The sequence below is a fragment of the Chaetodon auriga genome, chromosome 7 (genome assembly GCF_051107435.1).
Source record: "Chaetodon auriga isolate fChaAug3 chromosome 7, fChaAug3.hap1, whole genome shotgun sequence".
Taxonomy (NCBI): Eukaryota; Metazoa; Chordata; class Actinopteri; order Chaetodontiformes; family Chaetodontidae; genus Chaetodon; species Chaetodon auriga.
Window position 1 is genome coordinate 17618764 of NC_135080.1, and position 64768 is coordinate 17683531.

The 64768-nt window shown below is 41.6% G+C and overlaps 1 protein-coding gene across 1 annotated transcript; it reads right to left on the bottom strand.

Annotated features, from left to right (window-relative positions):
* Positions 1–10770: 10770 nt before the first annotated feature.
* On the bottom strand, positions 10771–42951 carry LOC143323812 (calmodulin regulator protein PCP4-like). The gene is made up of 3 exons (XM_076735914.1): positions 42497–42951; positions 21497–21548; positions 10771–11483 (listed from the first exon to the last, which is right to left on the bottom strand). The coding sequence occupies exons 1-3, from the start codon at positions 42503–42505 to the stop codon at positions 11353–11355; spliced, it is 192 nt and encodes a 63-aa protein (XP_076592029.1). The 5' UTR covers positions 42506–42951; the 3' UTR covers positions 10771–11352.
* Positions 42952–64768: the final 21817 nt, after the last annotated feature.

Sequence of the window (64768 nt, forward strand, 5' to 3'; positions counted from 1 at the left end):
GGAGACCGATAGCCCCTTATCTAGTAACATCTGTAAAAATTTGAGCAACATGGGCACAGAGCAATGCTTGGGGTCCACACGTTGATCCTTCCTTCCACTCAAGGGAGGGAGAACCACAGCAGAGAGTGTGTTGACATTTACGAAGCAAGCAGGTTGACTTCCGCTCTGCTGTCCCAGATCACCTGAACCACCACCGGGTTCAATATCCACTCACCTGTAGGGGGCTTTCAGCAGGAAAGCATGCCAGCGGCCTTCTTAAGCACACCCGGCAAGTGCATTGCCCTGAGACTTGCAAAGCAAGGGGAAGCCCGGTGAAGGTGCCTCAGAGCTTCCCGCAGGACTGAATGGATCTGGTGTCCCCATGGTGCATCACGTGTCTGACCACACATATTTCCATCCAAGAAAGGAAGAAAATGCCTTAGGGCTAAGTGGACTGCACACTGCCCTAGCACATTTATATTCTAGAGCCCCTTCTGAGGACTCCTCACAGTCTTCCAGTCCCCCACGGAGGGAGAAATCTGTTGTCACTAACTCCCAGTGGGAGGGTAGTGAGCCCAAGGGAACATCTCAGCATAGATAAGCCTTGTTTCTCCAGGCTTCAGAGACTGAAGGCACTGTCTTGAGACCATCATCATCCTGCTTTGGTGGCTTTTAGGGCAAATACCCAAACCATTGATTCAGATCTGCATGGGGTGCAAGAGGGATTGCCACGCAGATCGCCTTCTCGTGGATCTGAGTGCGTAATCAACCAAAAATTGAAGGAGCAAGCAAGAATCCGAATGTATGTATGTATGCATGTAATAACAATTAACCAGTGTTAAGTCACTGGCCAAGGAGCAAAAGACACTCTCTGCTACTGTTCCCCAACTACCGACACAGTTTTCACAAAGAGGTGAGAACTCCCTAGTGAGACTGGCGGTAACTATAAAAACCACAAGCTAATACAGCACACAACAATAACTCATCTGCAATGAGCATAGGTGCTAAGCATTTAGCAAGACAAGTGTGCTAGGAAAATTAAGGTGGCTACTTATCAGGAAACATCTGATGCTTTTGGTCAGAGATTCAGCAAAACTCCCAGTGTAGAAGAGCACTGACGATGCACCCTCTGGAGGACAGAGCATCGATCCAACCTGTAGGCGTTAACACACTAATGCTAGATAATGCTAAAAACATATGTGACCTGCGTGTTTAGGAGAGAAGAAGAAAAGGAAACAACTGCTGGATGCCAAGCCCCTTTATCAGGGTGCTTGCATCACCCAGGTCACATGAGTGACTTTGTTGGTGCTAGGTTTCAATCTCCTGTGCATGCACACAATGCATATCCAGGTATTACATACCATATCTGGCGGTCTTGACAAATGAAATTGTGTATCCATTACTTTTACCTATCTGCCATTCAGCTTATGAGTTACTTGTAGTTAGTCCAACTATTTATCCATTCCTGTAAGATGTTTCAGGTATTAATCTGCTACTCAGTTTTTTCATTTGTTAAATTAATTTAGATAATTATTTCTTGTAATTACAAGTAACTATTTAACCTTTTATCATATACTTTTAGTTATCTATTTAATCTTTTGTCAAACTCTTTTAGCTGAGCTATCCAACTCTTTATCCATTGGGCCCACCTTTAGCTTAGCTATTTTAGGTTTCACCACTCTGCAATACTTTGGTTTTGGTGGTGGTAGCTACATCCGATTTAGTTGAATTACAATCTTTTCCAGCACCCTGTCTACTGCACAGGTACCACTGGGAATCACTGAGATACTATGATTGCTAATTTTTAGAGGAACCGCTTGTCTGGTGTAACGTTAGTGCACATTTTTATCAGGATTTTTCTTTTAATTGTCCATTGAGGATACCACAGCATGACGTGTAGTGTCAGTTAGCAGAAGCAGGTCAGGAATAGACCAGAGCCCTCCCAACTGAGTTTCATAATGAGGTGCCTGAAGAGTTGGCAGGAGACAGGGGGTTAATTTAGATAGCATGAAACGGAAGGACTTCCCCCCTGTGTTCACACAACACTCCTCACATCAGTCACACCCTCACTTCTCTCTGTGGCTTCACAAGAACGTTGCTGTGTTCATCTTTCTTCCATACCCATTATTTTCCCCTCTCTACTCTGCTTTGACCTTCCTCTCTCTTCTCTCTGTCTCAGATTGCTCTATTGATCCAGCATCTCATCCGTTCTTGTCCTCAATGGAGGACTTGAGGAGCACAGGATGTTTCAGACAAGAAAATTGTTTCCCATGAGTTTCTTTTGTCAGATTGGACAAACTGAGGTGTTCACAGCAGCTAACACCGCCTCAAATATTTTTAACATGGATTAAGGCTGTGGATTTTTAGCTAATGATGGTCAAGGAAACCAATTCATTGACAACGACAGCTGTATTGCACTTGGTATAATAGCTATGCCCCCTTTAAACATTTAAGTTTTTATTAGCGCTTCCCTTCCAGGTCCCTCAAGATAAAGTTATTTTTCCTTTTACCTTCCTCTGAGCGCTCTGCTGTCTACTACAGTTATTAGTCCTGCAAAGAAATCTTGGCAAACACAGATAATACTCAGCAAAATATGTGACCATCGGCTGGGTGATTTAAAAATCTGCACACTGTTTTGAGTGAGAATTGGGCCAATTGTTTTTCATGATTTCATTATTTTAAGATTAAATTTGTCCACCCTGCCATTCAGATCACATTCTGTTGATTCAAATGCAAGTAATCTAAAGCAATTGAAATGTAAGACATCACAGATTACTTGTTTGAACAATATTGATGCCTGAAAGATAGATGTGCATTGTCTTACAGGCACATCTTCTTCTTCTTCTTGAGTCTCATTGATGACCACAGTTAAATGATGGAGAGTCTTATTAAGAGAGGTCGATGTCTAAAGGGGCTGTTAATTATACTTGTAATTGGTCATGGATAATTGGGCACAAACCAGAGGTCTGTTGAATGCATTGTATCACAGAAGGACAACCTATTGTAGTATGCTACATAATAAGGAGTTAGTTTTTGATGTGTGTGTAAACAGGACTCTAATACAACCAGCGTCCGGGATTTGAAACTCACCAAAGTCATATTGCGCTTTAGATAATTGCCACCAGCTGCCTCACTGTATGTTGTGCTCACATAACTGATCTGATTTGAGCTCAAGCTGTCAACAGAGAGACTTAGAGAGGAACCTATGTAGCTGTATCTCAAAGCAATAGTCCTACTTTCCAGTAGGTCTGTTACACTGGTAAACTAAACAGGATTAAATCTTTCAGAGCATTGCATCATATTGCATCATTCAACAATGATGGGATGCAAGAGAGGCGTGTTGTCTGCTCAGTGATCTGCTTGTGCACTCACTGTCTCACCACTTGTCAGGAGAGTCTCCTCATCTGCTAAAGTCAGTGTCTTGAGCATGATAACAAAACATCACTTCACTGTGGTGTCCCTTAAGGAACTTTTCTGTCAGAAGCCATTCAAATAGAACAGAATTCATGCATTAGATGATTACATAAAATATCTAAAAATAAGCACTATCCTCTCGAAAAGTGCAAACATCTAAAATAAACCAAAGGTCTAGAGGCCATAAGTGTCAGGACATGGTTTGACTGGTTGGAGATGGTCTTTTCCTGGACACAAGCAAGACACATTGCACATCTTCCATAAAAAACACAGCGAGGGGTGTGCCTTTACCTGATATTTAATTTGGGGGTCTTTAAAGCAGATTATCTTGTCATTTCTCACTATTGATGGAGACAATGAAACTGCTGTGACCTTTTCAATCCTTCTGAGACTGTGTATGTTATTGTCTAACCAATGATGGAAGAAAAATGGGAAATTATTTGGAGATTATATTCTGAAACAGAACCTGACCTTCAGGTTAAAATCCACTGTGTCTAACAAATGTTCACAAAGTCAAGTGCTCCTTCAACTATATGTTAATATATTCTATGATATTATAATTCTCCCCATAAAAGATTAAATTCAACTCCAGAGAGATCTGCAAGAAGGTATAGAATAGTAGTACTCTCTGTAGGACACAGTTTTTCACAGACTGCATTTATAGGCAATATAGTCAACAATGTGGAGGATGTGAGGGATGCACCTGCTCATCAATGATGCTGAGGCGGCATGTGAAATTCAAATGATGCTATGTTTGTACCCAGGAGCCTAATGATTTATAACAAATATAACTCCAAAACCAGCATTTACAGTGAGTTGAGCACAATGCAGGCTGGATCCGTGGTATCACTTCTGATCAACATCAACAACAGTCAGAACAGAATCAGTCATGTGGTTTTGAGCTCACTGCATCTTCATTGTCTTTTTCCAGCTGGGTTGAAGCTAACCTGCTGCTATCTGCTTTGAGGTCTAAAAGGTTGTGCAGTCAGAAATGTCACACTGAGCTGTTATGAGTACTTTTCTGCTGGCCTGAACAAATCTCCTCTGACCTTTGTCATGTAATTTTACAATATTCACTGACTGCATGTTTTTTGCTTACTGCAAGATTCTCTGGAAAGATGACCAGGTTTATTGCCACAGATGTTGGGTCTGTAGAAATCTGAATGTAAGATGTGAGTGGACCTGAAATAACCTGAAAATGTTATTACAGTATATGGCTTTGATACAAGCACTCTAGGACAACCTCAGATTTGAGCCCATCAGAACCACAACACACAAACAAAATTAGGTCTGATTAATGACCTTTGACCTCTTTAAAGCAGGTCTGGTTGCCTCTCCCAGCTGCCTAACAGCTTACATCCCTGGTTTGAATCTAGCCTGTAGACCTTTGTCAACAAAGGTCAATGTTGCTCCTCCTGTCTTTATCTCAACTTTCTCCATGCAATGAAGGGAAAATGCCAAATGATAAAATATTAATGGATCCTTTTCAGGTCAGGTACACATTTCTGGACCTGTGAGGACTCTCATCTGGACCTACCATGTTAATCTACATTCAAAGTTGCTTCGGCCACCGCTCATTAAAATACATGCATTGCAGTAGCAGACTTGGATTGTTTGAGTGGCAGCAGAGAAAAAGAAACAAAGGGCCTGACTGCATTCACTGTGGGCTCTTTAGCATGTTTTCTCTACTGGAAGGACACCCTAAAGGGCCCTGCATCACTTTTTCCCAACTGGGAGTGCACCATTGAGAGGACTTTATCACATTTTTTACAATGGGAAGGCACCCTTGAGGGCATGTCATAACCCAGATCACCAATCATGCTTTGTAGAGTGAGTTTCTTGGAAGAGCCAGATGTTTCCATTAATCAGCATATATCTACATACATGATACAACGCAGCTGAAATCTTGGGTGAAAGGTCATCATAAAGCACCACATACAGTCTCATGAAAACATACCATTAACCAAATAGTTTTTCAAAGAGGAATTTGCAGCTGTCAAGGTGAGGTCTCATTAGTGAGGGAGAAAACCAGGTATAAATAGCACCTGGTTTCTGGGGTCGATTCACAATCACAAGGTCAGTGGAGCAGCATTACTGCCGGGGGGTAAGTTATCTAGGACACTGTTCAAATAGGAAGATAAAATGAGAAAATATACTCCATCACACATTAGAGAGAGTGATATGGAGAGACAGGAAGAGGGATCATTCTGGCCAATTACGATCTTTCACTTGTTCAGACAATGATTCACAACAGCAGCTTTGTTTTTCAAAGGTGATTGATTTACTAAATGCAAAAGATCCTTTGCCCAATCATCTGATCATCCTGCAGCATGAATGCATAAATGTTCACACTATTTCAACATTTTCCCAAAGCACCCAGAGCCTGAAAAGAAGTGATAAGTTCTTCTGATCACTATTTGTTATCTGAAATCACTTCTTTGTGCCCGCCTGAGCCACAGCGGAGGAGAAACCAGTGACTTGACCTTTGTTTCCTCCCCCTCTGTGTCATCTGCCAGTCCTGCAGGCTTGGAGACTTTACACTGCTCACTCATTACGTACTGGAGCAGCTACAGCAATTTTCACTCCTGTAGCTACGCTAAAGCCACGGGTCATTGGTCATCCGCTTCCTGTGAACATTATCTTCGCCCTAAAGCTCAAGATATCCTTATTGATGAAAACGCCATGAGCCATTTGTAGGATTATTTTTGCTGAACAGCTTGCTAAGACAATATATAAAAGTATCAGTAATGGCTGCTGTGCTCAGATTTCACTTAGATTATTCTAGACTAGTAATATACTATATACGGTAACTCAACTTTAATCATTTAAACTGTATATCATAATAATGCCACTTGATACTTATTGTATCACATTGTAGAACAAGATTAATATATTTTTATGTTGTACATACTGAATCATGTCCCTGTAGACAGCCTCACTTGACAGGATCAGCTGATAACTGTGCTCTGTTGTACTGTACCTCACTATCTCTACAGAGCAGCAAAGTTTGAGGGCATATTTGGGAAATGAGCTTTGTTATCTTGAGATAACAAAATAATTAAGGCATGATCTCGAAATAAGGGCATTCAAAAAAATAATTGCAGGCATGGCCGTTCTAGGCTTTGGTAAAAAACATAATAACCAAAGATCACTAAGAGTGGCATTTGAAGGTCAGTGGGATCAGTACTGTAGGTGTGCATGCAGGGTGAAAAGAGTATGTGAATGCTGTATAATGCACAAAACAAGCATTTATAGTCTGGTTTATAGTCTGGGAACACCAGGTCTAAGTGTCACCTGAAGGCACTGATTACCAGTCCATCCAACAATTAGCTGCCAGTTCATACGCAGACACTGCTGCTGACTGCAGGGGTCCTCACATGGTGCAAGATGCTTCCTAAAACTTTCCAAATAAACCTTTTTTTACTTAAATCAGTTTAGACATTGGTTGCTGAGTCCAACTGAAAGTTAATATATGGATTAGCTGTTGTTGCTAAGTGCATGGGGATCTACTTGCCATCTGACCAAATCGAGAACAGTGACAATCATGAGAATCAGATCCAGACTGAAAACCAGCAGAATTTTCCTTCAGTCGTCACCATGGGACGGTTCAGACTGAGTGTGTATGCAGACTGAAGAGAAACTGAGAGGAACTCCATATCTACGTTTTAAAATACATTTAAGTTAGAATAATTGCTCTGTTGTGCAGTATGTCAAAACATCATTAAAGCTGATGGAGCTTCAGTTGCTTTGAGCAACTTTAGATCTGTAAACTTCAATAGTTATTATTAGAGACTGACATGAAGACAAGAAGAACAGCTCTCCAGATGTGTTTCTTGTGAAGACATTAAAACCAACTCCCCAGTCACCCATCTGTGTTTCTGACAACAAGGATCCAAAACTGAAGTTTTAATCAGCTTTTGGAGTGACGGCAGGATTTTTGCTTTGTTCTGCACGGTGAGGAGAAAGCTTTGTTTTCTCCCGTCAGCGCTGATAAACTCAAACAGTTTTTGAAGGCTTTTACATTTAGAGTATGATGGAGTGAAAGTCTTTAGTCTAATTCCAGAGCAGGCTTTAGTCATCGGTACACACGGTAGACTGTTATTTTTGACAGTTAAATTCCTCACACCGGGCTCGCAGGCACACTCACTCGTTGATTAGATCAAATTCATGTTGCGGTTAGTGTGACAGGCAACTAATGACTAATGTAAATTTAATGAATCAAACCCGGTGGAATCATCCATCTCCTTATCCACAGGGACTATGAGTCTACACTGTAGCAAATACGATCAGCTCAGCAAACACATCAAATAACATAAGGAGAATGCATGAGATGGTAAGTTTCTATAGTACTGTAAAACATGTATATACACTTACACGCATGAAAAGAACCAATATGAGCAGATTTGTTTTTTATTTCAACGAAATGTGTTCAAATGCATGCACTGGTGGGTGTGGGCAGCAGTGTGTAAACCAATCACAAATATGTCAGTTTTCATCAGAACACGGATGATTAATTATCATCAATAACCGCACAGTGTGAAATGGATTTCTGTAAGGCAAAGAAAAGGAAATGGTAATGTGCCGTTAATGCCGAATTCATCTCTGCCTTCGAAACAGCAGTGCAATAGATCATTTGATGGACTGCAGAATGTTGCTTTAACTGACTATAGGGGGTAAAGAAAATGTCCCACCCGTCATTTATCATTCAGAACAGAGGGAACACTATACATTTTACAGTCTTTACATGCATTTATCACCATGTCATTATCCCCAGAATAGTTGACGTCTGTCCCAAAAACTGTCTACGGTACTGTGCTGTGTTTACTCTATTCTGGTGCGTCTAAAGTACAAAGTAAGGTGCCTCTGTTGACTTTAAAACCCCGCTCTCCAAACATTCACTTAAAAATAGCACAAGTCTGTCTGGAGACCGGGGTGCTGTAATCTATCTCCAATTTCGAGGTGAGAGAAATACACCTGTCAGCCAAACTCCAGGGACAAAGTGAGCGCCCACAGGTGATGACACAGTTCACTGTCAACCTCCTAATATGCTTGTCTCCATCAGCTTGGAGCAGCAGAGGAGAGGAGAGGAGACAAAGGGAGAGGAGAGGAGAGAGGACTGTCATCACATAAGATCAGAAGAAAAATCTCCATATGTTAATATTACGATTTCAGTTTTAGTACCGCACGCTAACACAAACACAGCAGAGGCGAGCAGAGTCTTGGGAGGCCTGTTATTCTCTGTGGGCCTTTGGATGACTTGGCAGGATCCTTTTTAGCAGTCATCTGGGTGGAAAATAAAACAAGCAAGCAAACAAACAAGGAACTGCAGTGAGACTTTTATTTCCACAAGGCAGTGACCTTCAATGGAAATCACTGCACAGACGCCTTTTAGGGAGAAAGACTATGGCACCGAGCCTGCTTCATATTTATTTGTCCGCAGGAAAATCAAACATAAGGATTGTGCAGTAACATCTCTGAGACTTTTAACAGTTTTTTTAGGGAAATCCAGACCACATAAAAAAGGAACCGATGCACTTTCTTTGACTGTTTTGCACTGTAAACCCTCTGGCTGTGTATATCAAGGAATCGGGTGCACTTGTCATGACAGTTTAATCCTCTCAGGCTTACAAAGCTGATCTGCTGTGAGGATCAATGCCCCGGGGTGCAAAGGTCGTCACTGACCTTGATATAATACAGCTCAGTGACCCACCCTTGTGCACTTGTTCTTCTTTTAACGGTTGACAATTACTGGCGTGCTTGACACCCTTTAGTGGAAAGTGTAAAAGGACTTATTGGGCACTAGTCATGTATGTGTTTATTATCTGTTGGTTCAAAGTTTTCATTGGAGCAAGAATTTACATTAAGAGTGATGCTGTATGCAAACCCAAAACACTTCTTTGAAAGGTCCCACAGACAACACAAAAATCAGAGGGATTCATCATCTGGGAGTCACAAATATCTGCAGAATGTTGTGTCAGTCCAGGCCATCTGGTATGGATATTTCCTCTGGATAAATGAAATGAAGCTGCAACCAAAGTTCAGTCAGGAAGACTGTTCTGCACGTTTTGGCGTGTAGCTTATTTCTCATACACATCCTGCATTCACTCCTCTAACACATGCTCACTCATAATTTCTTTGCTGTCAATTGAGATATCAGTTGTTCTCATCAGCTGGTCACACCTGTCCAATGGCACCATCACACACCTTCACCGTTATCTCGCTGCTGTCATTTTAAACATGACTCTCTCTCTCTGTCTTAGTTCTTTCATGCTGCTGTTTTGCTCCCCTCCACCACCCAGTTTTTGCAGATTCTTCAGCTTCATCATCCTCATCAGCCCATAAATCTCTGCAGAGTCATCAGCTGCCACCACCATCAGTGTCTGGATCCATGGGGGGATTTTAATCTTGCTGCTGCTCAGGGCGATGCCCCTCGATTATCTAATCTCCGGCTAGAGTCTGATTGAAATATTCTGTAAGATTCATCGTCTGGGGACCATGATTGTGTGTACAAAACAATGCATCCAATAGTTGTTGAGGCAAGGCTATAAATTAACTCTACTGTCCAAGATACTACATAAAATCTCGCCAGCTTTGTGGCCTGGAAACTAGCAAATGATGTGTTTTTATGTGACATAAGATATATTGTGCTATGCTTTGAAATATCTGACGACTTGTGGGCTGAAGCACAGAGTGTTTTTGCCAGTGTTTGTGAAATGTTTCCTCGTGCAGACTAATGAGGGAGACATTATGTGCCAGAGCAGTATGCTGTATAATGATGGACGCTTTATGCTGTTCTGTGGTCGACATTAAAAGGAGCGAGGTTTCTTTGTGACAGCTGCCACACAGCCGAAATCTTGGCTGCCCTGTTATTTACACAGAAGGAAAGTCAAACGAAGTATGGAGCAGCAGCTGGGCAACTACGAATCAGACGCCAGTGTTCCCTCAAATTCATATTTTACTCAAACTTCTATCAGCAGCTCAAGAGAGGCAGAAATAACCTTTTCAAATCCTTTTGTACTCCACGCTGAAATATCAAGCTAGAATCCTGAACTGAAATATACAGTGTTTGTGCAGGTGCATGTTGCTGGGTTTGTGTTTTAAAGTGCCCAAAGCTGAGAACAGCTCAGTGGGAATCATTCAGTCAGTTAGCCTGGCTCTACATGGAGAAGGTCATCAAGCCGAGAAGGGAATAGATTCAGCTCAGCTCATTCTGAAGAGGTTTCTATTTATAGTTTGTCATCAGAATATAAGTCCCTCTGCTATCCCTGCAGAGTGTATATTAATGCAATATATTAGACATACTGCTGCAATTCAACAGCCACTTCAGACATGTAGCTCGAGGTGTTTGTCAGTCTATTTACATGCACTGTACACAAGTTCCACACGGAGTCTTTATTTATTCAATGTACATTGATACACAGTTTGACAGTACCATGCAGGTAAGAAAAATGCCTCTGGGTGAATGTTTCTGCTCAGGATGGAAAGCTAGAGGCTAAAGTTTCCTAAAAACAACCCTCACTGTAACATCTGCTTTTGCTCCATCTACTCACACATATACAGGTGTTTTTTGGGAAACGTAGTCCTCAGTAGCACAAAGAGGGATGGTGTAGATATAACTATGAGGCTAGGATAAGTACAAAAACATATTCTAACACAAACACCAGCTAGACTTGATATATGGAAGTGGACAGAAACCAGATATTTATGTCTTTCTGTTACTTATTTATTGATACAGCAGTCAAATAATAAATAATAGTAATTATAATAATAGGATAATGAAAATTCACAGACATGTCATATGATAAACAGGCTATTGCATTCTCTCCCCCCAACCCCATCAAAACCCCTGGAGTTCCAACGGGTATGAATTTGTTTACATGCAAATGTCACACCATCGTCACTGTGCTGTCGCCTCCACCCGCCGTCTCTACACACAGTGGCAGAGCAGCGTGGCGCTCACTAGGACTTCTCATCACGCTTCTTCTTCTGGAACTTCCTGAACTGGGACTGGATGGCGACGGCCGCCTTCTCGGTCTCAGGGTCTTCCATGTCAATGTCAAAGTCCTCAGGGACGTCCGTCTTGGACGCATCTGGAAGGAAAAAGAAGTGATAGGTGTGACTCACAGCTGTGTAAAAAGACTGGTCTCTGTCACGTGGCCGTGTTTTTAGGCAGCAATAGTACGACTTTGTAGACTTAAATCTGAATTGAATTGCACTTGCTGGAGGAAAACACACCTCCAAATTACAGTATAAGACACTGTAACTACATCATGACTGTGAGAGTAAACCACCAGCTCTTCATTCCTGACTTTATTGTAGTAAGATGTCCACTCTTGTTCTTCATGAATTCATCCCTCATTATGATAGAGGGGCAAAGTTCCAGTGGGGGAGCCTGAGCAGTTGTTTTCCAGGTCAAATGCCAAAGCATGAATTGATCTCCAGTTCTTAATCCTCTCTGGAGCTCAGCCAACACGGACATGACTGTAATCCCAGAGAAAACAAGCGGGTTTCGGCAAGCATTAGGAAGAATTAGTGTTTTTATCCCCTGGTCAATGGAATCTTAAAAAACACAGAAGAAGAAGAATGAATCTAATAGATCAGAGCATTTAAATATGAACTGGCCAAAGGAAAGTTCAGTTTATACTGTGACTTGACCTGGTTTTAAACAGGAAATACACAGTATACAGTATATAACTACTGATATTTTAAATATGTTTACCATGTACATAAACATGTATACATGCATGAAACAGTTCTTTATTGATTCAAAATGTGCCATTAATTCTTCACAGTAGCACAGGAACGTGCTGCTGAAAGGAGAGCAGCAGAGCCTGAATTGGTTGTTTCCATACTGTCCATTCATCATCAGTGTTTAGCCATTTATCAGTCTACAGTGACTAAAATAAAACCTAATCATCATTAGCTGTTTTAACCTTTTTATTGTTCAGAGTAACTGATTGTTTCTCTGCAAGGCTCAGCATGGGGGTTATTCCACTGCTCTGTGTTGCAACACTCCTGCAAAGGATTGATCTGTTTGAGTTTAATCAGCAGAGGTAACAGCAGAGAAACACGGATGACAGACAGCAAGGGGGGGTATGGGGGAGAGGCGTACTGAAGGCAGAAAAGCAGGGAGGCGACTCATGTATTGACTGTGCAGCTAATCCTCAGGTTCCCTTGAGGCTGAGCTTGAGTACCTCTGTCTTACCGTTCAAGGAGGAAACACTAACTGTTGTGTCTAGCTGAGCTTTGAATCCTGCATTAATTGATATTGAATTTTCCAGCACTGTAATGCCTGCTATTGTCTTCCCAGCAGCGTATAGTTACTGATCTGTGCCCTCTGTCGTGTCAACGTCAGACATGCTCATAATCTTTGTACTCCAAGCTGGTGACATTTCTTTCGAAAAATAGATGCCTCAGTTGTCAGCGTGGAGGGCGGAGGCACAGGCAGGATGTGATCTGGTGCTGCTGAAGCGCCGGAAGGAATATTGTGATTTTGAAGACACAACATTGTTTTAGTTGGACATTTATGGCAAGAAGCTGACCATTTAAAGCGAATGGTGATACAGCTGAAGAGTCAGCATGCTTTAACCAAAGAGCTTGTCAGTTTATCAAAGCAAAAAGTCTGAAACCTTTGTACAACCTTTCTTCTAACGCAGCCTGATCAGACTTATGCTTCATGCATGTGTCTGGAGGGAAATACGAGGTTTCATCAGCAGAAAACATGTTTCTTCTCACAACTTTACACGTCTTATTTTCAAAATATTCTTTCTGCTTTCAATCTGCAAAACGCAGCACAGTGAAAATGTGTATTACTTTGGCATCCATCTAGTTTCCATTCATTTAAGTGATCACATTAAAGCAGCGTTTACTCTATGTTGTGTCTGAGTGCGACGTCAGCAATTTCACTTCTCAATTATGGATGTGCTGAACCTGTTTTTGTAACCAGTTCTGTTTAATATTTCTGACAAATCAGATGCGTTCATCCAAAAGAACCACATCATCATCTTGATGAAGGCTGTGAGTCCTGAGGGCAGACTTTCATCAGTTTTTATAAGGCAAGAGTCAACGGCTGAATGTGACAATGACGGATCATTCTCCTCAGTTTCAGGATTCATCTCCTCCTCGACGCACAACGGATTATCAATACTATTACCTCTGGCAGCACTTTCAGTGTCCCTGTCTGCACCTAATGGAAATGTAATATCTGCTGTCAGAGGGGCATTCTGGATCACTTTGACTGTGCTTTCAGAGAGCTGGACTCGACGCCTACATGCTACTCAAGGCTCAACAGATTTACCTCCTCCTGTATGTTGCCAACTTTATGTTTGCAGTAGTTTAGATGGAATGGGCTCATAAGTGGCGACACGATAAGACCATCACTGGCTGGCTGTCTTTTACAGGCTGCTGTGAAGCCCAGTGAAAAGCTGGGACGTCTTATTGATTTCACTGCTTAAAACCAGTTGAGCCATGAGAGGGATTTGTAGAAGTGGAGGACGAGACGCATTAAAGAAGGACTTTTAGACCTTCAGACAAGAGAGACACATCGTGGGAAGTAAAGTGAAACTGAGGATTAAAGTGTTTTTCACAGTATGTGGACCTCTGTGTGAGCTTAGTGCGGAGCAGCGTGTGCTTCACATTTACATTTTAAGGTGCAACTTCACAGCTAACAGCTACAGGATGTTCCTCTTAGAGACTCAAAGTCAGCGCCACGTCTTTTTTTTTTTTTGCAAGTAAGAAAAAAATAAATCAAGGTAATATTTTTTTTTTCCATGCTCCGGGTCTTTTTCCCCCAGAAAGTGATTATTTAGCAGTTTGCAGTGTAATTAAAGCTGGCAGGAATAAGGTCTGAATGTGGGGATGACAATGAAACACCTGACAGCTCCCTGACAGTTATTGTATTCCTGCAAAAAAGGAATTGCTCTAAAACACTGAAATACTGTCTGGAGTGCTGGAAGAATCAGATGATTTATCGGGTGGACAATTAAAATAAACTTTGAACATGACTACACAAAAAGCATAAAGTTTGGTCAAAGCTGCTCAAACTTGATGATCTGTTGCTTGTCTAACTTTAACATCATCATAAATTCAGTACTTGTGTGTACTTATGTGTGTGATTTGCACCATTTATCCTACAAAGATAATCCTAAATCATCTGCTTGGACCCTGGTGATGGGTCTGTGTTATGTTCAATGTTAATTTACAAAACATTTATCACTTGAACTGAAAAAATGCTTTGATTATTAAAGACAAGCATTTTAATTATATGATTATGATAATGAAATTAGTTCTAATTGGTTTTTATACTAAAACCCTGATTCTAAAAAAGTTGGGATGCTGTGAAAAACAGAAATAAAAACAGAGTGCGGTGCAGTCGTTGTCGTGTTTCTGGAGCATTCCTCAACTTTCCCAGTCTTTTGTAAAAAATGAAGTTGATAAGGTAAAATATTAAAAATATTGTCTTTGCACTGTTTTCAGCATTCCAACCATTTTTGGAATCAGGTTTGCATAATGAAGTGGAGATGCTTTGCATTGCATGTATTACATTTACTTTGCGCTTCATTTACAAGTATACTGCATTTGTGTGTTAAATTTTAGCATCATAAGGAGGTTTTGAGTGCCTCGAGCAGTTTACCCTGATCTTTTTTTCTTCACACTCCGAAATCCAGCACTGCAAATGAAACTGCAGTCTGTTGTTTGGACTCACAGGTCACCAAACAGTTTGTTTCTCATCTGTCTTAAGAAGCTTGTAGTTGACCTATGATGAATGTTCCCACTTTAACCATAAGAAAATAGAAGCACTTCAGAAATAATTCATAACCATCGGTACAAGTGAATGTGAATTAAAGTAAACAATTCAGTAAGTGGATCCCAGCTGGAAAGACATGACCTGTGTTACACAGGGGGAGCAGTCCTCTGCTCTCTGCAAATCAATCTCCACATGGAAACTGACAAAACATGGATCTGATAGATCATGGACTGACCTCCGAGTGTAATACCTCAGATGTGCACATGGAAAAGGGCCATTTCATCTTTTCTGAGATAAATACAAAAGAGGAAGGAGGATTCAATTTAAATTAAATACGAGAATAAACCAGAGTCTTTGTTCTGGACCTATTATGTACACTTGAGCTACATTACAGACACAAATTTGTCAGTGGTGAGGCAGTGCCGCTACCCCACTGGCCAAAACATCTAAGAAAAAGACATCCACCAGTCAAAGCTGAAGGATCTGGACTCAGAGGCATCTTTGCATGTTTTCAAAAGATATGAGTGTTTGCGTGTGTGTAAAAGTGTGCGTATTTATGTGCGTAGGAATGTGTGTATATTCATATTGTGCCTGCCAGAGCTTGTGCGTCCATGGTTGAGAGTCAGTGTGTAAAAGTCAGGAAAATAGCAGCTACCATTAAGGGCTCAAAACACCAGAGGGGCAGCAAAGCGTGAGACAGACCACCGTGATCAATACACAAATACACATGAAGGACTGGTTCTCTATTGATTGCTACTGTGCTCTTGGTTTTTCAGTGTGTGTTAACTTTCATTTTGCTTTGGGGAGGAGGCATCTGTGTAAGCTCCTTGGACATGGTTGCACATTTCAGAATAAACAGAAAACATGGGATGTTCAAAGACCTGCAGAGGAAATGTGCGGTTTGAGCAGCTCTTTCTAGCACTGAATGCTTCTGAAACAGCGATAACGTGTGAATTTACTAACAATACCTGACAGAATAAGACAAATTCATCACGGCTATAATTGAGTACAGTAAAGCTAATTAAAAAGTGTAAAGAAAATGGGTCGTCTTCGCTTTGAGAGCTTGTCGCAAGCTAATTATAAAAGGATGACTTTGATCTCTAAGGTGAGCCAATTTGAAATTACGCCTGTGCCTCTTTGAAATGAGGGGGGAGGTGCTGTTGGTGTAGCAGTTTCCAGCAGTTTTGTTCTTTAACGATACTCCATGAGCCCAACACTTACATAAAGAAGTGGAGCAGTTTTACCCTTGAATGTTTCTGTCAGTGTGGTCTGTTTGTACAGTATGATGTAAAGCTGATAGTAAGGCCATACTGCTGCAGTGACAGAGACCGTCTGTGTTGTGCTTGGACTCATAAGGTCAGTGAACATATGGAGCATATGGCCCAAATACACGACATCTGGACTCCAACCACGTCGACCAATGTCACAGATGACGACTGAGAGGCTTTTTTAGAGGCAGAAGCCTGTGAGGGTGTTTGAAAGTACATGAACTCAAGTACAGTGTTGTTTCTTTAGCATTTTCATTCATTCATTCATTCATCTTCTTTACCTGCGCATCCCATTTCGGGGTTGCGGGGGGCTGGAGCCTATCCCAGCTAGCAATGGGCGAGAGGCGGGGTACACCCTGAACCGGTCGCCAGCCGATTGCAGGGCTACACACACAGACAGACAACTCACACACTCACACTCACACCTACAGACAATTTAGAGACCAATTAACCTAACGAGCATGTTTTTGGTCTGTGGGAGGAAGCCGGAGTGCCCGGAGAGAACCCACGCATGCACGGGAAGAACATGCAAACTTCACACAGAAAGGCCCTGCCCGACCCCAGGTTCGAACCAGCAACCTTCTTGCTGTGAGGCACGCGCACTACCTGCTGCACCACCGTGCCGCCCCCTAGCATTTTCATTTTCGGCTAATTTCATTTAGTAGCTATCGTTACTAGTTTGCAGACTGTGATCACAGACTGCGTCGTTGTATGAAGCATTGTAAAAACTACTCAAAATCAGTATTTGGCTCGGGCACAAACAAAGGCCAGTCACTAATAAAGGGCAGGTAAAAACCACTGAGGAGGTGTTCTGATAGATTCAGCCAAATGTACATTTTTCACATTTCTACATTTCCAACTCCAACAAAACAAGTCCTGTTCCTCAAGACAGTCCATATTCACCAATCTGCTGCTAGGAGTGTCTATTTTTAACACTGTTTTCACCCACTTATTTATTCAAAACGCAACACTTCCTGCAGATTTCTCAAATCTAAAGCCTCCACATAATGGGAGGGATTATACTCTTTGAAAACTTTTAATGTGAAACATTATATTCCTTCCTGTGCGGGACGTGTTGAGTTTCTCTGATGGCAGCTTAACTGAAATAAATAAACTCCAAAATAAATGCTCCAGGAAACAATTGGTGATTGAAAACAGCACTGCTGTTAGAAAAGAGAAACTCATAGCAGCACAGTGAGCGTGACAGGACTCTCGCTGTCACACTCACCATTCTGCTGCAGAATGGAATCAATGTTGCGGAAATGTACATAAAATTGAATTTATCGAGGCAACAGGTACACACAGAAAACGTTTTGAGGTGACATTAACAGCAAATTAAAACAAGAGCAGGTCATGAAACAGAGAGACTTTTAATTAAAATATGAAATCAGGCAATCAGAACTAAAGACCTGTCGTTTTCATAAGCCTGTTTCAAATAAAGGCAGTGTTGTTTCTGCACTAGATAACTGAGAATAAACACTAAAGTCATAAAGCTAAAGTCTAACTAAACTAAAAATAAAGTCCACCTCAACCAGCTGCAACATGGAAGTGCCTCTTCAATGCATCAGTAATAATAAACCAATAATTTAACAGCAGGCGGCTGTGGCTCAGAAGATAGAGCGCGTCGTCCACCCAGCTCCTCAAGTCTGCCTGTCGAAGTGTCCTTGGGCAAGATGCTGAATCCCAAATTGCTCCCAATGCCGTGTCATTGGTGTGTGACTGTGTGTATGAATGGCTGAATGTGGAATGTGTTGTAAAGTGCTTTTAGTGGCCAAAGTCTAAACTAAAACTAGACTAAAAAAGCACCATATAAATGCAGTCCATTTACCAGTCCACTTCATGAATGAAGTATTGAGATCGTTCTCTAACTGGTAACTAAAGCTGCCTGTTAAGCATAGTAAGAAGTACAATATTTGCCTCTGAGATGCAGTGGTGTAGAAGTATAAAGTTGCATAAAATGGAAATACTCAAGTACAAGTACCTGAAATTAGAACTTAAATACAATTTGATGACTCCTGATGAATCAAATTCAGGGACAATTTCTGTATATTTTAGTATTAATTCTTCTGGACCTTTCATTATGGAGCCTTTTGAATTAACCTTTACTTGTGTATTTGTACACTGTGGTATAGCGACTCATACTAAAGCATGTGACTACTCTAAGACACTATTTTTTCTCATAAAGAATAAACATAAACAACAACAAGGACAGCGAAAGTCCCCTGACTCCAGTCTCCACGTGTCCAGTATCTCCAGTGTCTCCTTGTATTTTGTGTAGACAGCATGACAGTGAAGTGGAAAAACTTCGATTCAAATGTGTCCACGTGATAAACATTCAATCTTGTGCGGTTATCTTTGCAATAAACACTTCCATCCTCCAGCTTCACTGTTGCTGCTGTTATCAGGTAAAACAGCCTTTGCTGCATCACTGAGGTGCGTCACAGTTGCATGTGCTCGTACCTTCCCAGTTCAAAACGAGTTCCAGTGAATACGAATACATCTCTCTGTGGCTGTCCTTGAGCCTGTGAGAGGTTGTCTCTAAAGACTACTGTGTGCTGGGGGTATGCAGAGTGGGCGAGAGTCAATAGCAGCGTTACTCCCTCCTCACCCGCTCTAAGAGCTCTCTCTCTGCATTGAGAGGCACGCTTCAGACACGCTGGGAAAGCAGTTTTTTCAGGCATCAAATTAATTGTCAAGGTCAGACAACAAAGGAGCGCTTTGTGTGCGTGTGTGTGTGTGTGTGTGTGTGTGTGTGTGTGTGTGTGTGTGTGTGTGTGTGTACTGCAGGCTGAGTACTTTCCTTCACTTTCTCTTCTTATTAAGTGAATAAAAAGGTGGACTTGAATCCTACAGGCAGTGAAAAATTAGCCTCCTGCATCATGGCGTTTCAACTCAGCCAACTGCTTGAGGTAATCTGGATCCCATTAATTGCTGCTGGTGAATAATGTTGCTGAACGGTGACTCTGTTTAATGGGGCAATTTATTTTATTTTATTTTTTTTCAAACAGGGTCAGTGACTGCATGTGCCTGCTTTAAAGCTTCCTTCAATCACAAATAATGTGGCATTTTACTGGCTGTGGCTGCATGAACATAGAAGATTGTTTGTTCTTCTTTGAGATGGACTGTTTCAGGAATAAAATCATCAAACAAGATCATTTGAGACTGTTTTTTCCTTCTGTGCTGCATTCATCACTTGCACACAGCAGTGACCTGCTACAATGGGTGGAAAACGGAATGGAATGACTGAAAGTTGTAATTACAAACAGAGAAAGCGACCAGGCCGAGACGCTGAACTAAGCAATGTGCTCTGTCTGTCAGTCTATTGATTTCCTCTGCTGCACTTCAGGACTATGGACAGTGCTGCACCTGCACACGCACCCCCAAATCATACTCATTTCACCGTTTCACAGGACAAACACCTACATGCTTAGCTGTGGGGCTATAACATTAAACATTAAAAAACATTTATCCACAGGTTTTGATAGAGACAAAAGAGGTGTCAGATCCAGTTAAATAGGTGCTAGTCCGAACCAGGGAGGTTGCAGATTAAGCCCTTTGAATCTGAGCCTTACTTGAATACACTGATAATAACAAAATCTAAGCTAAAAAAAAACAGAAAGCTGGCCTGATAATGTCCCGGGACCTGATGGCCAAGCAAGTTTCAAGTTTAAAAAATTAAAAATGTGTAATATTTTTGATATTTTAAAATTCAATTTATTCAGTTTTATTTATATAGCGGCAAATCAAGCAGGTCTATACCATAAATGCTTTCAATCACTTCAAAATAAGATCTTTTTACATGTATGTGACATAGTACCTTTGATTTACATTTACTGTGCTGAAACCTGCAAGTTTTTAGATTTTACTCTACTGACTGCTTCCTCTTTCTCTGAAGCCATTGTATGTACATTTATTGAATAAATTAAAGATCTCACCATTTCATCAAGTCAAAACAGCTCATTCTTCCTGCTTCCATCTCAAACTGTGATCTGGTGCTGAGTCAGGGCGACACACCAAATCACTGCCATGATTTAGAGGAGGTGAAAAGCCGGGAAGATATTAGTTTTCTCGTTGAAGCCTTTATTTGCTTTGCTGTGATAGGTTTAATGACGGAAAGCTCAACAATAAACATGATTTGTAATGCCCTTGGTGCATGTAGCTGAACTATATTTCCCCCAGGACAGACCTGATACAGGCAGTCTATCTCTGTTCAAGGAGGCAATCATCAGGGAACTGGAGGTTCAGGAGTTGATGGTCATCTCAGTTTTGTGTCTTGGGGTCTGTATCATTTCACCCAGCTGAGTCAGGACTTTAATGCTGAGAGCAATTGTCGGCTTTGTCAAGAGGTTTATAAGAAAAGCGGAACAGTACATAATCTCTGTGACACCAAACTATTAGCAGAGTGGATTTGCTATCAGGCAGGACGCATGCTAAAATTTCTACTTTGCATTATGCAGTACTGAGTGATTACTCATGTCCAATAATGTACAAGCTCAGAATAAATGGCACATTTCTAGAGCTCGCACAGCCTTGACTCGAGGCTATCGCACATGACAGAGGAAGAGGAAACTGAGAAAAAATGGCAAATGAACTAATTCAAATGTGTGTGAAAAGTAAACGATGACATGACACCTTGAATTCTGATTGGATCATGATGAGAGATGATGGTCGGAAAGCCCAGAGGCCAGGTTGTTTGTGGGTGTGTGTGTGTGTGTGTGTGTGTGTGTGTGTGTGTGTGTGTGTGTGTGTGTGTGTGTGTCTGATGGCAGCCGTCCTTCAGACATTGTTACTGTCAATCATGTGGGATGCTCCTTTTAAAGCTCATCTCAGGTACATGGGACCACATGTCCTCTAAACTGTGGTCCACTTACCTTCCCTCCCTCCTCTCATCCTTTCTTCACTTCAATCATTGTCCGTCCCTCTTTCTGTCTCCTGCTGGTTTTGTCTTGAAAACTGGTGCCAGAATTTTAAAGGCTCCATTTAGGGGCCGTTCAAACTAGTCTTGAACATGATACTGCTGAAGCAAATAAATGTCATAACATACAAAGTAAAGACATTTCTTCTTCCTGTACCACATGTTTTTGTTTACCTTGTCCTCCAGATGTCTTGTTGTTGCCAGCAGCTGCTCCAGAACCTTGTCTCTGCAATGCAAAGACAACAAAACAGAAAACATGAATAAGATGGACATCTCTTTTCACAGAACATTTTCTTCAAATGTTAATCCACCAGACTTCAGAAAACAACTCACAACCCTGTCATCATATGCAAACGAGTGGAATATGTGCCACTGCTCTGTGCCCTTTACTAATTAAGCCTTGTCCTCGTGATTGTTCTGACATCTCACTGGGGGCTAAGCTGCCACCTAATCTGCTAACACGCTCTCCAAAGGCCTCCACTCTGGTGTATTTTAGCCAGCAGGGTCCCCTTTGTCTGATCGCATGAGCTGGGCGAAGGAGACCCTGCAAGCTGAGGGCCCAGTGACAGTAAAAAGGTCCTGAAGGCAGCATACTGTATGACCACAAGTGAAACAGTGCCCGTGGTGATGCTGTTTACTACAGCTTGGCACTGTGGTACAAGAGAGGTCAGAGAAACATGAACATGAAACAAAGAAAATGACCTAGTTCCCACTGTATTTTTCTTTTTTGTGCTTATTTTGCTGAATCACCAAAGTGGAAAAGATCCAAAACCAGAGAGTTATGTAAACTCAAATGAATCATCTTGTGTTTTCATAAAACCTGTTAAACCGAGAATATAAGAATATAAGCCCCCTTAAAGCACCCATACTGCAGCATAAATACTGGAAATTCAGCTCTGCATAAGGACTCACACTGTATTTGAATATGATTTTCACAATAAAAGTCCAGGAGCAATAAACAATGCTTCTTTAATCACTGAATCAATTCAAAGGCAGTTATGAAACATTTTTGAAACACCCAGTGGTATCAATACAAGTATATTATATATCAATATATAATATTTTGTACGTTCTGCATATTGGTTTCATTCATCAAACTAACTAACTGTGAGCATTCAAACTGATTATACACTGTTGGTTCTTGGTCACATGATAATAATCACACCCTCATCTGAATCCACTCCACATCATGACATGCAGAGGTGTAAAAAAAACAGGCCCAGAGTCTCACCATGTACCGTATACTCACACACACAGCCACACTTAGCCGATATAACATAATCATTACATTCTTACATACTAATGCAGCAACATTTATCTAAATGTCAGCTTTCATTATCCAGCAGCCATTTACTTTGCACGCCGTATTACCTCTGTATTCCAAACACACTCGTCTTCCCCTTATTAAACAGCAAACAGGCAGCGATCTTCAGAGAAGTAACATACAGAGTGGCTGTTTAATGCATGTCTCCCTCATTTCTTGAGTTTGAAAAACGTGCCAAATGCCAAAATTCAAAAACAGCAAAAACAAGGGAGCTCAATGAATAATAATTGTCATCAATACATTTTTTAAGGTTTGGAGATTAATTTAAAAGTTGACATATGAAATGTGATGTAGCAGGTTAAAATAAAATCCCTCTTCTATCTTCAAGCTGAGGCCTGCAGAGTTCAGGTGGTGTCGACAAGGTGTCGACAGCATTAGCGGCATGAAAAGGGTATAGCAGATATCGGGTTAGAGAGAAGTACAGGAGTGACACCCCATCACAATGAGCAGATTAGGAAAAGCTATTCTTAGAACCATATTATAGTCCTGCTTTTAATATGCAGCAGAGCGAGAGTGAAAGGGGGGATATCACAGGGAATGATAAAGGAGCCAGAGGAAGTATGTATGGCAAAGAAAAGGAGCAAGGATGGATTGAGGAAAGGAAGTAGGAAGGAAGGGCTGTGGTGAGAAGTTACATCATAAGCATCTCATTAATCACACAGTATTAAGGTGCACTGGAGAGATGCTCTGCTGAAAAGATGTGTTTTAACGCTGCACTTTATTAGTTAATGGTTCAGCTTGCACAATGTGCTTGGTATCATATTTAGTAAAAAAAAAAAAAAAAAAAAAAAAAAAACAGAGTGTGAGCTTCCTAACACGTAGCATGGCTATAAAAAGGTTTTATTACAGTTAAAGTTTTAAAGTCTTGTTTTCTTGAAGGAAGTAGTTTGATGAGAATATGCATACAGCTGTCATGTCTGTGTGAAGACGTCATGACAGCTTATATGCATTCAGCATTAAAAAGCATTTTTTTGAAAGTAACATTATCTTGAAAGTAACTTATTTTAGCATGAAGACTGGAATTAGAAGGAACAGGTAGTCCAGCTCTATGCGCAGGTGACAAAATTTGACTACCAGCAGTTCTAAAGATCACTAATAGGTTGTTTGCATGTGATGTCATGTCACTCTTTTGTTGTGGTGCGAACTGCAGATGGAGGGCAGGAAGTGATTTTCTCTAACACACACTGAAAATACTGATGTTTCACGTCATTTACGGTCGCTCAAATCAATCAAACTGAGAAACCACAAAGAGCTTTTATCAAGCACCAAAAAATGTTGTTCATAAGGGTGAAATATGCAAAAAATTAACCAAATAAAGCCACAAAAAATGGTTTGTTAATCGTCTGTGGTCAGGAGCAGCCGAGTCAGATAATGGTGGAATTGGTGTAACATTAGCTATTGTTTTAAATCTATGCTAATAGATTCTCCTTTGTTTGTTCAAGACACAAATATCTGCAAAATTCTTGATACAACTTGATTTCTTTTGGACGTTTCATTTAAAAGGTCTCACTGCACTTTTTACAAGATGTTAGGGGTCATTTAGAGACATTAAAGACTTCAATGTAGACTTGCTGCAGACCATTGACCACAGTGTTCAGTATTAATGTATGCTAAAAACCTGATAGCATCAAATGATCCTCTTGTTTGCTGCTCACCCATATCAGCCCATGCTAATTAATTCAGCATTAGCTGTCCCTGTTATAATTGATGTCCCTAGGCCTGTGTTTGGGACCGCCTTGGTGGCCCATTTGTCTTCATAGCCACAACCAAAGAGTCGGTGGGATTCAGTGGAAAGAAGAAGTGTAACACTCTGTCACTGCCACAAACCTCCCGAAAATGATCAGTGGGCCTATATACATGAATTTAAAAGTGGGCAGGAAATGTTCCCCTATGGAAAACTGTCCAGACCGGATAGTGAGCTCAAACTGATGTCCTTCATAACATTTTTGTCATGTTTATAATTTCTTCTGAAACCACACATGATGGCAGAGGAGGCTGAACGTTCGAGGGTCCCTGCACAATCAGTGTGTGTCAGTTTGAACCTGGCCGTGTTTGTGCAGAAAAAAAACAAATCTCTCATGTGAAATTATTACAGGAATTACAGCGTCACTCTCCCTATCATCAACTCGCACAATTTACTGCCAGCTGGCAGTACAGGTTGTCAGCTTGTGTTTTCACATGCACAGCATGGGTGGGAGCTGTAGTGATGGGGCGTTTTTTTTTTTTTTATTATTTTCTGTAGTGAAGAGGGGGAGGAAGAGGAGAAGAGAGCAGGATCAATACCTCCCTCTGCAGTTAAGATGTACTTATACAAACATTGGCATTGTGAAGATAAATGACCAGAATCAACTCTCTTTCTGCCGCCCCTTCTCTGGAGAAAAAAAGGAAAACAGTGGGAGAGATAGAGAGTTAGGACTGCAGTAAGGCTTCCAGTCCTTGCAGTCAAGTAAGTTTCTCCAGGCTGGTAGTGACCACAAAACAAATGATCATACCTTAAAATGTTCAGCTTGCCTGGCTTTCACCTGGAAGGCTATAAAAAAAACCCTATTGTTTGTTTAATCCATACAAACACTGAAGGGTAAAAGCAGTTTTTAAAACTTCTGTTTTGTGCATCTTAAACAACCATAATAAAACACAAATATTCACTTGAATGCAAAGTGAAGGGAATTTTTGGCCTGCAGTGTCATTCACATGAATTTGATTGCTGTGCCATTTGTGCAGTCCATGTTGATTAACCTCAGTCAGTCATACTGTACAGATGTTGGGTATAAGCTGAATGCACCCTTTGAGGAGCTGGAAGGTGGACTTTTTAGCAGCAGACAGAGTCTTGCTGCCTGTTTCCAGTCTTTATGCTAAGATAAGCCATCACCTGCTTCTAGCTTCTTATTTAATAGACAGACATGAGGGTGGTCTCAAACTTCTCATCCAACACTCGGCAAGAAAGTGAATATTCCTTTAATATTTTGATGTTTGGTACATGAAAACACTTGGGTACACTTGATTATGAGGAGACAGAAAGACTGACAAAATTACAGATGATGAAATGGGCTTTATTTTGTATATTTCCTCTACCAGTGAATGGGACCACATGTGTAACACTTCCAAATTGTTTTTTCCTTTGTTCTCATCATCAGGGCTTGACAGGACCTGGGTGTATTTCTACAAAGCATCCTGTAAAACCGGTGAAGGCAAAGTGCTATATAAATAAAATGTATTATCATTGCATTGTATTTCAATCATGCATTTCATATGGATTGAATTTTATATTCCATCTTGAACAAATTCAGGGGAAAGCACTGGGGAATTGGCATAGTAACAAACAGATCATGGAAACGGTTTCATTTAGGTAGCGTGTCTCTGGCTGCCTCCTGGGGGATTTAGCTCCAGCTACTTTCACCGCAACCTTTTCACAGCTATTCCCCCACTCATTCAAAGGTTTCCCATTTGGTCACGTCAGAAAGGTTCCTACGCTTTAATAACTGAGGAGTCAAGAAGGCATCGTGCTATGTGTCCTCTTTTCTGAGCTCCTCTTTCTGCATTATTAATCCGATGCTTTCAATGAATTTCAAACAGCGTGTGCTGTGCTTTGATGCTGTTTGAGGGATGGGTGGTGGGGGGGTTGAAGCATTCTTGCAAGCTCAGAGCACAACACATCGGCGCCTTTTGGGAAGAAATGTCTAATTTGAGGCTGGTCTTTGATGCAATTCTGAATAAAAAAAAAAAAAAAAAAACTTGAAGTGTGTGAGATATGAGCGTACAACACTGCAGTTTATGTTTCGCTGTCAGGCTCATCACGACTATACCTGCTCTCGCTTTTCATTTGTCTGTCAGAGAAAAACCCAACGCGAAACGACTTATCAAATTGCTTTTTGGTGTTTAACATTACAGTCACAGCGCTGAGTTCTCTTCCGGCCCCCCTGCAACTCCAAACAAATATCAGAGCCAGATAACAGCGCAGTTTTGTTCTTCCCTGTTACTAATCCCACTTCAAAGAGAAGAGCCGAGTCTCTCCATCAGCCTCTTGTAATGGCCATGAAATGAACTGGAGCCTGTATTGGAGCTACAGTAGCTGCTCCTTCACAACACACTGATGTGACTCCCAAAAACCAGCACCAACTGAGTGAGACAGAGGAGACCATCCGGTCCACACTGCATTGCACCAGCGCCCTTTGCAAACAAAATTGCCCTGAACTTCATCTGGTTGACTTACTCATGTTTGCTTCTGGAGATACAATCTTGGTGTAACATTGCAGCACTGTTGCAAAGTGATTAATATTGTACCACATGCAGAGGCCAACTGCGAAGGCTATATAGTCATCGCTGTCACTTTTGCATCATTTAAACATTCCTACTGGCCTATAAGAAGATTCAAAGGCATGAAAATCCAGATTGATCCATATTTTATAGATTAATGCTCTTCATGTTCTGATTCTTACAACCCATTTAAGCTATTTATGCCTCCAATAAATGATGCATTCATACCTGAGTCGCCATCCTCTCATTTTCAGATATGTTGTTAAATACCAGGTGTCTGTTGTTTGCTGAAAATCTCTTCATGCTAAAAAAATATATCAACTAAAAACGTCTTCCTGGTCGATAGCTTAATGTGGAAATCACAGTTCGCTGACTATATTCATTAAGTGATCACAAGTGGTGATGTTAATCTGCTAACAATCAGGGTTGTAAGTAATAATTATTTTCTCAATTAATCTTTTAATTGTTTATGAAATGTCAGAAAATAGTTGAAAAAATCGTGTCATTAAATCACCTGTTTTGTCCAACTAAGACCTAGAGACATGCAGTTTAATAATACATTCAGCTGTTTGGACGCCTCCTTCCTCCTCCCTTTCCTCGTGTTTTCCCTATCCCTTTGCATCATGTTAGTCTCTCCTTGTGTCTGTCCTTGTGTGTGTGTGTGTGTGTGTGTGTGTGTGTGTGTGTGTGTGTGTGTGTGTGTGTGTGTGTCTGGACTGGGCATTCCCTGCAGTCATGGCTCACCTACACCTGCTCCCTGTGCCAATCAGCCATCACAGCTGCAGCCAATCCACACTCACCAGCCACAGGATAAAAACCTGGATCTCCTCACCAGTCTTTGTTGTGCTCACTGGCCTGGTAACACATCTTGGCTGCTTTGCTCACCTTTGTGCTTTGCTATAAGCTTTTGAGTTTTGTCCTGTCTGTTTTTGTTGTGTCTCAGGATCATTTCCTCATGTCTCTAACCTGCAAACTCTGCCCAGCCCCAGTCCACCACCCAAACAACCTGGTGACTCACTCCAGCATCTTGCCTCCTTTTTCTAGAGAAACATTTCCCACTGACCATGCTTCATGTTTTGTGGCAGTAAATCCATTCATAATTCAAACCTCCATTGTCTGGGTTCTGCCCTTTCAGTTCAGCCATTTCCTCAGATCAGAAAGCAGCAGATTCTCACAATTTAAAAGCACAAACGAGGCATTTTTGATTGCAAAATTACATAAATGATTAATCGATTGTGAATGCAGTTGCTAATAAAAACTTCTGCTGATTTACTGAGTAGAAATCATTTCAGCAGTCAGTCCAATGCTACTTTGAACTTACCCATAAAAATAGGCCTACAAAAGCACTATTCATAAGGTTAATAGCTTAATATCTCCCATCTGCTGTTCAGTCTTTCGGTAATCATTTAACCAGGAAACAACATATTGGATATTGTGACAAATGTTTAAGTCAACAGTGAGGTTCAACACGAATGATTCAGTATGCTCTGTTCAGCCCCAGAAGTCTGTGTGAAAGTGTCATTTGTTCATGTACTGAACATCTCTGGAGCATGCTTGAAACGTTTTCATAAAACCAACAATGGTAAACTTTTATCTGCCCATAGTAAACTCAAAGTGCTGCAAAGAGACAACAAATTGTAAAACGTGGATGCTTCACACACATCTGAAAGCCAGCAGCACAGAAGAGCAACACAATAACCACAGATTCAACATGGACACCTGAGATTAATGTCGCCAATTCAGTATCAACCAAATGTGAAATATGGTCACAATCACCCCTTCTGTTCCTGAATTATGGTGTTCAATAATGGCCAGAAAGTGTTTCTGCAGAACATTATGATTTCACAGGAGAGTTGACCTTTGACCTTTTGGATATAAAATGCCATCACTTCATTTCATGAGACATTTGTGGGAAATGTTGTCATAAGTGTGTCATAAATGTGTTTTGTGAGGTCACAGTGACCTTTGACCTTTGAACACTGTTCCTGAGATATCACGTTCATGACAATGGGACAGACGGATGGACTGACAACCAGAAAACACAATGCCTCCAGCCACGGCTGCTGCCATCACGGAGAAAAACACTCTGACCAACAAAATTAGAGTTATGAGGTTTTAACATGACAGCAGTGCTATATAGCACCATTAGAAACCTTTGAGTCTCTCCTCGAGGATAACAACACAGTAGGTGGAAGCGCTGCTCTGCCATGATAGCTACACCGTTACACTCAAAACGGGCTCCGCAGGGTTTAACAGGTTACAACTTGGCTTAAATACAAGACGTGACTTGAAGTCATTTTGTTTATGGCGAGCGTGATCGGCTCAGTGCGGGGGTGATGAGAAACTATAACACTCCTGGGGGCAGTGGAGGGAGGAGGAACCATTACGGCTGAGCAGCTCTGGTGCCGAGCCAAGTGTAAATTGCAATAACAGCAGCTCGACGAGTGAGATTACTGAGGGGGAAAAGGGCGATCCTCACTCGGCAGATAAACATGGAAACACACACACCAACGCTGGTGAACAGATCAGCACACCTGTGGACACAACAACGCAAGGCGCGCACACACACTGCAAGGAGGAGAAACGAGATGAGAAACTAATCAAGCAGAGGAAAAAAAAACAGTAATTACATGACGTTGACAAGGGAGACAGAGAGCAGAGAGATACATATTGTGCCTCTCATTAATCATTAACAGTCTCAGAGGGACGCAAGGTCAACAAACAGTGTTTTGATGTGTGTGTTTTTGTGTGCCTTTAGGTGAAATACACACAAACAGCAGAGCTACTGTGGCATACTGCCTGCAAACTCCACAGTGGCTTCATCAGAATTTGTGCCTCCAGGCTTTCAATTAGGATACTTCAAGGGGAAAACATAAACACATACACACACATACATACATATAGGCAAGAATACAGGCACACTCTCACAAACATGTTGAGTCAAGCAGAAGAACCGAAGATTCAGTGTGTATGCTGTACACACATTTGCAAATCAGAGAAATGGAAATGTGTTTTATCTCTGATTGGGCATGCATGGGGGATGGAGAGGAGAGAGAGTGAGGAGGTTTTCAGGGAGAATCCTTTAAAACATCCACCTCCTTTCACTCTGCTCAGAGCGAGCCTTTATTTCCCTCACTCCAAGCCAAACTTGGTTATCTGCCCTGCAGGATAGGATGCTGGTGGCAGGCTGCCTCTTTGCACCCAATGTTTGTGATGTTTTTCAGCTTGTTTTGAGTTCATGTGCGGTAATATATAAATGAAAATGACATTTACTAAACTCCCAGTGTTTGGACCATTCCTGTTTCAATGGATGTCATGATTAATAATGCATTGAAGCCCAGAAATCAAGCCTGCGTGCTCAGATTCAGTCTTCATGTGGTTTTGCCTTAATAAAGCATTTCCAAGCAGACGTGGAGGCTTATACTACTCTGTTTATTCAACAATATTTCCTGGTGCAATCCAGCAATTACCAATCAATATGAAGAGTTCATATTTTTGCAAACATTTTGGGAAATAAGCTTATTCCCTTTGATAAGGTAACTGACATCACTCCCATGTCTATACAGTAAATATGAAGCTACAGCCAGCAGCCAGTTAGCCTAGCTTAGCATGAAGACTGGAAATGGGGCAAACAGCTAGTCTGACTAAAAATCCCACCTAACAACACCTCATAAGATCACGAACTATATATAACTATGTATATATCTTGATTTTTACTCAGTACAAAAACTGACATGCACAGTTGTTTCGGGGGTTATGTGCTGGACTATTTTTCGTGGAACACAGTGCTAACTAGTTGCTGGTGTACCATAAGAAAGACCAAACAGTCCCATGTGATCTGTGAGGCACTTTAAAATTACAACCAAAGTTGCCATGTTAATTAAAAGTCTCTGTTGCACTGATGCATAGCAGCGTATCAATACTTTGTGTACATGTGGGACAAAGATGCCTTGCTTCTAGTGGCAACAGTGACATGTTCCCATCATTCATCGAACTCTGCTGCTGTCGCTGCCTCTGAGGCGACGTTCGGCGTATGGAGGATGCTGCTCTGCTGAAAGCCTGCACAGTAAAACACTGTTTCCCTTTTGATCCTCTAACCTCACTCTCCTCCTGCCTCTTCAGCTCTTCAGAATCAGCCTGCTCACCCTCACTCTGCAGGCAGTGGGAGTGGGGCACAAGTGTCCATGTGTGCTCTTTACTACAAGTGTTTTCGTGTGTGTGTGTGTGTGTGTGTGTGTGTGTGTGTGCTACAGACCACTCATCTGTATAAGCTCCATTGGCAGTTACATAAACCATACTGTCATGCAGGCTACAGGGCATACTGAAACACTGCCAAATCAGTGCTAGGTCAATAACTACAAACTGCAGATTTTTTGGATTTTCTTTCCTTTGTTGAGCAGCCAGTGCACATCTGGTTGAAAGTGTGGAGGAAGTGGGTGGGTTCTTTCTGTTGCAGTGCAGCACAGAGGTCAGTAATTACCATGAAATATAATTACCGACTTTCCCCGGGACCTTTTTTCTCAGAAAAGACAGACAGTAGTTTGACCGCGGTAATTAGAACACAAATAAGGCCTTTTGACAGACACACAGAGGCATGAATCAAGGTTGAAATGTATCTAAACTGCCCGTACATTGATGCACCTGACACCACCTCCTCTGCAGCCTCTGGCACTGAAAATAATGGCTTGCTATTTAATGATGACATTCATTTAGTTTGATTTTACTCATTAAATAATTTGATAACATGTTGTTATGCTCTCTGCAGAGTGTTCAGGGAATACATCAACTGTGGGTTTCACAGAAATAAAGCCATTTTTCAACACAGGGGCTCCTGTTAATCCCGATGTTGAGCATAGGTGTGGGAATGACAGTGAGATGAAGGTAGGCTGGTATCTTTTTCTGTCTGCAAGTCAAGTGTGGTGATGGTTTGTCTCCTCAGCGGACCCTCGGGGTCAGGTAGAGCGAGCTGGCGGGGGGAGAGGAAGGGATGCTGACTTGCTTGTCATGAACATCAGCTGTTTGACTGTGACTGGCGATGCTGGGACCTTAGCACGGTCTGTCTGGCAAACCGCAAGGCACAGAAAGTCGCCTGCACACTTCCCATTTCCTCTGTGGCAGCCAGGACTCCTGAGGTGACGCTCTGCCGAAGTGAACGGTTGTCCAGCCCCGACGTTGAAGTTGATCTCTCTCTCACACAAACATGTCTGTTTCCATATTAACTGTGTTTTTGCTGAGCAGTTGCAGCCACTCGACCGCAGCCATCATCAAGCCACCTCCACACGATGCGCACGCCTGTCAGAGTAAGACATGCATTCAGTTGCTTTTTTTGCTTCCTTTGTGTTTCTCTCAGGTTGAGGCTGAGGGGGGCTTTTGGTAAAATCATGAGTCTCAGCAAAAAGCAGGCCAGCTGTCATGCAACCAAGGAGCCGTCCCCAGAAAAGCTGTGATCAAACTGCTCACACTGACTCACTAACTTTTTTCTTTAAAGAAAAAATAAAAAACATTTTTCGGAGGGGATTTCTGCAGTGCAGCAGTAAAACACTCAGCTCACATAATGCCGTCAACACAAGCCAAGAAGTACTAATGCCTTCATGCCCCAGAAAAGCCTGAAATCACAAAAACTACAAACGACCTCTAGAAAAAAAAGTAATTTGTTTTCATCTTAATACAGCTGGTGCTGTGGTTAAAAAAAAAAAAAAAACTTTGATTCACAGGAATTTCCACTGAGAAAAGCCACGAGAGAAGGAAAGAAAGAGGAGGGATGCGGGAAGAAACACATTACAGCTCCTCTTCAAATTATTCTTTCAAACTCCCATCTGTTACACAACCTAATGAGCCTTGAAATTGGTGAGATTACATTTTTCAGCATTTCTTTCATTAGTGTGGGTGTCGCCAATCTCTGGGGATTGGTTTCCTCACTTTGGGATTGTACGGCGCGCTGCCACGCTGCAGTGATGAAAGGAGCCACAAACTAAGCAGCGGGCCAGTAAATAGATGAGGGAGTTCCCTGTGATCAGCCAGGGGTTTGGTTCAATCAGCCAGCTGATTTACAAAAGCTGTGAAGCAGGTTAAAGTACTTCTCTCCGCATCAGCTTTAATCATGTGGTGAGGGTGAGAAGCTGTTCAATCACAATGAAAATGCCAGAGGTGAGATAGCAACACAGCAGGTTCCTTTGGTTCAAGAACGCAGAGATGAGGTGAGCTCCACAGACGTCAAGTCTTCTCCCGATTTAAAGGAATAGTTCGGCATTTTTGGAAATACCCGCATTCACTTTCTTGCTGAGAGTTAGATGAGAAGCAGCCAGACAGCAGTTGTCAGCTTGGCTTAACAAAAACAGCTCTGCTCAAGCTAAATCCGCCTACCAGCACCTCTAAAGCTCACTAATTACATCTTGCTTGTTTAATCTGTTTGAAAACACCACATTCGAGGCGTAAAAATGTATTGGTCCACTTGTTCCAGAGCTTTTGACCAGTTTTCAAGCTCCTAAGCAACTGTTTCAAACATCAAGAATGAACCGTCAGTTCAAGACTATCACTACTACTACTACTACACTAAACCATGGCTGAAGTATGCCGTATGTTGGTTGAGTCCAACTGAGTGGTACGTTGAAGCATCGCAGATGAGAAAGAGAAAAATCGATATTGCGGCTCCCAAAAGCTTCTTAGTTTGTTAATCTGCAATAACCACAATTAGCATTGCCGGAATAATGCAATGATTGATGTTTTGCCTTCAGACACTTCATCTGGCTCAGCAACACTGACCACTTTTGACTCGAGTGAAGACCCAGAGAGGCTGTTTAGAGGCAGGCCAGCTCGTTGGCGGGCGACTCTGTGGCAAGCGCCAACGAGGGGGGTCCACGTGACACAGAGAGGGCTTGCTACGTAACCAGGCGACCCAGATAAGACTCCAGTCTGCTTTTGTGGGCCAAGCAGCAGGAGAGTAGCTTTGCAAATGAACTTAAAAGAGCAAGGTGTTCAAATTAAGACCCTAATTATGAGGAATGATGAATCTGTCCTCTGCTTGCGCTGTCCCAGCAGAGCCTGTTGGATAGAAACAACGTCCCAGGGAAGAGATAGCCAGGTATTTGATGTGATAATAATGTGAAGAATCAGGATGAACGCACAGCTTGGATACTATTCAACTAATAGATCCTTTCTCCAAGCGCAGTGGATTCCTAAACACCACACCATTTGAAGGGTACAGCTTAGTGCAATCAAAGCAGAATGGTGGATGAAAACGTGGGGTGAGGAATTGTGAAAATAATTTCATTCGTTCATTTGTTTCTGGGGTTATTTTAAGACTTGGCAGCTTGCAGAGTCCAAGAGTTCCCTGCCACACTCGATGCCCATTAAGAATTTAAAAAAGCAGAAGTAGGCCACAGACAATTCAAGCAGAAAGAACATAAGGCCAAACTGCCTCCTCTTCTTTATTTTCTCCAAGTGAAGGAGCGAGACAAATGAGGTGGTCTTCCAGTGAAAGGAGACGCTGTGGAAATCAACATCAAGGGTTCACTTCAACAGAAGAGGAAACCACAGAAGCAACTAAAAGCTGCAGGAAACCGTCGGAGCAGCCGCTTCAAATTTCCTCCTTTTTGGGCAAATTAAGCAAACTGATCAAACTATCAAACACAATTTGCCCTTAAATGGCTCATTTTAAAATCTGGTTCTGAGGCATTGTCTTATAAAAGCAATTCCTCAAAAGCTGCAGTGAATTTCTAGTGACATCTGCAGAGGGCATGTGTTGTCTTCCGGCTCGTGTCTGCTCAGACGAGAGGGGTTTGTGACAGAGTGGCTTTGAGGAAAGATGGTGATATAAAAAGACCTACGGGCCATGAGGTTGCTGCAGAATTTATAAAGAAAGAAGGAGTTTCACTGAGTTCATGTTCATTAAGCACTGGCGAAGAACTTATTGTGTTGTTTGGTTCACTGATTGTGTCTTATTGTTTATTAGTAATAGACCCAGACTTGTATTTATATTTTTATCATCAACATCCAGAAGCATAAACAGTAGCATATGGATCTACTGGGCATTCAGAAGGCAAGTCAGTCCCAAATCAAGTTAAGGGATGAGATGCAATGACAGACATTCACTGTCAGCTTGTGATTTATCTCCGCCTGTCAAATAAATCCATGCTCCATCTCAGAGCCAGCGGCTGAAAAATCTCGTCCACATTGCCAGTTTGTCTCATCTTTGTCTCTTACTCTAATATCCAAAGAGACACAATGTTAACTTTGAGCAGCAGCTTTTCTTTTCCACTTCAGCTCCTTTGGAAATGAGCACAGCAGTTAGGCTCCATTTAGTCCATAATGGGAAGAGCACAGAATAGCATCAATAAAAGCACAGCTTTTTAACCTAACCGGTCCAGCACAGTGCCGCAGAAAGCTGATGCAACTGTCCTGACCTTCAAGTGGTCGTATCAAGAGATACAGCTCACTGCCTCCTGAGGCAAACGAATTTAAAATCAATTCTGTTGGTCAGCAATCCAAGTATTTGCAATAAGCTGATGATATGAGCTTAATGTTCAACAACTTTAATCAAGCAGTTCATTGATATTGCAAATTATAAAAGTGTGCATGTGTGTGTAGAGACATCAAGGTTTTCACATCCCAAGAATGGGAAACTAATATGAACACCGAACATCTAGCACTGAGACAAGTAGTTTCACCCTGATTAGATTTCTGGTTTTTGCTTCCTCTACTATGTTGGACCCAGTGAGTGCAGTCTAAACAGGCCAAAGCAATTAAGAAAGCAAACAATTGCATCTCATCATGTAAGATCACAGCGTGGTACTCAGGAGCCGGTACTCACTACTGCGGTAACACCTAATACCATCTATAGCATTTGCAAAACCAAATTGAGCTTTCACTGACTTGCCCAAGAGCACATTGATAGTGACGACTGAGGGAGTAAAACAGGTAACATGTTCGTGTGCCTCTGCCAAGATTTTTCCATTTGTCCAGATATCTAAACAGGACCCCAGCAGTCACAAACCCGTTTCTGTAAACTCCTGACGTACTAGATTGGCCGGCAGTCCCTGAAGTGTTATTTTCAGCCTCAAATCTGTGGAGTGAGATGCTGTAATGATTTTGTGGGAGGTAAATTTGCAGCGTGCAGCATTAATGTCGCTCTGCTAATTCAGCCCTTCCCCTCCCACTCGACTCGTAAGGTGAATGACTGAAACATACACACCGGCACGCACAAATGGTGCACTAATGCTGGCATTGCTGAAATGTGTGATTTGCATGACTATGGCGAACACACAGAGCAAAGCTGACTATGATGCCTATTATCATATATTAACACATTTTCTGGTTGTCAAACTGTCCTTTCACATCCCAATCTGTTGTGCTACAATCTGAAGACTGATGGAGAATGCCAATGTTCAACAATAACTTACAGTTTTTGCTCATTTTCTCAATATTTTAAACATTTTTCATCCACATGAAAAATATAAACTTGACAAAGCTTTTTTTTCCCCATTCATACAGTTTAATCTAACAGCAGCTTATCCATCAGCCGCAGGATGAAAAGAGCTCGGTAAACACCTTCCAAAGCACTTCACCAAAGCAGCGTCTGTAATAAAGATGTCAATTCATTTTATTGATTCACTTTACATCGCAATCTGTGAAGCTGAGGAACAGGGGCTCATCAGCCCTGTGTACACAGCTGGTGAATTTATGGCTGCATAATAATCAGACAGCAGCCACACTTGCATTACAAAAAATGTTTTCATCCCAGTCACTTAACCGCCCAGTGTGTATTAGTTTCACTGTGTGTTCGGCACCAGTCCAAGTGATTTATGATGCTGCGGTTGAGTAAATTGCCATTCATATCTTCTTAGCTGTTGATAAAGATTGTGTTGGTTGATGGAGTGTTTGTTGATTAGACTCGTGGGGGAAACTGAACCTGATATGAATCAACATGCAGAGAATTAATATGCCAATAGTATCAGATTACTGATGTGATTGTTTTACAATTGAAATAATACATCGTTTTAGCTGTTTAAAGATTCATTTAAAGCTTTTTATTTGATAATAATATTAAAAAAAAGACCTCTGTTACATAGTGAATGCTATGCTAGTGGCCTTAAAATGGTTTAAGGTTTTGTTTTTGTTTCAAATTGGATAAATCATGGGGTGATGTAACAGCATTTTTGTTAAATGTTATATGTTCACAGCACTGCACTACGTACACATACGTAATCATGGGGACATGATGATTACAACATTGTGCTGATCATCCAATAGTAGTTGAGATATTCTAGTCTGGAACAAAGTGGATCAAGCGAAGCCAACAATGGAGCCATGATCCAAATGTGGCTAAAACTCACCAAACAGCCCAAAGAACTAAAAAACAACTAGTACAGACAGTCCATGACAGCAATAAATCACAACTGGTTGCCCATTTGTTTCTGAAAGTTTACATGTTAGTCCATTAACAAAGTCAATTCAACCTTGTGTACCATTAGGATGAAAAACGGTCCCTTCAAGTGTGGTCCATCTGCCTGCTGGACAGTGAACAAGGATCTGGCTGACAACAGTGGAGGCTGCGACACACACACATCTACTCAATCCACAAAAGTCCCCTAATCCAGCAGTACACGTTTTAAAGCTGCTTAATATTTGAATGTAGGGACAGACCAGCTCCGGTTGTATGTTTATCAACCCAAAGCACAAATGCTGATTTTTTCCCTCAGAAAGGACAGACAACTTAAGTGTTGGGAGCAACAAAATACAGAGGGGAAAAAAAAATTCCAAATAATAAGTCAGATAATGACCATGTGTGAAAATAGATGCCATTACTCCCACTGCTTTAATAAACATGATGCACGAAAGTGCACCTGAAAATGCAGTTTTCGTCCAAAAGGCATTAAAATGAGTTCAGAAATTGAGTGAAATTCAGAGATTCTGACTATATCATGTACCCAACAAGCCTCTCCATCACCCACAGAGTGCAGCGCAGTTCAACAGGCTCCCTTTGCTAAGTAAGCAAAGGTCTGAAGTCTCCTAAAACCTGTGAAGCTCTTCGGAGTTGCCTGATTTCAACCGAATATTAATGTGTTGACCTCATCATCACATCCCCAGTTGGGGTTATTTCAGTCCAAGTACTTAGAGAAATTCCAATCTCTGCTTAAAGTGGATTAAACAGCTTTTTCTGTCAAATTTATGTTTCCTGTCCATGGGCTGTTGAATTCAGCCAAGTTCAAAGTAAGGCAGGGCTGATTCAGAGAAGCCAGAATACTGCCACTGATTTCTCAGCACATAACCAAAGGCCTTCTTTTTAATCATTGAAAACCCTAAATCTCCAAAGAAGCTGGTGCTTGTAATGATCTGGCAGCCAATCAAGGCTAAGTTTATGCTAATTACTAATCAAGCTAATTAGCATGTCTGTCCATTCCCAGATGGGCAAACTTGTTCAAAAATGTTGCAGGTCATAAAAATTGATGGCGAGGGGGAAAAAACTCCGATGCACATACACATACATGCAATTTTACTTACACTTGCTTATAAACACACCAAGCACATCTGTCTTGGTGCATGAAGTTACAGCAGTATGTAACAACACTCCTTTGGTGTTAATTAGCACAGACTAGAATATGACTGGGAGGCGCCAAAGTAAGATCAATAAGATCTAAGAGTATATTTGACTTCATTTTGACACGTCTTCAAAGTTTGAACCGAGGTGATGTGACAGCAACAGAAAAAATGAGAGGTAGCTGCAGAAACCAGAAATTGGCTGCTGTCGAATGAGCTTTTTTGGCTTGACGACAGCTTAGTTATGAGTCAGTAACAGCAGGAAACAACAGAGGGCAATTTTGTAGTCCGAAAATACCTGTGAGTCAACATGAGTTCAAGCATCCTTGCAAAATGTTTTTGGTGGAAATGTGCAGTAACTCCTCACAGTGGCCTTTTCAGTACAAAGTTACCCAACCCACAGAAACACACTGACCACCTGCAGGCAACTGTGAGAACTTCCAGCCATGTGTGGAAGTCTCCATTAAGCTGGAAATCTAAGCTTAGCCGCTGATCTTGCATTCATCTTCAGTGTTTTTTGAACAAATGACAGGATATTGCCTTGTTGCAAAAGGCTGACGTATCTGTATGATTTCTTCTGGATTTGATCTTAAGTGCTTCTTTCAAAAGCACAATGTCACAGCAGGAGAGGCACAGGTGTAATCAGTGCCATTAGTGCCACTCTTAGGCTCAACGGTCAGGCTTATGCTGTGTTCATGTCACGTCGTTAATTACTGTAATTGCAAGCAACCAAGTGGGAAAAAAACGCCAAAGGCAGCCTCTGAGCTGGAATTCTGAGTCAGAGATATCGAGCATTTCTAACAGCAGCTCGGTGAAAATAATTACTGGAAGTGTCAGCAAACAGTTGGCAAAATGGCTGCAAGTTACATGGAAATAAAATCCAATCTAATGCAACTGATTCAGCTAAATTACAAAGACCTACAGTATATAACGATTTAAAAGACCAACACCACCAAGGCTGACAGTGGGAGCAACCATCTTGGAAAACTGTGTCTCCGGGGAGTGTTCCCAACACTCCAAGGTCAAAATAACAAGAAGTATTCCTGTTCTTTCAGCTCTGTTTATTAGCAACACCTGCGCTTATCCTGTCAGTCTGCTGTGAAAAGGCCCGTTCTGAGAGGGTTTGTGGAGTTTTACTTCATTTCTCTGAGTCTGCATCGCGTTACAGCAGAGAGAGGGAGCGAGCGCAAACAGCAGGCTGCTGAAGACCTCGGAGAGTTGAAGACTGTCATGATGTTTAGTAACCTTGTCAGTAGCTTAAACTCTACTCTGAGTGCAACAAAAAAAAAAAGCAGTAAAGTGTCTGAGTCAGCCATTTTCCACCATCTGGAGCTCCTGATAGTTTTCCAGTCTCTCTTGTCAGCTTGTTCATTCCTCGACATGAACACACTGACAGAAGTCAAAAGCTTTAGGGATTTCGATTGTTCTGCTGGATTCTTAAAGCTTTATTTTTTAAAGTTATTGTTTAAGTTGTTTTGCCAAGAGACGGAGAGAGAGAGAGAGAGAAGGAGCAAAGGGTAAAGATCTGAGCCCTGTGATTAAAACTGTGGAACAGTATTACCTCAGAGTATTACACTTGTTCTGTGCAGGTGTGTGTGGATAAGGGGGAGACAGAGGGAGGTGGGGAGAGCAAGGGCAGAGAGTGTGGTGAGGAGCAGGGAGGCAGCGCTGCAGTGCTGACCACTGCGAGACTCATCCATCCAGAACATGCTGAGCTGCTCTGCTTCGGTTACTGGCTTCAAGTCACTTTTGGAGGCCGAATACATTCATGACTTTGATTGAGAACTTCTCCACTCCGCACGGTACTTGACAAAACACATCAGCTCAGCAGGAAAATGATTCCACGTCCCCTCCGTTGCCTCCGCCTCCTCCTCGCAGTCGCATTGGACTCATTTTCTCCCTAAAATTACATCTCCTTTAATCAACAGGAGATGGCAGCTTCTCTTTACTTTGCACATTATTACCAAACAAAAGGCTCTGGTGATTCTGCTGCCGGCGAGGGATTCAATTACTCAAAAGCTGTTTTAGCTCCTGTTGTGCGTGCACCCTGAATTCATCTTTTGCTGAGGTGGCCGGGTGAATGATTTGTTGTAAACGGCTCGCAGGGAAGTATGGTTGGCGTCTGCCACCAGCCCATTTGAGGGAATGACTGCACACCCACCAGACTGCAGGACTGAACTCAGATAACGCTGCCTTCTTAACCTGCTGTTGGTGTGTCTGGACATTTTTTGTTTCTGGGTACCTCTGAGATTGAAGTGCCAGGTCAGAGGAGATTTACCGCTGCTTTACACACTCTGTCGAGCCAAATAACTTTTAACATCTCAGACATCCAACTTTGCGCGCCTGTGTTTTCCCAACGTCAGTACACACACACACACACCAACAGACAAACACAGATTTGAATGTGAGCATATATACTTTTAAAAAGAAAATATAAAAGCATAAATGTTGTGCTTGTGGGTAGAAGAGGAGAGTGTTTACTACAGCTAGGACTTTCGTGCTTATATATTTGCTTTTTAAAAGTGTATGTGCTCACATTCAAATTTGTGTTTGTGTACTGGTGTGTGTGTGTGTGTGCAGACATTAGGAAAACACAGGCGCATATGGATACACTGTTAGCAATGTCAATGCTGTATTTCAGAGCAGAATCGAAGGCAAAGTCATTCAGTCTCCTCTCTTTTCAAGTGTCACAACAAGCAGTGAGCGGCACAATTTAGCAGATTTTCTCCAAAGTGGATCAAATATTTCCTTAAGTAGAAATGATATGGTTTTATTTTCATTCTTTCTGTAATATTAATTCTTGATTGGATGTGAGCTGAATTGCAGTTTACACGTTGCACTGGCTGACTGAACTGGAAGCGAGCTGTCCTCAGCCCTGCTGCATACTGCTGAGAGGTGTTCGCCAATCATCTTCCGTGTCCCACAATCTGCTGATGGGTGCAAATATTTCAAACGCAGAGGTGTCACTTGGTTGCAGCTCTTATGACTGTGTCAAAAATAAAAATTTGAAATTTGAAAAAAAAAAATCAGATGGTGGAGAAAAAAATAAAGATCAGAGCATCAGCTCCTTTCAAGACATGATCAGCTTTGGGGTACTCATGTCAAGGCTGTGTTGTCTATATTTTTAGAGAATACTCCATCTGCTGACATTTTATATCATGCAAGATATTTCTCAAATTAGTGGCACAACTACCCAGACTTAAAACACTGGTAGTGACATTAACAGAATACTCCAGGGCATTAGGTAATGAACTTTAGAGTTTGTGCAAAATAAAAAGAGCTATTAATATCCTCCTCCCTCCACGTTCAGATGAATGCAAGTGGAACATCTGTGACTGCTGTGGGAAAACCTAACAGCAGTTTTCCATTGCAAGCTGTAACCCCCCTGTGGTCTTAGATCTCTGATGCCCGGGACTGCTGACTTCTTTCTACTGAGACAGATTATAAGAAAGCAGTAATTTACAAGATAGTGGTTACAACCTGAGCGTATATCCACCTGCACTGCCACAGTAAACCACACGCTGTCAAGGCAATCCCCCACAAATCATTTCAACAGGCTCACTGTACCCCCACATTAAAAGAGATCTTAAATGAGCAAGTTCTCCTCTCACTGTAAAAACTGTTCACTTCTGTCACAATGAGCGCTCAATTTACTGATGGTTGTTGTCAAACCACAGTTTAGTTCAAATCATAAGTGAACGTCAAGCTGCTCTGAAGCATTGTAGTGAAAAATCAAAACTGTTATCTATTGTGAATCCACCATACTGTCGCTTCGGGGGGAGCAGCCGACGCGCCCTGGTGTTCCCTACTGCGCTGATGCTGCTGGGCGCACTTTGCCAGAGCAGCTGTACATTATCTCACACTCTAATGGATCATATCCGCCCTGCAACACTAAATGTCGGATGAGAAATCTCACCATTTAAGACAAATTTGTCGACAGCAGCAGCTTTGGCTGTTAAATCTCTCATGTACGTTGTTTCCCGCTGCGCATTAGCGCACGGATCGTGCGTAAATGGGTTAATCCCGGCGTGTCTTTGTATTAAAACAGAAAATAGTCCTACCTCGCTCATGATGGACGGTGATGTCGAGGTTTCTCGGCTGCTTCCAGTACGTGAGTTGCGGAACGAGAAGTTTCAGCAACAGTAGTCTTTGAAAGAGTGGCTCGCCGCGGACAGAGAAGCTTTATAAAGTGTTAAGCCCAACTCCTCCGTGTCATCACGTCACCAATAAACCAATAGGAATGCCGTGGGCAAATGTGTCTCCCAAGTCACCACCCAACTCCTTCAAATATTCATACGCTGTGTAAGCCCTTTTCATCATGATCAGCCAAACGGAGCATCTCTCTTCTCTTGATGAACACCAACGCTCACAAATGTGAGCGATGGGACGCATTTCATGCACCAGTCATCATGTCATCAATAGAAATTTTTATTTCACTACTTGCACCATTGTCACTCCCATCTGAGTGTGTGGCAGTAACGCGTGGGTGTGAGCTCCATGGCAGAAGCTCTAAAGTGAAATTATGTTGTGCCTTTTTATCATCCCTTTCAAAAATGTGCAGTTCGCCCGCGGCGCTTTGGTGTAACAGACTGTGCTTCTTTCAGTCGCTCCACTACAGTGTTTATATAATATAATGTCTCTACATTTATAGTTATTGTGTTTTATGAAATGTGTTTGCCTGGCATTCCCCTCACATTTATTGTAGGATTAATTATATCTTGTAAAGGTCTACTGTGGTATAATAAACTAATTAGATTTTCTCTGCTGAATTCCCAAACAACAGCATGTTAAATTTATTGCATCAGAGAGACTGAGCTCTGGGTTTTAACTTTATTAAATTCCTTAGTTGAAAGAAAGAGTGCTGGTGATTTTTCAGAAGGAATGGTGCCTCTTTCTAGCGGGGTTGTATAATCCTTTTGTATAATCTAACAGCATGCAGCCCTATCCATTGCCTCCTGTTCATTCCCTTCAACATCAATTTCACAAATTGAGGTAGCTAATTATCGTTTGTCCTAAATCCATACATCCATTTGTAAAATTCAATACAGGCGCTGTTCATCAAATTGAACATCCACACAGCAAGCGGCAGCTTCAATGCAAAATCCAGAGGGTAGCCTCCATCTGGCTCCTCCACATCTAAAATCGAATTTGTTTCAGATGGACAGAAACAAGACCAAGGTTCACAAAGCCCTGATGTGGGTGCAGTGGAGAAGGCTGGTCAGCTTCCGTATGGTCTTTCACTGGAGTGCCTGCGAAGTCCCAGTGGAATCTTGATGGATGGGGGAAGAGGAAACCGATTACCAACGAAGTCTAACATCTCTGCTGCGCTGACCTGCGTGTCTCTGGGCGACTGTCAATGCGCCTGACAGGTTGGAGCAGCTTTGCTCTGAAAATGGCTTTTGAAAATGGTTTAGTTTCGTCCACTTAAGATAGTTAGAGGGAAAGGAGGTTGCTTTCTTTTTCCAAGCAGATGCTTTTCGTGGAAGCTTATGAAGTTTTGCAGGACACAGCACAACCTGTGATGCCTGCAATGTAGCGTTACAGCCAAGCTGACGCTGGTCCGATCACATGTGAGGAGCTGGCTCACAGATCTTCAGTGGCTCAACAGTAGGACTTTGTGCAGAAAACAAGAGCTGAGATGCTGCAGCACTGCAACTCTCACTCCATCACTCACATTTAGCTGATTTTGTATGAGTTAGAGGAAAATTGTATCCACAAAAAGCAATTCAGCTGGGACAGTAAAAGCTGGAACTTGTGTCTTCCGGTTGAACATAAACAAACATGCGAGTTATTCACATGCCGATTTCCCTTGACACTTGTACATATTTTGAGTATAATGACATTTATCTTTGCAGAGGCATAGTTCCAAGTGTTCAGACATATGGACGATGTAGGGAAACCTCTATGAATTAGGAAATGTCTTTGGACATTTGGTGGAACAATATTGTGAAACAGGTGCACTGGCTGAGAGAACAAATTCGGTATGATGAGTGCATCCTCAGGGAAAAGTCATTGGTGAGTGTCCTTGCTCACCTTCATAAAGGTGTAGCTTCAGGTTGTAAATCATGTCTGTAACACAACCAAATGTTAAAGAATGGAGGGGCAGCAATTAAAAGGCAAATGATCAGAGTCGTGGAAACAAAGACATCAGGAAGAAAAAGAACACAACTGCTTTTTGTCCACAGGGTAGACAGAAGTGAACATTTACGAGCAGGCATATTGTAGGCCAGCTAGTGTTGGAGAGACGTCAGATGGACATTTTGGGAGACAGCTGGTAGTCCCATAGGAGACACTGAACACCACCTGAAGGCAAGAAGTGATGTTTAAGTCAGACGAACAAAGGCCTGCATATTGTGCACAATGGATAGAGGGGGCACATAAAGGGAAGTGCATACTGGCAGTGTGTGTGTGTGTGTGTGTGTGTGTGTGTGTGTGTGTGTGTGTGTGTGTGTGTGGAGGTGTGTATTTCCCATGTCGTGGGGACATAAATCTGTTTACACAGTTACATTGTTGGGACTTACCTTCCTTATGGATACAAACTCAAGTCCCTATTATTTAAATCACTAAATTTTAAGGTGAAGTCTTGAGTGAAGGTTAGTCTCAGCCAAGCAGGGGTTATGGTTATGGTTCAGGTTAGTCTCCAAGAAATGAATGGAAGTCTAATGTCCACAACAGTGATGGAAACACGACTCTGTGTGTGTGTGTGTGTGTGTGTGTGTGTGTGTGTGTGTGTGTGTGTGTGTGTCACTTTCTTTCCTACCTAGTAACTACCTGATTAAAATAGCTGCCTGAAGAAAACAGTCTCTGATTTGATGACCGTGTTGTGAACCCTCCGGGCTTCGGATCCAGGATTGATAACCACGACTCTGCAGTCACTCATGTCAGGTTTGCAAGGCCCGTATTGCACTGTGGATTGTTACATCGCAGAGTCTGCAGTGGTACATGTTGAACGTGTGTATGCACATAAATATGACTGTTGTTGAACGCACTGGATTTTTTTTCTTCAGAGCACAGTTCATGTGTATGTGATATTGCACTCATTCCCAAAGCAAACTGTTCATTTTCCTCAGTGGTGTCCACAGGATTCAGATGTCAAAGGTCATCCACAGAACACAGGGGATGGTGGCAGCTCAGCACTATGATGAAGGACACCCCAGCACAGAGGACTGCCTCTGTATTCTTTTGTTGCATGCCCTTCACCTCGAGTAACTAACACGTTAAATTAAAAAAAACTCTCTCTACTAACTACTTTAACAGTCTTCACAATGTATACACACACTGCATTTCTTGCTCCTGTACAGTTCCACCCGAACAGCACTCCACGCTGTGTGACTGCATGGCGACTGAAAGCTGAAGTTGTATCATCTCCACTGATTATATCACGCTCTTCCCTGTTCCTTTCAACTTTCCATCAGGTCTCTTTAGTCTGTATCTTCTATCTACATCCACTGTGCAAGCTCTTGATTTTTTCAGTTAGATTTCCACCAGGGTTTGACTCATGAATTATTTTGAAGCAACACCTTTATTCTGCCTTGTTGTGCTGAGAATACTCCTCCCTCAGAGAGTTGCATAGAATCTATTTTTACACTCTTTTATACTCTGTGTTGTGTGTGTGTGTGTGTGCTGAGGATGTGAGGCACACATATATGTAAATGTATGTTAACTAGGCCTTTTGTAAACATTTGCATAGATTTCTCCAAGATCAAAATGATTTTGCTGTTTTGTTTGGAAGTCCCACACACACACACACACACACACACACACACACAGTAAGCTCATGCCATCTGTCATTTAAAATTCCACAACAAAAATATCCATAGTTTGCCATGCACATATCATTATGTGGTGTATTATTTTCTGTTGTTTCTTCTGCTCTTTTCCACACAACAAAACTGCTTCTTTTTCATTCGTATTTTTTTATTTCAATTTATTATATCAGGATAAACCCTTTGAGACGTATCATCTCATTTTCAAGAGGGTCCCAAATTATACGAAAGAAAGTAAAATGAAACAAGAACAAAAGTGCAGCTGTTGATCATTAAGATCCTGGTAATTACTATAATAATTATCCAAAAAAGTGCTGCAACAACAGTAGATAACATTTGAAATGCTGGAAAATATGTGTTCACAGTGTCTGGCTTTGTTTTGTGATCCCTAAGATCACTAAGATTTCTCTGGCAGCAAAAACATGAAAGTCAACAAACCTGATGTGTGTCCAGCAATGTTACTGTGCCATATCTAACAGCTCACACACACACACGCGCACACACACAAACAGGATCAATCTCACCTTTATTAAAGGAGACACAGAGAGCATTTCGACCACAGACAGTTTTTCCTTTCATCCCCGTCCGTCTGAAGAAGCCAACCTCAGCCCAGCAGGTCGGCACACAGAAACAAAGAGACTGACCTCAGTGCCCTTCCTGCTGCAGAGCAATGTGGACAAAAATAAACGCCTTCACAGACAAAGCTGAAACTGTCAAAGTATGAAACACATAAAAGTCCAGAATTGAGTTGGTGTTTGAAAATGTAAAATGTTATTCTATAATGTATCTTAAAGAATGAAAAATGTGTTTGACACACCACATCTGCCTGTTTTATTCATCCTCATGTAGTAAACTCCTCACATTTAACAGTGAACATATTTTCACTTTCATCTATGGTGGCTGAAATAAGATCAAGTTAAACAAAAGAAAGTTCGAGAATAAGGCTGCGAAATTCTCTGTGTTTGTTGAATCCCACGGACAGCCCAAGACAGAAATCAGTGGTGAATTGATTGTACTATCAAGTTGTATTTGTACAACTAATGCACAATTTACTCCTGTTTGAGTAACATTTGTCAAAAACTACAGTGCACAGCTGTGTAGGATATTTGACAGCACACATTTGTGACGTGTTTTTAAAGACTCAGGTCAGTGCAGAAAGAATAAGACTGTAAGGTGCAAAACCCTGAAATGGTCCTTTCAGCTTTACTGCAAACATACTGACAATACTGAGTATATGGCTGTTGTGCAAATGCTGAGACCTGCTGATCATTTTAAACACACTTTACTTATGTAAAAGTACTAATACCATATTTCGAATAACAAATATTCCACTACGCGAAAAAGAAAAGTAAATCCCTGTCAGTGTTTACTGTCATCTATGATGGATTAATATTACTTCTGCATTAATGTTGCCTTTTACTGCTGTTTGAAGTTGAGCTAATTTTAACTACTTTATATATTGTTGGGTTGTTTAATCTACATCAATGCATCATATTCTATAAGATCATCATGTCTGTAGCATTGCTGTCCTGTGAGGACCACCTATCTCTAAAAACTTTTCATGAGCTCAGAAAAACGGCCTGTTTTCAGCTTTGTGATGATCCATTTTTCAGAAAATCCAAAAGCATTTTTTGTGCGTTTGTTTATCTTAAGAAGTAGTTAATTTTCTCAATCGAGGAACACTTCATCCTTCAGTTTGTTAGAAAAATGAGATGCTTATTTTTCACTAGACAACAAGAAAATGAAAAATCTGAAAGTAACTTGTAACTAAACTGATAAAAAACTTGTTTGTTTTCATTAAACCTGATTCTTGGAAATTTAAAAAAAAGAAACAGTTGGACCAGAAAAGTTTCAGGACTTGCATTATTCACATGCAGTAGGACTCACAGTCCCTTGAACCACTGAGTACAACAGACACACAGAGATTTGTCTTGGTGACACTGGTGCAGACTCAGTGACAGCTAACAGAGTTTCACAGTACACACAGCTTGAACAACGAGAGCTAAGTGTAAAGTATAATTCACAGTCACTGTGTTCTGCAGGGGACATCAACAGATATATAATGCACAGCCGAGCCCAAAGTACAAATCAGTCCACGCGTACATTCACCCTGCGGCATTATATAGCACTGTGGGTTCTCGTGCAGTCGGCTATACAGTGTGATTGTATCTGCAGGGGGAAGTGATTTATCTTTATCAATAGGTTATTTCAGACTCTACAGAAGGAAGCTGAGCTACAATTTCAGACTGCTGCCTGTAGTTAACCTGACCTGGTATGTATCACCAGCACCGTGAAAAAGAACATACCCCTGGATTTCAATTACACACAGATAATACTGTTTGCTTTGAATGACAACAATAAACAATATCCTTGCACATGAGCTCTATATTCACTCAGTCAGTTCATTTAAACTGGACAGCACATTTTCTTTTTACAGTGCTGTAAACGTTAACGTTAGGATTGGAATTAACCAGATATGAGACGAGAGAGAAGGAGATAATAGTCCATATTTCAGCTATTAACAAGAGTTTAATTTGTTCAGCTAATTGAATAATAAATAGATCAAATCAATAAATCTGCAAAAGGCGTTCAGGATGAGCAGACTTCCAGCTCAGCGCTGTTAAATGAGAATGAGCTCTCTGGTGGAGAAATTGCCAATTTACAAAAACATTAAGAGGGAGGAAAGCAAAAAGAAGAGAAGATATAATGAACAAGATGACACCGAATGTAGTGAGATACTATTAAATGAGATGAAAAGAAAGGAAAGCAAATCGCCTCCCGACAGGAAAGCCTCTGCGCTCGAGAGGAGAGCAGCCAGATCAGAGCTGAAGATGAGCAAGAGGATCAAAGGTGGCCAGGCTGGGAAAAATGGGAATCAGATAGAAGAGTGAGCTGATTCAGAGCAAGAAGGTGTGGAAGGAGAAGAGCAAAGTGAAGATGGAAAGCAGAATTAGTCAGAGCAGGAGATCACACTCCTAATCATTCAGAACGTTCAGCTGCACATACGGTGATCATTTTGCTTTGGAATAATGCTTCTTTGGACTAAAAAAAACAACCAACTTCAAATTGCTTGAGGACAAGCGTTTGAGAGTGAGATAAAAATACATGGTCTTTCTTTTCTCAGGAGCAAGAACCTCTGGAGCTCGTTCTGTTGGAAGGCAAAGAGCAGCAGTGATGGTGGGTGTATGAGGCTGCTTATCGTGTGGCTCAGGCTGGACAGCAGTAGATCATCTTTCCCACAAGCACCAGCCCAGTGTTTGTAGGAATTATGCTCTCCGTTGATGTGCAGTGATGTGCCGGAGGTTGTGTGTCCTGCATGTATCCAGGCTGATAATAAAGGTGTGGAGATTGTGTATTATTATCAAATGTGACCACAGTCTTTCCACAGTGCTTTAATTGCCTAGTCCTCACCATATATTGGCTACTACTGACCATTATTTGTTAAGCTTAGCCATGCTGAGCAAGAATGTCAAAAACATTGGCATCAGTCCAGTCTGGTCCATTAGCTTTTAGAGTTTGTGTCTGTCCAGATTCCAAGCTAAAGAGGTGTATACAATATACACCTTATTAAACTTAGAGTACCGTGAAATTGTAAGATGGATGCATTTTGTCAGTTGTTCACCTGTACATGCAGGATCCCATCAGCACTGGCCTTCAGAACTGGTGTATTTTGGAGTGGACTGATAAGACAGGAATGTAATCCTTCCAAACTTTCAGTCTGTTAGTTTGTCTGTGAGCCACGGGCCAAGTCCCAGTACAGAGCTCGAAGGTAGAGAAGAAAGGCGGCCTCATTTCTCTTGTATCAGGTTGTTGTGTTTGTAAGCCTCGAGCCACTGAATCGCTCCGCACTACATCTCTTGTCTCCACACATTTGATTAAAGTACAACAACACGGCGCTCACCACACAGCGCATTCAAAGTGCAGCTCTTGTAATTCTGGTCAGGGATGCTGGAGTGTGTGAGTGCAATGTAATGTTAAGATTGTGCTGCTTCTGCTGGAATGGCACAGACTGATTTATGCGGCTCATAGCTCATACGCTTTAATTCAATATACGAGCAGCCGTGGCGTAATTCCTTGCCATGTCTTCTCTGTCATTAAGCAGTCTGTCAAACATTGCTGCTCCATGCTCTATTATCCTAAATAAAAGATCAACAAGTCTAGACAACACTTCATTTGGACAATTTTTGCAATATTTGTGCAATGTTTGCAGTGTGCAGGATTCAGTGACATCTAGCACTACAGGAGAACAAACAGTGGCCTCAAAACCTGCAAAACATGCCAAAATTGCTCTTTACAGGCAGTGCTTGGTTTGTCCGTTCTGGGCTACTGTAGAAACATGGTGGTGCAACATGGTGGACTCTGTGGAAGAGGACCCGCTCAGTCTGTACATATAAAGAGCTCATTCCAATCAAGCAAAACAGTGATTCATATTTTCAGGCGATTAAACACTAATGAAAACAAACTTTTGAATATCATACTCCATTTCTGCCACATTCTGCCAACAGATCCCCCCTAAATCTTACACACTAGTCCTTTAAAGGATGGAGCCATTGTTCTATGTTGTCAGCGTAACTTTGTGACACAGGCGAGTGAGACAGCTATTTTATAAGAGTTAAACTTTTGACCTCACACCATTACTGCCTCCTCTGTACATTTAAGCTCTGCTGTAACTCTTAAATATGGCCAGCCATCACTGATATGTGTGTGTGTGTGTGTGTGTGTGAGAGAGAGAGAGAGAGAGAGAGAGAGAGTACCCCCTCACACTCTCTAAACAAACATTGTGTCAAAAGAGCCTGGGGACTTTCTCCTTGTTTTGATGACTGTGGCTGGCAACTTAATCTAATCTTGTGTGCACGGCCACCACTGGCGAGCCCAAAGACAGGTGTGTAATGAAATCTCACACAGGGAAAACCTGACAGCTCTGCCTGCCTGGAATACTCCTCTTCATGATCTACACCTATTGCCTCTCCCTCCATCCTCGCTCTCCTTTGCTCTTCCTCTTTATATCCTTTCTTCAACATCCCCTCGTCGGAGGGGTTCCCAACACCTTGTCACTGTCCATCCCCGTGATGCACCCCGTCTCTGCGAAGCGTCGTCTGCTGTGGCCACGACCCCTCCGTGGTGAAACGCTCCTCCTCATCAGACTGTGCAGAGCCATTTTTATAATAAGTGCTAGCGGCTGGGCACTGACAGCCACGGAGCCAATCAGCTTCTATTAGCGCACAGCTCGCTGAAGACAAAGTAGGGTACAGCTAATGAGATGCATACTGTGTGTTTGTGAGAGGAGAGGAAAAACATGGCTGCACTAGACCAGTGCTGGAAGAAGTTAGGGACCAAAGGGGGTCCTGATACAGTAGATCACAACATTGTTTTATGTATTTTCATGATCAGAAAAAAAGACAATTATTATCATCCTTTACTATAAAATGCTTTTGATGAATAGTTCGACATTTGGGGAATGTCGCATATTTGCTTTCTTGCCAAGAGTTAAATAAAAAGACTCTCATGTCTTACAATAAATAAGAAGCAACAAACAGCAACCGTTTAGCTTAGCTTAGCATAAAGACTCAAAACAGGGGGAAGCAGTTAGCCTGGCTCTGTCCAGAGATAAGGTCACATGTTGTTTGCTTAATCAATACAAAACCCAAAGCGTAAAGATGACAAGTTGTGGTTTTATGGAGGGTTTTGTGTCTTTTTCTTGGCTGGGGAGAGACACTCCTGGAGTCTTGTCATTACTGTGAGGTTGCCAGATTTCTGGTTGGCTCGCAGGAAGTTTATTGAAATAATCACTTCTCAACTTTATGTCTTCACACTCCAATTTTTGTGCAGATTAAGCAAGCAGCGAGGCCAGCTGCTTCAGTCGTTATGCTAAGCTAACCGCCTCCTGGTGGGTATAAAAAAGCAGTAAATTTCCCAAAATACTAAACATTTCCTGTAAATATTGTCTGATATGCCTGAAGGAAAATAGGAAAAAGTCCTTCCTGATTATGAAAGTCTATTCACATCCGACCCTGCTTTGTGGACACTCAGCCGAAGGCATGTGAAAACACACACACACACACACACACACACACCTGGGTATGGCAGCTGGAGAGCTGCCATACCCAGTGGGGATCTCCAGCAGAGTAAAGACAGTTCATTTCATGTCTCAGCTCTGCACACTGCAGTTATTAGTGCTAATTACTAGGAATGTTGCCAGTCAAAGGAAAGTGATGATAGGCTTTCTACATGTCAGGCGCCAGTTGAATGTCTGCCTGACAGAGAGAGACAGCGATGAATGAACTGGAACCCCCCAACTTGATGTCCTGAGAGTAAATTTAGCGCTCTTTGCCTGCTGGTGAGGTCTGGATTTAATTTGTCTTGCCTGTCTGTACTGCTGATCAATACCAACCGTATTACAAGTGGAGCCGAGCCAAACCAGTGTGCACCGTCAGCACCTGTGTATGGATGGATTGGTCGGAGAAAATTGCCATTACTGCTGTTTATTCATATCAGGGAGAAACACCTTGCTGGTAATTGAATCCATCTTAAACCAATCCTTCTCATCTTGTACATCAATAGCAAATTAAGGATAACTACATTAAGGATGACTGCATTGTCATTTGGTCGCAAAGTCGATTTGTGGATTGCAAGGAGCTTTGTGTATCATGACAAGTGTATAGGATGATATTAAGTCCAGAGAAGCCGCATGTGAAGAAATATGAAAATAGAATACACAAAGCACTGAAGCTCAAAACAAACAAAAACTCAGCTCCTTAAAGAAATAGTTTGCCATGTTAGGAAACACACCCAGTTGCATTCTTGCTGAGAGGTACATGGGAATACATTAAAGTCTGAGCAGGAAGCATTTATAAAAATAAATAAGTAAAGTTTGCCATTGTTGCTGAAAATGTCAGTATATCCTGACAGCAGTACATGAGACCGATAATCTCTGAAAAACCAGGTTCCTCTGGCTCCTAGTGCTCAGAATATGCAAGAGTCCACAACGGCTCCATGAAAACAACCAATCATTTGATTGATTGAAAACAATCAAACAACCAATCATTTGATTGATTGTTTTGGCCACCAGACCCAAAGCATCTGTATCTAATGACCTGAGCATGAGTCTCAACTACCTTTCTTCAGATTTGCCTCCTGCAGACTCCAGGCTAGCTGTTTCCCCTTGTTTCCAGTCCTTTTGCTAAACTAAAATAAGCTAAGCTAAGCTAACTGGCATCATAATAATAGACAGATATTACGGTGGTTTTGCAGCAAGAAAGTGAATGAGCATAAAATGTCAGACTATTCCTTTAATTACCTTTGGGCTTTAAAAATGTTTTATCATAATTGGTTATAATTTTTCCAGCACTTTGTAACAGCACTTAAACTTTAATTTGACTTTAATTGGTTAAGTACATTTAAAATTTGTCTGTCACGCACCTTTCCCAACAATTGGTGTTTTTAATTGCACTTTAATAACTAAATTGATTTGACTGCCGTTCCATTCATCTTGACCAGAATGCCGCTTCACCTGTCTGACTGGATCTGCAGTATGTGAATGCGACAAAGCATTTGTGAAGCATTATTCATGCCAGAAACGTTTAGACGCATTTTACGTTTCCAGGACCATGTTTATGGAGCCATTAAAAGCAGCTGTTCCATTATGATGAAGTGTATTTATTGCCTCACGATGCCGCATACAAAACAGCAACTCTGTAAAAACCAAAACAGCACAACCAAACGCAGGCATCACAGAGAGCTGACAGTCGTAGAATCAGGAAGAGTTACATAATAAAAACTCACACTGTGAGTCTGAAAGTGTCAGGTGAAATCAGACAGCACCGTGATACATATGAGAGTTTCATTTGGAGGTAAACAAACACTGTGTTTGGTTTAGAGCAGCTTTTATGCAGCTTGAGAGGACAGAGACAAACAGACTGCTCGCTCGGCGTTTCTTGGATCGCGGGTGATTCTCTGTTGACTTTCATTTCCTCAACAAAAAGGGTGTGAAATCAAGATGTTCAGGAGCATGCACAAAAAATTCAACTCTGGAGGTGGTGTGCAATTATGTTGTTTCACACCGTCCCCGGCTCAGCCGGGAACGACTGAGAGGCTGTACATTCTCCCATTAACCGAATAACGATGTATTTTAGCCCTGAAAGAGAACCAGTCAAGTCAGCAGTGAACGACAGAGCAGCCATGATGACTCAGTGCTTAATTACTACACAGCCAGGAGACCTTGGTTTCCTCCAACTTCCCAATGACATTATTGGAAATCTGGTTTGAAGATTACTTCAAGCTGTATTTTATGAGACATGAAATTGCTGAACGAGGCCTCCTGAACAGGAACACAAAAGGCTCTGGCAGACCATGAGGGCGCATTACTGATGGTGTATCAATAGCCATTAGCTTTAAAACCTATTAATCATTCCTCATTCACCCAGCTGCCCTGGAGGAAAGACGAAGACAGAGACAGGCAGAGACATCAAGAGAAATCCATTTGGGATCTGAGAGCATATGGAGACATTTTTAACACTCTCAAAAAAAAGAGAGCTACTGGACCAACATGTGACAAATGGTTCTGTTGTAAATGGATGTTAACCGGTAAAGCAAATATAAACAATGAGGATTTTATTGTCTTCTTCTGCAGCAAAGATACAATTAGCAGAGAGAGATCGAAATTGACATCACTGCCTCTGTGGCAATGTGGTGTTAATGAGTGTCAAGATAGGCCTGTATAGAGCAGATGGGAGTGTATTTCAGGACAAATAGTCTGTAAAATCATGTAATATGCAAGTACAAATATGCTAAGAGAAGACGGCATGGCTATTTATCAGAACAGATTTCCTGGGCTTCTAAAAATAGCTTTGTTTGTTTTAGATGTTTGAGCTAAAATGCCAGGAGTGCACAATTTTAGAGCTAAACTTCCAGCTGCTAAGGTTGGCAAACTGATCTGGCAAGATCATCAGGAGCCTTCTATGGTTCACTTTTTCACCGAGTTCTCTCAGGAGACACTTGTCCTGATATAGCTGCAGGTTAGATGGTTCAGTGTCATCAGAGCACGGGGTGAAAAGATGAGTGTGAGCCACAGAGAGAAAGAAAATCTCACATTATACTGGGCACTAATGCAGGCACACTATGTACGAATTAATAACTGAGGTCAATGATGAAGTGAGAAGCACTCGCCTTGAGGTGCTACACATTGTGTCACTGTTTTACATAAACGCTTTCATTCTGAGCGTGTGTGTGTGTGTGTGTGTGTGTGTGTGTGTGTGTGCGTGTGTGTGTCTTTCTCTTTCCCATACAGTCACTCTCGCTCTTTATGAAGCTACCAGGCAAGTTCAACCATCTCACCCCAGCTCCCACACAGCTATTTCTCCTCAGCCTTTCATCCAATCACATTACTCCACATTCCAGAGTTATTGTTCCCTCTACAGTCGGTGCGTTTCCCCACCCTTTATCCAGTCAGCTCAATTTCCCCTTTCTCTGCGGGTGACCCCAAACTTTTGAATCATCTCTTTGTTTTTCCTGTGGCAACTCTTAAACCAGTCGTAACCTCTAAGTTCATGGTCTGACTGTACTTGTGCACCTTTTCTGATACGCACTCTATAGTGAGCAGTGTGCAGATTTCAGACATGTATTATCATCATTATGTCATCGTCATTTTGAGTCAGCACTGGGGACAGAGAGTCACACCATTGTTCATTTTTGCATCTATAAAATGTGGTGCATTGCATTGTGGGAGTGTTAGCAGAATGTTTTTTCATAACATAATGGGAATATTTAAAGGCACATATGCAAATAAAAAATAAGCAAGTAAATAATTAGGGGTTGATTTTGAACACAAAAGTGTCACAGTTTTCATTTTTTATGAGCACTGGGGCTTGCAGCCTACATTAAAGCCCATTACCTCATTTACTGCACAAAAAACTCATCTGATCCACAGCCTAGTTAAATATAAACCAGTAGCTGGGTTTATGCCAAATTCCGTGTCAGATATCAACACATATCATTTTAATATTAGTCATCTGTGTTATGCTGTTGTTAGTTCCTGGTTGAGGCTGAGGACTGTGATGTAATAATGATGGCTACAGAGGTCTGAGCAGAATTCATGTGAGGTGGTAAGTGTGCTGGATAGTTTTGGTTCATTTTTCCCCCCATGTCCACCTTCTGTGATCAATCAATCAAACAAAAATGCATTGGACAACTATTGTGATAATTGATTGTTTTAATGGAAATTTGATGGTTCCAAGTCGGTAATTTGCTTTATTCTAGTAAATGGGGGGGCATTGTTCGCTATTTTCTGATATTTTACAGGCCAAACAATTGATCAGTTAAAATAATCTGCAGATTAAAGCTGCAGTAGGTAAGATGGAGAAGAGAGCAGACTTAGTCTGAAAATTTGAACCAACACAAATTCACGTCACTCCCCCTCCCACTCCGCTGCACTCACGCCCTGCCTCCAAGCCCCTCCTCCCTGCAGCGTCTGCATGGCTGCCGTGACAACCAGTAACATTAGCCTTAGCATCGGAAACAAGCTAACTCTGCCCAACCGCTAAATCACAGTCGCTGCGGAGTGTTACTGTAACAATCACCATATTAGCTTTGTGGTTATTTGTTGTCTTAGCCGTATATGCTGTTGTTGGCAGCGGCGGTATGGACAGTTTCTCCTCAGACGCTCCCCTGGCTCTGATTGGTTGTTTTGTGTCGGGCGCGATGGATTCTTGCAAATCGCAGAAGGAGCAGTAGGTGGGACCAATGGAACCGTTTTTTTTCACAGATTACATGTTTCATGTACTGCTGTCTGGGCATAGGGACCGTTTTAGCAAATATGACAAAAAATGACTTTTACACAAGTTACCTACTGCAGCTTTAATCGACAACGGCAGCTTGAAGTGGCATCTCTTCACTAATGATAAATAAGTTGGTAAGACTCCTCATGTTACTTAATGATTAAAAAATAAAACATGCTCTGAAATAAAGAGGGAAATGAATAAAACTGATGCTCCACCTTTAAGCTACCTATCTGCACACGAGATTGGATCTAGTTGAGTGCATAAACCTAAACTACAATAGCCTATGAGGACAGTTTATTTCTGAAAAAAGCAGAGCTCACCCTCAAGCAATTGCTTTTCAGATTTCAGCAAGTTTTTTTCAAACAAGTGCAAGTTGTGTGTCAAAGGCTGTTCGAGTGAAAAATGAGCTGACTTTAAACAAATAAGGCTGCCACGGCAATATTCCAAACATCCATCAGTTATGCAGTCAATGCATTTGTCATGTTGCTGCCATTGATTGGTGTTTCGGTTAAATAGAGGGAACTGCTCAATTGCCTCCTAATAGCCCAAAGGACATTTGTTTTGACCATTTAAGAGAAAACAAGAATACCACAATCATGGAGAGAGCAGGATGTGAAAATGTCTCCTTTATTTCTAAAAAAAAAAGGAAAATATGAGACATTTATTAAATTAGATGATGACTTAGATGAATTAGATAATGACTGATGGTAGTGACTTTTTATATATATATTTTTGTTATAAAAATGAGATTTGTCTGCAAAAAGAAAATGCCAGAGGTTAGAAAAAAAATGGGTAAAAAAAGTGAAATGAAACTTTGGTTAAAATGCTTTTCAAATGAACATATCTTGAATTAAGTTTTATAGTGCAGGTGGAAAAACATTTCGTGTATAGCACAACACTGAAGCACTGTAAGTCTGTGTATGTTTTGAAATGGTTTGAACTTATCTGCGGGTTGTTACGTTACATTTCAGGACGTGATGTCCAGGCAGAGGGCATATGAGGGGATCATCCAAAAATGACAGCTGTGCCATTTGATAAAAAAAAAACGCTGCAGTGGACTAAGCTGCACTAGCATGATGTGATGAACTGAAAGCCTCTTACAGGACCAACTTCATTCTCCACTTGCACTTTTCCACCTGACGCAGCAGTTCAGGAGCCAAATATGCAACAGATTTGTACAACATTTGCTAAAACGCTTACAGGAAGTTACGCAGCGATGGATTGGACTGTTCATTTACTTTGAAAATTACAGCATAGAAACAAAAACTGACCATTGAAGCTCTTTGCTGTACCCACCTCAACACACACCCATCTTGTCAGGTGTCATATCATTACTGAATTTTGTCTAAATTTGCATCTGTGTCATTATTCCTCGGTCCAAAACTATCAGATGGCCACTGATCAGTGATATCATCATCAAGTTGCCCTCTACAGCATTTTTGCCTTTAATCTTCTTTATGTAAAAGACACCATTGATTTTTTCCCCCTTCTACGATGAAGTGTGGGCAGCTTTCCCCTCTGAGCCTGAGGTGAATTCTCTCATATGGAGTCGTAAAATACCCTTCATCTTCCCCCACCTTCCATAAGATCCCACCAAATGATCGAAACTGCCTTTAAGATAAAGATAAAACAGATGTTAAGTGAAAGACGTGTAAGATGGCTTGATACGAGAAGGAAGATGGCCCTTTGGAAGAACGTCTTTCAGTGTTCAAGAAGCTCTTTGTTTTAGTCTGAAGACAACTTGCTCCAAGATGTGCTGCAGGCAAGAGCCAGAACTGAACTTTTCCAACATTTTAAAATACTTTATTAGAAAAGTGGTGTCTACACTGAGTGACCAGAAACACACAAATACAAGCTTAAAACAAACCTAACCTTTGAATGTAATGTGACAATACTGCTGTGAGTCAGTTCAACAATCTATTTTGAGGCTGTATTTTCTTGTTTTATTCAGTTGGATTATATTGAAGGCGTTTCTAATATTTTGCCAACCACACTTACATAAGTTCCAATGCAAGACCGAACTAAAGCCTGACCACAGAGATGAATCAACACCTCACCGACACACTGGGAAAGAACAATTAAGGTAAAGCTTTAGGTAGAATTTATGTTGGGTTTAAATGGACAGGTTTCTATTTTTCTTGATTATTTGGACAAAAGTGTGTTCTTTAGTTTTAGTGCATCAGTCAGCTGATTGCAGCAGGGATGCCCACACGTGGCAGAAAAGAAGCCCCTATGTTTCTGTGAGAATTGCTTTACCAGCCTACTGCTGTCAGGTTGAGCAACGAGTCAGTACTGGATTTTACGAGAAGTGCTTTCTATTACAAGAGAGCTGGCACGTAAGTCTTTTTGGGTGCCCATTCAATGACAGCTGGATATCATTTATCAGGACAGCACTATCAGGGGATGTGGTCTGCAGAAGCGCTGACGTGCCGAACTGCTGTGCCCTCACTGCCAATGTTGTTGCCACCTGAGCCCGGTCATGACAGATGGGCGGGTCGGGACACGTGAAAAAAAACGTCCAGAAGAGCTCAGAGTTTTGCACAGAGTTGCAGCAGTCCCTGTCCCTTTGGGAGATACGTGAGGACACGGTGTCCATTAGGAATAAGGGCTTGATCAGGACTGGTATCTGTTCACCTTCAGTAGGGTGAAGGTAAAAACGAATAAAAACATAATTTATTCAGCATCAGTCGACAGTTTAACCATTGTATAAATCAGCACACAAGCTACATGAAACTGCAGGTTCTCGTAGTAACAATGCTTGAAGAGATAAGCTAACTGTTACTGGTCTAATGGACTCAACCAAGGTTTCAAATGGCTACGAACAAACGTTTAAAAATGGATGACAATTTGAACACAGCTTCTCCTTTTACCCTACCTGTGGTAAGTAGCCAAAATATAAGTGCTATAATGATACAGAAATAACGGACTTGTCAGCAAGTCAAGACAGTCAACAACAGGCCACAGTCAGTCTCAGCTTTTATTTACAATTTACCAGTTAAATAACTGGAGACAAACATTTTCATCCAGTGATAACCACCAACAGAGTAAGGAAATCCTTTGCATAGTAACTATTGGCACACAGTAGAGTAAATATCTCTGCCAAAGCCATGAAAGTGCCAAAGACATGCCAGTTCAGCCTGTTCAGGTTTCACCAAATTAATTATTAAAAATTAAAAAGTTGTTTCACGTTTTAATGAATGCAGTGTACCTGAGAAGACACACAGTGGCAACATATCAAGGCCAATTATTTGTATATTTGTTCATTATTGTAGAAATTATTGTGCAAATCTATTACTGTATCAAGTTAAGAAAGATTCTGAGAGACTGTGGTGTTCAAGTGGGCCAATACATTTTTTTAAATCCCGTTTTTGTCTATATAGACACACAAAGTTGGATATTGTTACATATATCTTTCAGTTTAGAAGTTCAAAATAAATTTAATTTAAAAGTGTAATCCCAACGTTTTGTTAAATAAGCGATATAAATCACTCTCATTAAGGACATGGCGTTCTATTGAATCTTAGCCTGTAAAATAAAGATTTTTTGTGGCAGGCTAGAAAGACTGAATGAGATCTGACATAACACGGTGAGTCACATTCGCAGAGTTGAGGTAGAGGGACTGGGTGGGATTGGAAATATACCTCTGAGGCAGAGGAAGTGCTCTGCTCAGCCAGACTGTGACCACTGCTGACACCCGCTGCACTGACCACTAAGGCCAGTTAATCAGCCACAGGGACCCCACGCCAAAGACAAGTAACTCCACTGTTATCCGTGTTTCTCTCTATGACCACTGAATAGCTCTTAACTATGCACTGCTTTAATTAGCCTGTGAAATCACTTGCTGAGTTGCATTAAACAGCTTATAAAGCGTACCCTTTGTTAACAAGGTCATGTCAAGGATTTTAGCCTCAGTTGCTGGTAATGGCCCTCGACACATAATACAGTGGCACAGAGTTACGTTTGAAGGCCTTTAATTTAGTAGGAGGCCTGAACCACGATGCTCTTAAAAGCATTACCTTTCAATAATGAGAGGACGTGTTAAGTTATTCATCAGTGGTGCTCTACCAGGGCTGGCCTTCGAGAGTCTAAACAAAGCGTGAACCACTTAATTTGCCCTGATCAGCACCAAGAGGGTCCATTTAATTCAAGTCCATCAACGCAGTGGCATCCTGAAGCAGCAGCGCTATTATGTGTCTGTTGTATCCTGAATGCGTATTTATAAAGCTGATGGTGAAGTGTTATAGGGTTTATGTGCCATCATCATATTCATGTTGGAGGAGGAACAGCAGCGTCTTTATGGCCCCATGTATTCAAAAATCAGTGATAAGACATGATTGTCTCGTCACCTTAGTTTTGACTCAGATGAGGTGAGGAGGTCTTCGCCCATTCAAAAATTTGATCTTATTTCTTCTTTAAAAAAAACCTGCTGTTACTCTATATTTTTCTTATTTTCACAGAATCCTATGAAAAGACCAAAACTAACAAATTTGATTTACTAACATTTTCTGTGTAGCCAAAGCTGGCTAGCCTGATGGCCTCTGGACCACATTGCTGTACTGGGTGGCGTGTTCCTTCAGCACAATGAACATGGGCACCATAGTTTATTTTGAGTTATTAAAGTCATACACTGTCCTGCTGCTGCAAATATTCACTGGAGCACCAAATGTGTGTCAATCAGCTGCTGAAAATAGTCCTGAAATCCTGTTTGAGTAGCCTTTGCCAAAAACTAGAGTGTTCAGCTTTTTTGCAAATGAAACTCCACATTCATGAGCTGTTTTTAAATGTCTGCATTTTCAATAGGAACCAGTGTGAGCAACAGACAAGGAAGTGTGACTGTTATAAGACAGAAAATGGCCTTTGTTGACAATAACAAAAATATAGAATATTGCCAGCCTTATGCCAGTGTTTGACAAAGAATGAAGCACAAAGATGAGCCCATGCTAGTCAGGCACAAAGATATTTTGTTTTTAAGTCCTTGCTCTGCTCAGCATCCTCTCTTCCTTCAGCAGTTCACTGACTGCACCGCTAATGGACCCTGATGAACAGGAAGTGGAAAGCAGAATATAACAAGCCACTGGAGACATCACGCCGTACTCCAGAGAGCCATTAGCCAAAGTTTCCATTTATTTATCCATACACTAAAAAAAGAGTGCAGTGGCTTCTTGCTAATTGCCAACAGAAGACTGTTGAGGTTGCTGGGGAGCTGCACCCTGTAGCAGCAACTCTTCTCTCGCTGTCCCTGTTGGTTGTGTTCCACTTGGTAATTTTCTGTGATGCATGTAGGGAGGAAGGGGATACCTGCTGTACTGACAGCTGGTCCCTTGCAGACTGGAGAAGTTTGCACGTTGACGTAAGAGTCTAGGAGTCAGAGTCACAGTGGAGAGTGAGCATGTGCATTGTAACTGTAGTGTCACGCAATGACATGACGAGGCGAGGGGAGAGCAGACGGCGGCTGAGTGACAGGGACTCCAGACAGCGGCCTCACTTATGAAGGGCGAAAGTGACGGACCTTGTTACGGCCTCACTGTCGGACAGATATACACTAACCGGCCCTGGCTGGCTCTTTGAGCTTTAGATGCCTCCAGACGATATGAGCACACCACTTTGTGGAGTGTAACTGACACCCATGGAGTGCCCTAAGTAAGCCCCAGGGAAGGGTAAGGTTAAGCTAGAAAACAAAACACTAAAGCAGGTCATGTAATAGGCCTCTCATTTTGCGCCTGCCTTTGTCAGGCCCAGTGGAGGAAACCTAATTTATTTAATAGCCTGCCACTTCAATGCCAGGCATTTGGTGCAAGAAAACAGAAGGCAGCGATGACGAAAGCGTAGCGGGAGAGAGAGCGAGAGAGGGGACAAACACTTTCTTCACATTCGCTGGCGAGATGTGATTTCCAAAGCGAAGATCTGTGTCAGCCATCTGGTGACAGAGAATAGCAGGAAACTATGTCAGCATGCTTTTTTCAATAATGCAAGCATGCATGCTGCCACTACATCATGGACAATTCAAGAGGAGATTTCTGTGAAATGTCAGCTTTTTGTGTACATTCTTTGTGCCTTCCATTCAGTCGCTATTAATCTATTTCTCCGTTCTTCTTCTCTGTCTGAAAAATGCTGGCAAGCAAAGCTAGAACTGAGCTCAACACAATGTCAGAACCTGACAGAGCTTCACATTTGACGGATGGTGTGGTGAGTATTCAGTGTTAAATCCGTTTGAGCAGTGGCACCAGTGTGAAGGTTTGTGGGGTACAAAAGCGTCTTTTGGTACATCAGGTTTCAGCCTCGTTCGTGGCGTGGTTCCATGCCATCATTCAGTCCAACACTTCGGTCTAGGCTGAAACATCCCAACAAATACTGGGTGAATGAACGACGGTGTCCTGTCCGCCACCCAGCTCTCTGCCCCGGTTGATCCTGGGGGTAAGAGAATCTCTCCTTCACACTCGACTCTTTGCTATATGAAAATATACGACCATGCAACTGAGTCCACCGCCAAATGGCTGCATTTGTTTTCAGTGGCGCTTGCATTTGAAGAGATTTAGCCACCATGCCATTCCCTTATGGGCTTGGAGTCATATTCTGCTAAACAAGGTTGCCAGAAGAGATAAATCAAATCTAAAACTAAAAGCTCCAATCAGAATGTGCATTAGCCTTCAGTGAAATGAAAGAGTTGTTCCCTATTCAGCAGAACACAGGCTGCCGATTGCATCCTGTGCCATTTCTTTCAAGGCCTATGCAGATGTGGGAGTTGACAAATGATGCATAAATACTGAAAGAGTCAAGCATCAACCAGAAAAAGCTTGTTGGTACAGATTTTTTGTTCGATATAATGACATTATCAATCAATAATAATGGCTGAATGACTTAATGTACTTTCACTGTCAAAATGGTTTCTGAAATGTGAAATATAATGTATGTGTTTCAATAGGAAACTGCAGCAGTATGAGGGTTGCTTGTTTTTTTTTTTTTTTTTTAGAACATATATTTTTTCCCAGACACCAGCAAAAGGCATGTCATGTTTTAATGCACACAAACTCATTTAATAACAGCAGTGCTGGTGAAGCCATGGAGTGTCTGGAGGATTCATGTACCTCCACCTCCACTGCTCCACTCCCCTCCATCCTTTACTATTATAAAATGCAAATGTTATGTCACCCACTTCATGCAGAGATAAATCTGTTATCCCATGCATTACTTCAGAGAGCGTCACCACCACATCGTTCTCATTGCGGCACCGGTCACATAGTGTTAATTTACACTCCAGCCTTTACCATTGATACTGTATTTTATAACCATTTCTTTTCCGTGACTGGGAAATTAATTGAATTTGAGACGTTACCACATATGAAACAGAAAAAAAGGAATATGTTGGATTATGGCTTCCCTGAAAATAGGATTAGAACAGGCCACTCTGGGTTGGCAGTGAAACAATGATATACTGCACAACCCCAATTCCACAAAAGTTGGAATTGTAAAATATAAATAAAAACAGAGTGCAATGATTTGCAAACAAACTGACAGCAGTTTTATTTATTTGAGCCCATGTACTAATATCCTCCATACAATCATGTGTTCACAAAGTGGCGAACCTCTCTCCATCCTTGCTTGTGAACGACTGAGCCTTTCCAGGATGCCCCTTTCATACCCAATCATGATACAATCACCTGTTACCAATGAACCTGTTTACCTGTGGAATGATCCAAACAGGTGTTTTTGGAGCATTCCACAACTTTCCCAGCCTTGAGTTGCTCCTGTCCCAACTTGTTTGAAATGCGTTGCTGCCATCAAATTCAGAATA

Bases quoted from the DNA above. Each gene is read 5' to 3' on its own strand.
- LOC143323812 (XM_076735914.1), bottom strand. The intron at 11,484-21,496 runs GTAAACAAAAAC...TTTTCCTTCCAG, and splicing joins CAAGACATCTGGAGGACAAG to ATGCGTCCAAGACGGACGTC.